Here is a 72,089-nt window from a genome sequence, read left to right as displayed (position 1 = left end):
AACCTCAGTACATCATTCAAAGCATTTTGAGACACATTTGAGCACACTAATGGTCTGAAGTCTTATGTTCTTACAGGACCGTTTGAAGCGTCTTACCGGGATTTTCCAAAGATATACTTCACATATGAAATACATTTTCCAAATGCGCTTGCGGCCAATTATCATAATGCAGGCAAGTGTAAGTGATATTAGTACAGTTTGTCTTGTAAATCTAGCTTTGTGTTACGTTACACTTGCTATGCTCAGCTGGTTTGACTATAAACAAAGACAGAGTTATAGATGCTGGCAATACTGCGCTGCCAAATCATAAGTGATGGCTTTGTTTGCCTCAATTTGTCTGTTATGATTTGGGGAAACCCCTAACCCAGTCAAAAAGTAGTGAGGACTTTTTCTTGTTTTAAGCATAAACCTCACAGAGAAAAAAAAAGAAAAAAAAAAACCTAATTGAAGATATATACTCTTAACAGAAGTCAGAAATGTCAGTATGTTCTTGGAATCTCATAATGGGCTTTAGATTGCAGCTGAGATTTGATTGTATCTCCTTGATAAAGGGAGTGATGAATCTGGAATTTAGACTGGAGAAAATCATGATCAAAGCAATAGAAAGCAGTCATCCTTGCTGTTTAAGACTGTGCTTTTATTGATCTTTCCATGGTGGAGAGTGACGATCATTTGAAAGGAAGCAGACGGTCATAGCTGTCGTGGTTTCTGTTGCTCTAGTACATTAAGTTCTAAAGATTAAAAGAAAATTGGAAAGTCCACATCACTGTTCTCTGTGATCCTCCGCGGTGAAGAGTACAAAACATGGGTGAATTCAACCTACTTTTTTTTTAGCACACCCACCAAATCATGGCTAGTATCAGCATTGGTTTTACTTTCCAAAAATTAGAAAAGGATGATGATGCTTTGTTCCAAAAAACAAAGTCAGCTGTTATATAGGCAAATTTTAAAGCATTCTAAGATTTGGCCAAATTCTTATAGAGAAAGCAATCCCACAATCCCAGATCCAAGGCCAATTCACACTACACGGACAACGGCAACAGAAACTTTGTCAGGTTTTGTCAGATCAATGTGTTACCCAGTAGCGGCTCCTGGCCGTAAATTTAAGTAGGGCAGATTCTGGTTCTTAGCACTAGTTTATGATGAACATTGTGTAAGCTTTATATTCTAATCGCTGAACACATGCAGACACACTTTTGGCAGAAGTCTGACGTCCTGTAGTATTTATTGCCTCCAAATGATGTTTTAGAATGTTACAAGTTGTCGAGGAATTCTGGAGAGGAAAAGAAAGTCATTTCTATTCTTGGAACAAACATAAAACAAACACAATGGAACTATATAAAGACTATTCACATTAGCATGTTTAAACTTTCATTAAATTGATACGAAGAAGAGACATGCTTACTGACCTGATGCAGACACATAGCTGAAGCAGATTGATATCGTCTTGGTCTGGAGCAAGGTTTCTAGTAAGGTAACGTGAAAATAAGCAGGACAGTCTGCCCCAATTGCTCTCAATTAGAGTGCGCTGCAGTTCCATTTCTCACCACAGATTTACATTGGAAAATAGTGGGACACTGTAGAGATGGGGAGGGCTCAGGTACCCGCTTACCCCACTTAGTATCATAATACATGCCTGTCAAATCCGTACGCTATATTTTAATATGTCCTGCTCAATTTACGACTTAAAGTAGTCTTGAAAATCCAAATATATTTGTTACAGTAACCTGAACACATTTGCAATTTATTATTGATTCAGTTTATATAGAGGTCTATGTTTCAGAAGAATATTTTGGTGGGGCATTGCCCCACCTGCCCTTAAAGATGAGCCCACAGCTGGTGTTACCACTTTTGACGTCTGTTGGCATTGGATGGCATGTTTAATCGTGACATCTAATCACTTCTTGTGATTGTCTGCCTATCGGCACAGTGTGAATGGGCCTTTAGAAGAAAAAAATCATCCAAGATGGTGAACAAAGCAAGAGAAATGGTGGATAAATGCCAAAAAGTGTAAAATAGAATTAAATTAGTTCAAATCTAATTAAAAAAAATACTATTTTATCCAATATATTATGTATGCAATAGATTTTACGCTTAAAAGTATTGTCATTAGCTTATGAACATGTAAACGCCAAACTCAATTGTGAGTGAAGTCTTCCATGTGCCTCCTGTGAGGAGCACTAATGAGTTGCTACTTATGTAAAGAGTTCCAAACCAGTTACTTTGAGGTCCCATTTCTTTTAGGACGTTGCCTATGTAGGTAGTAGACAGCAAGCAGCTCAATAGGTTTTGGAACAGAGCCATTACTTGTTTTAGGTTGTATAGTAAAACGATATGGTTTTATTACAATCATGCGGTGACTGATTTTAAAGTCTTCAGTTATTCCTGTTAGTGTGCTTCCTTTTTAGAGGGATTTGTACATTGAGTACTTTTCCAATACCCAACACTGGAGTTATAATTACAATTACGCAATGTGAAAAATCAACCAAGCACAGAACTTCTGACACTACCCAGAACGCGCTTCAGAATGTTTTTAGTAGTTTATCTTCCAGTACAGCCAAATGAAGACCACATGCTTAGGGCAGATGTACTGTATTGGTAAATTATGTAAAAGAAGAGACCTATTGGTCTCACAGCCAAACATCATACAAATCAACTTGAATTATGCCATCTTTTTCCATTGACACTCAGTTCTGGGCTGCATCCGAAATCACATACTTCTCTACTATATAGTAGGCGAAAAAATAGTATGCAACAAGAGTAGTGTGTCCAAATTCACAGTACTGATAAAAGAGGCAAAATGTACCCAGATGATCTATTTCTGGCGAGATTCTGAAGTGTGGTTAAAGGGTTAGTTCACCTAAATATGAAAATAATGTTATTTATTACTCACCCTCATGTTGTTTCACACCCGTAAGACCTTCATTAATCTTCGGAACACAAATTAAGATATTTTAGTTGAAATCCGATGGCTCCATGAGGCCTCCATAGGGAGCAATGACACTTCCTCTCTCAAGATCCATAAAGGTACTAAAAACATATTTAAATCAGTTCATGTGAGTACAGTGGTTCAATATTAATATTATAAAGCGATAAAACGACTTATCTAGTGATGGCCGATTTCAAAACAATGCTTCAGGAAGAATCGGAGCACAAATAAAACCTAGCTGTGATTTCAGTGGAACTTGGTTTTCATTAGGCCTACATCTTTTTTGTGTTTCTATTTTGTGTTTTACTTCCTTGTGTATTTATTAATGTTCAACGTCAATTGTCATTTATTAATGTATTCAGCTAATAACTGTTGTTAGAGCACTGTCATTTCTGATACAATTTCACGTCAATAAAAAAAAAAATACATAATTTACACAACATGCTGTTTATTTTAAATGTCAAAAACCTTATTTGAGGCTACAAGACATTGTCACAGTTGGTTGCAGCAAATGATGAGATGTAGGATCTAAGCGCTAAGGTTCATGAGATCAGGCCAATAACACAAACAAATACGTAAATAAAAATATGAATTATACTAATATTAATAATATAAAGAAAGATACTAATATACTAATATTAAAGGTGCAGTAGAACATCTTTTCAAAAGATTTTTTTAACTGCCTATTTTGGGGCATCATTAAAGCTGCAGTAGGGAGTTTTAAGAAAATGTTGACTTAGCCTGAAAATTTGAACAAGCACAACTCACAGGTCACTCCCCCTTGCTCTCTGCTGCGCTACAGCCCTCCCTCCACAGCTCCTCCCCCATCACAACGGAGCCTGCCGTGAACGCGCAGGCTAGTAAGGCGGATAAATAGTTATAGCACATTCACTGGTACGGACGAAACATCAACAAATATGATTTACACTGACTATGGCCTGCCCATACTTTGACTAACTTGGTCCTCAAAACATTACGTATTTTGCAATACATGTAATGTAACTATATGACGTTGCACTATTTCTATAAGTAATAAATAGCTAGTATAGATAATATAACGGTAACTAATGTTACAGTACGCAAGTAATTATTCTATCGATATGTAATGCTAAATAAGGTTTGCTAGTACATTATTTCAGCAACATGACAAGCCAGTGAATTAGTAGGTTTCAATAGTTGCTTTGCACAGTGCACGACATTTTATCTGTATGTTATGCGGCTAGAGTTTTGACACTGAGTCAATGGGCTCCGACGAGGAATTCACATCCAAGCGACTTCGAGGAGTCAACGGGCGGGGAGAAGAGGAAGCAGGGGACGGGCAGGCCTGTTTTGAAATGATCTTAGTTGTGTAGTTCTTAAAAAATGAAACAAATCAAGCAGGGATACTTACTTGTCAAGCAGAAATGTGGCTAACTCTGCATTGATTTTTAATCCTTTCAGGACACGTAGCTCCCTCCACCTCGGAAAAGCCGCTCCGATATTTACCCTCCTTTTATTTGGGGCTCTATCTAATTCTTTCTTTTTGGCTTTTTTATCATCGTCATCTGTCTTTTTCCGTTTACCCGTCTTTATTTTATGAGCAGGTGCCACTCGAGGAATTGGCAGTTTGGATTGTTTGTCCGGCATAAGCAAAGCTGCGGTAAAAATACATTTTTACAAAAGTTACCTACTGCAGCTTTAACTATGTGCCGATTCAGGCTGTGCGGCCCCTTTAAATCTCTCGCTCCCTGCCCTCCCGAGCTCTCGACTATAAATGCAGCTATACAGTGCATAAAAAAAGTTCACACAGCTAATATAACCCTCAAATGGATCTTTACAAGATGTTCGGCATGCATAATGTATGCATGGATCGGATCATGTGAGTATAGTATTTATTTGGATGTTTACATTTGATTCTGAATGAGTTTGATAGTGCTCCGTGGCTAACGGGCTAATGCTACACTGTTGGAGAGATTTATAAAGAATGAAGTTGTGTTTATGAATTATACAGACTGCAAGTGTTTAAAAATGAAAATAGCGACGGTTCTTGTCTCCGCGAATACAGTAATAAATTATGTTAACTTTAACCACATTTAACAGTACATTAGCAACATGCTAACGAAACATTTAGAAAGACAATTTACAAATATCACTAAAAATATCATGTTATCAACTTATCATGGATCATGTTATTAGGGCCCAAGCGAAAATTCGCGCAGGGCCCTCTTGTTCTTCTAAGGATTATTATTTTTTTTTTTTTTCCGTCTTCCGGGGCTTTTTGGGGGCCTTAACATGCTCAAAAACTCTTGAAAATTGGCACACACATTGGAATCCGCGGCCATTAGGACGCCGGAGAGGCTGGTACCCGGGCGTGGCAGGGGGGCTCGACAGCGCCCCCTTGAAAAAAGTCTGAAAATTTGGTCCATATATTAAACATGCTTGCACGTATTAGTATGAAACTCGGTACACATATAGACCTCATCGGGCCGAACAACTTTCGCGCTCTAAGTTAATCGCCACGCCAACAGGAAGTCAGCTATTAAGGGTTGTTTGAAAAACGCATGCTCTGGAATTTGATATACTCCTCCTAGACGATTAATCCGATCGCCACCAAACTCAGTCAGCATGAAGTCAAGACACTGATGATTAAAAATTGCCAGGGGATTTTTGATATCTCGAACGGTTTGGCCGTGGCGAGGCAACGAATTTATGGCGAGAAAAAGGAAACAGGAAATGTGTTATAACGTCTTAATACATATATTGATCTTTATGAAACTTCACGAGTGTGTTCGTTATAGGAGTCTGATCACATGGATGTGACTATTGTGAGTCAAAGTTATAGCGCCACCAACTGGCAGCAGGAAGTGTATCACTTTTTGAAATGTTTTGAGATCACCCTCTTATTTTTACCTGATTTGCTTCAAACTTCATCAGTGTAATGTCAATACACAGCAGATGTAGACCTATGACAGGATTTTTGATATTTGAAATATTGTTGCCATGGCAACAGGTCAAACTGTAATAATATTCTTGAGTGTTTTTGAGGCTCTTAACATGCTTCAAATTGCATGAAACTCGACACACACATCAATATTGTCAACCAGTAGACATGGACAAAGCCATAGAAATGGGCGTGGTGGAGGGGCTCAGTAGCGCCACCTTTTGACAAAAGTGGGGGGGTTAGTTTTTCCTACAGTCACCAAACTCGGTAAACATATTATTCTCATCAAGCCGGACAATTTTCTAATTTACATTCATTAGCTCCGACCAACAGGAAGTCAGCTATTTTGGTTTGAATGTTAATTTTTTGAAAAAACAGGCTATGAATTTTATACTACTACTCCTACAGGGTTTATCCAATTTACACCAAGCTTTTTTTTAACTTGTTGCGAACACATTGAAGTTGTTTAATTGCAAACGGATTTTGGATATCTCAAACGGTTTGGCCGTGGCGAGGCAACGAATTTATGGCGAGAAAAGGGAAACAGGAAATGTGTTATAACTTCTGCATACATTGATTGATGTTTATGAAACTTCAGGAGTGTGTTGGTTGTAGTAGTCTGATCACATGGATGTAACTATTGTGAGTCAAAGTTATAGCGCCACCAAATGGCAGCAAGAAGTGTATCACTTTTAAAATGCTTTGATATCACCCTCTTATTTTTACCTGATTTGCTTCAAACTTCATCAGTGTAATGTCAATACACAGCAGATGTAGACCTATGACAGGATTTTTGATATTTGAAATATTGTTGCCATGGCAACAGGTCAAACTGTAATAATATTCTTGAGTGTTTTGAGGCTCTTAACATGCTTCAAATTGCATGAAACTCGACACACACATCAATATTGTCAACCAGTAGACATGGACAAAGCCATAGAAATGGGCGTGGTGGAGGGGCTCAGTAGCGCCACCTTTTGACAAAAGTTGGGTTGTTAGTTTTTCCTACAGTCACCAAACTCGGTACACATATTATTCTCATCAAGCCGGACAATTTTCTAATTTACATTCATTAGCTCCGACCAACAGGAAGTCAGCTATTTTGGTTTGAATGTTAATTTTTTGAAAAAACAGGCTATGAATTTTATACTACTACTCCTACAGGGTTTATCCAATTTACACCAAGCTTTTTTTTAACTTGTTGCTAACACATTGAAGTTGTTTAATTGCAAACGGATTTTGGATATCTCAAACGGTTTGGCCGTGGCGAGGCAACGAATTTATGGCAAGAAAAAGGGAAACAAAGTGTTATAACTTCTGCATACATTAATTGATTTTGATGAAACTTTGGCTTAGTCTTCGTTGTACAAGGCTGATCACATGGATTTGACTATTGTGATTCAAAGTCATAGCGCCACCAACTGGAAGCAGAAAATGTGTCACTTTCAGCATACATTGAGATCACCCTCTTATTTTTACCTGATTTGCTTCAAAATTCATCAGAATAATGTTAAAACTTGGCACATGTAATCCTTTGAAAATGGGCAGGGAGGAGGGGCTCTATAGCGGCACCTTGTAGTGCAGTAAATGTGGAGTGAATTTGACATAGTCCTTTGATGTTTAACCGTTTTAAGTGCCTATTGCCCGCTGTGCACAGTTGCCCTGAAGCCACCGGGGTGGCGGTGCCACCGGGCTTGGGCCCGCCATCGCTGCTCGCAGCTATATTTATTATGTTATTATTGCTCCATCTGCCATTTTTTGCTGTTGTCCTTGCTTGCTTACCTAGTCTGATGATTCAGCTCTTCACAGATCCAGATGTTAATACTGGCTGCCCTTGTCTAATGCCTTGAACATGGGCTGGCATATGCAAATATTGGGGTCATACATAATAATGATCCCGACTGTTACGTAACAGTCGGTGTTATGTTGAGATTCGCCTGTTTTCCGGAGGTCTATTAAACAAATCAGATTTATATAAGAAGGAGAAGCAATGGAGTTTGAAACTCATTGTATGTCTTTTCCATGTACTGAACTCCTGTTATTTAACTATGCCAAGATAAATTCAATTTTTGATTCTAGGGCACCTTTAATGAAAATAAGCTATTATTAAAAAGGTTATTTATCGCAATATTGAGGTCCTATATAGCACTTTCAAAACATGGTTCTTTATGGAACCTCATAAAAAGGGTTCCATTTAGCACCAAAAAGGGTCCTGCTATTGTTACGTATTGTATTGTAAGCTGAAGAACCCTAATTTGGTAATATTTAGAACCATTTTTCTTTTTTAGCGGTCACAAAGTAAGTACTTATTCAAACTAAGTAACTACTCAAGAGACTATTGGGCTATTCTTTCAGCTAATCAGTGGAGTGATATATGCCATGTGACCAGTTCTCTAGAGTTGCTAAAAAATGATGTCATAATGCTGATTGGCTGATGGCATCAGAAGAACATGCACAGTCCCAAACCCTTCACTAGAGACTATACATGTGATGTAAAAAGGCTCCTTGACCATTTGATTGGGAGCCAGTTTGCATTCCGTTACTTTCCATCAAAGTATGCAACTTAATTACATAAAAATAACTTATTTTGTAATACAAGTAATGCAATACTAATGTGATAATATAACATTACTTTGAATAGTCCTCAGCACTGATGGTGGCCATTTTCCATAATCCTTCTCCCACTTTGAAATTAATTTGTCTAGTTCATCTACTCATGATGTGTGGTGGTTGTTTTTATCAAAGCCTGTGATGACAGATGTGACCGCATAATGGGGTTTAGGGGTTTACCAACATCAGCCTCAAGGGTCTGCCAATGCTTCCACAATTGACTCCAATGCTGTGACAAAATGTGTTGCAGAAATCTTAGAAAGTATGATATCTTAATGCTAACTGTAGCCGTGTCATGCACAACTTTATACAATGGCATTGTTGAATTCTTGATTCTGATTTGTTTCAAATGTGACTAATTCTCTACTTTTTTTTCTCTGCTTTTAGTGTCTTAGTATATTTCTTAACCATACTGACATTTGAGCAGTCAGGATTTTGATTGCAGTTTGATTGTCTTCCTCTGGAAATTTGTCACATGATATGCCAAAACACAATAGCCAGCTTAGCTCATCAGAAGAGAAATTAAGCTTCTTTGGATTTGGGTGTCAATGCACTGCATTCATACTGACAGAGGAAGAGAGATGGGAAATAACCTTTGACCCTTGCATTACATCTGGCCCCCATTAGCCCTCCATGAACCTCAGCTGCCTTTTAGTGACCTTCTATTTCAAGCACGTCCATCACTCCTCAAACCGTCATCATGGCACATGGACACTTTGCCGAACGCAAGAGCGAACTATAGGAGAAATGCTATCTGCTTTGCCTGAAGCCAGAGATCAGGTTACAGCATAAACATCTAGCATGATAAGAGACTCACAGCCTGATAAGGAGCTGAAGTATGTACTTGTTCCTCTAAATAAGGATGAAAATGTAATTTAAACATTTCCCCTGATAAGTGTGCAGTTTTATAGCAAATCCTGGACAGGATTGCACAAGCTGTGCAGAAGTTACAGCAAGTGAATGGGCTAATAAATCTAAATGTGCTGCACTACTTACTAAATGTGTAATCTATAACATAAATGGAATATGGGGAAAATATTGATATTAATAATTGTTCAAAAATGTAATTAGCATTTTTATGATGCATTTTCATATCTTAAAAATGAAAATTATGGGTCTTTGATAAGGGTACAGGTGCGGTCATGTTTACTGTTGGTCGGTGACTAAAAACGTCTCGGTTACGTATGTAACCCTCGTTCCCTGAAGGAGGGAACGGAGACGTACGTCAGTAGTGACCGACGAATTGGGATATCACTTAGAGAGCCCTATCATCTTCGTGTAAACTAAAACAAGCCAATGGAATTGGCGTGCGATATTTGCATAATGCGCACCGCCCCCGACAGGTGTATATAAATAGGAAGCAGATGCAATCGCACTCTGTTTTTCGCTGAGGAGACAACTGGTGTCCGCACTACAGCGAGGGTACAGAAACTGTGGCGACGGGACGTACGTCTCCGTTCCCTCCTTCAGGGAACGAGGGTTACATACGTAACCGAGACGTTCCCTTTCAGTCGGTCACGTTCGACGTACGTCAGTAGTGACCGACGAATTGGGATCCCAACTAAAGCGCCACAGTTACGAAACCCCTTCCAGTGCCCAGCACAAGCTCAGCCGCCCATAGCACCGGCTGGTGGTGAAGGGAGCGAGCTTACACAGAGAGAGTCTACTGCTGTCTAACCACTACCCACTAAGTAAACTTGACACACTGGGGAAGCGAACCCGTAAGGGACGCTGCGGAGACCACTACCTACCCAATGGGGGAGGAGTTTATGTGGGAAATACACATATGGACTGGCCCGGGGGGGCAGTACGCATATGGAGTCCCTGGGATGGCTCCACCTGGTTAGGGGGAGACTCATCTGACAGGTGACAGCAGAGCTGGCTCTGCTAAGGGAAAGACACGGACTCGGCCCGTAGGGAGTTTTAAACCGTGGAAAATACACATATGGGACCGCTCACGTAGAGGGGTCACGACATATGGGCCCCAGCCAACAGACAGCGTCAGCGACGGATGTAGGCCTGGCATCAGACACTCCGCAATGTCCGAGCCGAAGGGGGAGGCGGAGGAACTCGACAGGGTTCGCCAAGCGGGGAACGCGACTGGAGTGAAAGTATGCACGTATCCGGCCAGTGGCGGGAATGGCATTGCAAGCCGACACTTAGAGTGGGTACAACACGTCTACCGACTAGTGGATGCGAGTACACGCGAGGATACCGGCTCTACACGTAGGCTATAAAACCTAGCGAACGTGTTAGGTGTCGCCCAGCCCGCAGCTCTACAGATATCTGTCAGCGAGGCGCCATGAGCCAGCGCCCAGGAAGAGGCCACCCCTCTGGTGGAGTGGGCTCTCAACCCGAGCGGGCAAGGCACGCCCTGGGATTCGTACGCCAAGGCGATGGCATCCACTATCCAGTGGGCCATCCTCTGCTTGGAGACAGCCTTTCCCTTCTGCTGGCCTCCGTAACAGATGAAGAGCTGATCTGAGGTCCTGAAGCTTCGCATTCTATCCACGTAAACGCGCAGAGCGCGGACGGGACAGAGCAAAGCTAGGGCTGGGTCTGCCTCCTCCGAGGGCAGCGCTTGCAGGTTCACTACCTGATCTCTGAAGGGAGTGGTAGGAACCTTGGGCACGTATCCAGGCCGGGGTCTCAGAATGACGTGAGAAGCACCGGGCCTGAATTCTAGGCACGTTTCGTCGACCGAAAATGCATGCAGATCCCCTACCCTCTTCAGGGAAGCCAATGCAACCAGAAGAACCGTCTTAAGAGACATTAGTTTCAGGTCGACTGATTGCAAAGGTTCGAAGGGATGACCCCGGAGAGCTGTGAGAACCAGGGTCAAATCCCAAGAGGGTACGGAGGAAGGGCGAGGAGGATTCAGTCTCCTGGCCCCCCTCAGGAATCTGACGATCAGATCGTGTTTCCCCAGGGACTTACCCTCAACTGCATGGTGATGTGCGGCAATAGCGGCAACATACACCTTGAGGGTGGAGGGAGACAGCCTTCGCTCCAACCCATCTTGCAGAAAGGAAAGCACGGATCCGACCGAACATGATCGGGGGTCCTCTCGGCGAGAGGCACACCATTCGACGAACAGGTTCCACTTCAACGCGTAGAGATTCCTAGTGGAAGGAGCTCTAGCGGAAGTGATGGTGTCTACGACCGCTTGCGGGAGATCACTCAGAACCTCCGCATCCCGTCCAGGGACCACACGTGGAGGTTCCACAGATCGGGACGCGGGTGCCACAGGGTGCCCCGTCTCTGAGTCAGGGGTCCTTCCTCAGAGGAATCGGCCAGGGAGGTGCTGTCGCGAGGAGAATGAGGTCTGAGAATCAGGTCCGAGTGGGCCAGTACGGAGCCACTAACAGAACCTGCTCCCCGTCCTCCCTGACCTTGCACATGAGTTGTGCGAGAAGGCTCACTGGGGGAAACGCATGTTTGCGCAGACCCGGGGGCCAGCTGTGTGCCAGGGCATCCGTGCCGAGCGTGCCGCCGGTCAGGGAATAAAACCACTGGCGGAGGGCAGTTTCCGGGGAGGCAAACAGGACTACCTGGGCCTCGCCGAAACGCTGCCAAATCAGCTGGACCGCCTGGGGGTGGAGCCGCCACTCGCCCGCAAGTAGATGCTGCCGTGACAGCTCGTCGGCTGCACGGTTGAGCACACCTGAGACACGAGTGGCCCGAAGGGACCTCAGATCCTTCTGACTCCACAACAAGAGATGGCGACTTGCAACATGCGACGGAAGCGTAGACCACCTTGACGGTAGGTGTACGCAACGGCCGCAGTGCTTAGTGAGCGGACTAGAACGTGCTTGCCTGACAACAGCTCCTTGAAGCGGGCCAGCGCAAGACGAACCGCTAGCAACTCGAGGCAATTGGTATGCCAATGCAGCTGAGGCCCCGTCCAAAGACCTGTCACTGCATGCCCGTTGTACGTGGCCCCCCATCCCGTGGCAGAGACATCTGTGGAGACCACAGCGTGCCTGGACACTCGTTCGAGGGGTACTCCGGCCCACAGGAACGAAGGGTCCAACCACCGGACAAGGGTACGACGGCAGCTCGGTGTCACAGGGACACGGAGCGTGCCGCACTGCCATGCCCATCTCGGGACCCGGCCGCGGAGCCAGTGTTGAAGCGGTCTCATATGAAGCAATCCGAGCGGCGTTACCGCGGCTGCAGATGCCATATGCCCCAGGAGCCTCTGAAAATCTTTCAGTGGAGCCGCTGCCCTGCACTTGAGCGAGCTCAGGCAGTTCAACACCGACTGGACGCGCACCTCGGTGAGACGCGCAGTCCGTGCGACTGAGTCTAGCTCGAGACCGAAACAAGAGATCCTCTACCCGGGGGCGAGTTTGCTCTTGTCCCAGTTGACCTGAAGACCCAACCGGCTGGGAGCTACAACCATGTCGGGTAGGACTTTGTACTGACATGCCCGACCCTCGAACGCAGACCGACCTAGGAAGGGTCTGTGTCGAGGCAGAATCGAGACATGAAAGTACGCGTCCTTCAGGTCTATTGCTGCAAACCAATCCTGGGGACGGTCAAGGATTGGCCGTAGCCCACCGCCCTTTTTCGGTACAATGAAGTAGGGGCTGTAGAACCCTGACTTCATATCGGCTGGAGGGACCGGCTTGATTGTATCCTTCGCCAGGAGGACAGCAACCTCCACCCGGAGAACAGGTGCACTGTCCAACGACACCTGAGTGAAGTGGACAGCCCTGAAGACCGGGGGACGCCGGGCGAACTGAATCGCATAGCCGAGTCTGATAGTACGAATGAGCCCACTGGACAGGCTGGGGAGCGCTATCCACGCTTCCAGACACTGAGCCAGCGGGACCAAAGGCACCACAGACGCACCGGGGGTGGGGCAGCAAGGCAGAGAGGGACCCGACTCGGACGGCTTGAGGGCGGCCCGGAGTGGGGTCGGACTCTGCGAGGCAGCAGTGTGCATGGGAGACGGCGCACGGGACGCGGTCTGCACCATCACACTGCCACCTGCTGGCGAATGGGGAGGGAGCTGTCAGCGGCGAGGCGGAGTCTGGCACACTGGCAGACACCCCCTGTTGTGACCTGGAGTTTGAGGAAACTGCTCTTTTTGTGGCAAAGTGGGTACCGCTGGACTCCGGAGAGCCAGCGGCGGTAGATGGACAGCCGCCACAAAATCCCCCCAGGCCCTCCTCCGGGGGTGGGAGAGCAGATGGAATACTCTCCCAAAGGGCAGGAACCTTCCGCTCCAGGTCGCCCGTCTCAGGGCCGAGTTTTCCCTGACCGCTTGCCACCTGGCTGGCAGAGACGGGCTGGGCACCATGTCCGCGCCCGGCACCCTGCTGTTTGGCTGGTGTAGGCTGCTGCTTTGCCAACTTAGCAGGGGCGGAGGAAGACGCAGGCGGGCGCCCTCGGCGACGAGCGGGCTGAGGCTGAGCCACGGGCGGCTGGGTGGAGGCAGCAGCGGACCGCCATGGCGTGACATGTCTGATAGCCTCAGCCTGCTTCTGTGCAGCGGAGGACTGTTGGGCACAGCTCTCCACCGCGTCGCCGAAAAGGCCGACCGGAGACACGGGGGAATCCAGGAACCGATGTTTGTCGGTCTCCCTCATGTCTGCCAAGGTCAGCCAGAGGTGGCGTTGCTGGGCTACCAGAGTAGACATCGCCTGGCCAACAGAACGCGCTGTCACCTTCGTTGCCCGGAGGGCAAGGTCAGTGGCAGCGCGCAGCTCCCCAAGCAGCTGTTGGTCAGGACCTTCCTGGGGCATCTGCGACAGCGCTTTTGCCTGATAGACCTGCAAAAGGGCCATCGCGTGCAGGGCAGAGGCAGCCTGCCCACAGGCACTGTAAGCTTTCTCAGTCAGACCGGCTGAGAATTCACAGGCCTGGGACGGGAGACGCGGCTCACCGCGCCAGCCAGCGGCCGTTAGACACAACTGCATCGCAACAGACCGCTCGACTGGCGGGATCTTCGCGTACCCCCTGGCTAGCCCGCCGTCCAGGGAGGTGAAGGCGGACGAGGGACCAGGCCCTGTACGAGCCCCATGCGGAGCTTGCCAAGACCTGGTCGTCCAACCGAGATGGGCCGGGACAGGGTGGAGGGTTCCACTCAAGCCCGACGCACAAGGCGGCCCGGGAGAGCACAGCCGTGAGCTCGGGATCCGACTCGGACAACGCTACCGTCCCGGGCGGCAGCGCGTCCGAATCTTCCCCCGAGGACTCAGGCTCACCTTCCGATGCAGCAATCGACATCCGATCCGCCGCCAGCACACCAAAGGTAACGGCTGGACAGTCCGTAGAGGGCCCAGCGGAAACCAACGGTGGCACGATGGGTTGCGGTGCTGATGAGGCGGCAGGGGCCCGAGGAGCGTTTCCGCTCGGCGGGGAAGCCCTGACCGTAATCCTCCGGTCACCCTTCCTATACAGCGCCGTACCGTCATTCCGGTTCCCGGGGCCGGAAAAAACGGTCGTACGCAGCATAGGAGAGGGGACCCCCGCTTCCTGAGACTTCAGGAAGGAGAGTCTCGACCTCAGCATCGCGATAGTCATGTTCCCGCAATGGGAACATGAACCATCCACAAAAGCTGCTTCAGCGTGCAGAATGCCCAAACACGAGATGCAACGATTGTGCCCATCAGCAGGGACCAGGGAACAACCGCACCCATTAACGCACAGACGAAATGACATACTGTCAGGGTTCGTCTGTAAAGCTCTTTTAGAAGGGGAAGTCAACTCATTCGTGCTGAAGCACCCAGGGAGAGACGCGATGTGTCAGGTACACCACTCCCTGACACACCGAGGAACCGGCCCAAATCGCTACACACGCACACACTCTTTGTGTTGCTGTGAAAACAGCAGTTTTCGAGCTTATAGCTCAGCTCCTCGGAGACTCGCGACCTCGCTGAACGTGCCCTTTCACCAGCACTGAAAGCTCGCTGTAAATCCTCTTCTGAGGCATTGTTTTAGAATAAAACAAACGAAGAAAGGAGTCTTCTAAAACAGGACACCAGTGAATGGCTCCGAAGCGAAAGACAGAGTGCGATTGCATCTGCTTCCTATTTATATACACCTGTCGGGGGCGGTGCGCATTATGCAAATATCGCACGCCAATTCCATTGGCTTGTTTTAGTTTACACGAAGATGATAGGGCTCTCTAAGCGATATCCCAATTCGTCGGTCACTACTGACGTACGTCGAACGTGACCGACTGAAAGGGAACTGAAAATTTTTTTGCGTTTTGGCTGTTCATTTACACAATGGCATTTTTGGGGCTTGAAAATGCAAACTTTTGAAAACAGGTTTCAAAGTTTTTGAAAGTGATAACATTATCATCTCTGTGTAAACTACAAAAACACAAATTTGTAAAAACGAAGACGTCATGTGCATGCATATTACGTGTTCCCTCTATAGATGTGTGTAGTGTTTCTTTACAAAGTGACATCGCCAACTACTGGCCTGGCAGCATACTATAGCGTTTTTAGTCATTTTCATGGATCCGTGTGAACAGGATTATTTTGACAACGTTGTCGCCTGTACGCAAGAAAATACAAAGGAAAAACTTTTCTGTTTTTAGTACATTGTTGTCATATAAACGTACCCTAAGTCATTCAAATAGGAATCTGCGCATTCTGGTACTTCAAGAGAAGGTGAAAATTATCTCTATGCAGATTTCACAAGATAGTCATTTGAACCCACCATGCTGACCAACAGAAGTCTAAAAGGGTCATTTTCTAAAAAAAATAAAATTATATACTTTTTAACCACAAATGCTCATCTTGCACTGCTCTGCAATGCACCACACATTATGTAATCATGTTGAAAATGTCCCGTGTGACGTAGGCGGAAGTACTGAGAGTGTTTACAAAGCGAACGTGAAAAGACTAGGTCAAACGGCCTTTACAAAATAAAGGTAAAACAATGATGTTGGACAATTTTAAAGTTGGAGGAGAAAATTAGATTTTTGCCCTACCACGGTACTTCCGCCATGTCACACGTGACCTTTACAACGTGATTATGTAAAGCGTGGCGCATTGCAGAGCTAGTGCAAGATGAGCATTTGTGGTTAAAAAGTATATACATTTTTATTTTTTTTAGAAAATGACTGATTTTTTCACTAGATAAGACCCTTATTCCTCGTATGGGATTGTGTAGAGTCCTTTGAAGCGGCATTGATACTGCAGTTTGGACCTTCAACCCAATGGTAGCCACTGAAGTCCACTATATGGAGAAAAATCCTGGAATGTTTTCCTCAAAAACCATAATTGCTTTTTGACTGAAGAAAGAAAGTCATGAATATCTTGGATGACATGGAGGTAAGTAAATTATCAGAAAATTTTACTTCTGAAGTGAACTAATCCCTTTAAGATTCAAGGGTATGTAAACTTTTTGAAAGGGGTCATTTTTATAAATTCAGTTGTTGCGTCGATAGTTTAAGAAACATTCAGAAGTATTTGGACTTGACATCCCTTACATCCAGTGGGTTTTTTAACAGTGGTGGTGTCAATAAGGGTGGGAATACAGTCTGACCTGTCTTGGCTGTTCCTGTTCGTTTCTGGATAAGTATAGCACTGTAAGTAAGGACGAAGAATGGATCACATGGGAGAGGTGCACTTTTTTGTTAACAGTGAAAAGAGTCCCATTAAGGAACCACACTTAACTGTCCCTTAGAGACATTTAGATAAACACAGCACACCAATGGTCCAGGTGTCCTGTTACCACAAGGGACAGCGGCAAAGAAAGTCATGAGAGCATTGGGAAAAGCATTGTAGTTTGTATTTTTTGTTGTCTCTTTCTCTTCTCTTTCTCTTCTTTTTGTTCCGGATTATTATTTTTTTTAGATCGGACGCCACGTCATTTCTCATGCAAACACAAAAAAATCCATTCTGTAAGGATCAAAACAAAAGTCTGTGGGTCCCAACTAACAATGACCCTCAGAGAGGAGTTTTTATCCCAGGGTCTAACAGTTGCCTGGGGATATGCTAAGGAAATGTAGAAGGAAGTGTAGCGCCTGCTCATCATATACATAAGCACATAGAGCAAGATTCCTCAACATAAAAGACGAGGAGGAACTGGCGCGAAAGTAAAGGTGAAAGGTCAGTTACGAGCACTGTCATCACCTAAACCCTCCAACGACCTGAAAACCTTCAAGAGGAATGGCAAGAACTCTTTACAGAGCAGAATTAAGCTTTTTTCCACAAAATCTGAACAGTGTGTGGCTTGGATGAGCCACAGTCGTGGCATTAGACAAGCCATTTGATGTTACATCCACGACATGTATTCTTGTTTTTTTTTTTTCAGACCAGATGAAGACAATTGGCTTTGAAAGGAACTTTCTCAGTGACCTTGAGGATATTAGGAAAGATGAAACATTAAAACACCAGAGATTTCAAGTGCGCTGCCTCCAGAGCCACCCACCGAGTTCTGGAAAGCATATTAAAAGTGGCAGTCAATAATCTGCATTGCTCAGCAGGATGGAAATGTACGTGAAGCCTCCACAAGTTACAAATGCAGGCATTCTTAACCAAGAGCCTTTTATTTTCATGCCCGATATGAAACAAAGAGAATACGATCAGTTTTATTTTTATTGTTGATATTATTTTTGTTTTATTTGCCCCCAGCTTTGTCCTTAACCCTTATTAAATGATACATTGCCATGATTAAAGGCCCTATTTGTTGCAAGAAAAAAAGTTCTCATGCTTGGCCACAAAAGAGACAATAAATACAAGTCAATGCTATTTTGTTATAGTCACAGACTCTCTGGCTTTTAATGAGGTTCTGAAGAGCATGTGTGAAAAATGTTTTGCATGCTGTTTTCATTAAACACAATTTTAGTAGTTACTTCAAAACATACATTGTTTTGATTTGTCAAAACATATTTAATTAATCTTGATTTTATTATTATTTATTAAGACTTAGCCATGCATTAATTTCAATGTGCGTTACACACATTTTTGGAACATCTTTTTATATCACTTATTTGAGGGTAATACGTTTTGACGAAGATAAACTTCACTCTACTTACTAATTTCCAAGACAAAGTGCATACGGTATTTTCTTAGCACACGTTTTAAACAAACTCTCCCTTACCTAAGCGCACATGCACACACTCACACAGTGCCACCTCTCCTCCAGACACTATCCCTGAAATGTCCTTTGTGTGCAGTTTATTTTTAAAGCTGTTGTTCCAATTTCCATGGATACTTAACGTAGTGAGGCACCATTAGTTATATAGAAACAAGTGTTTTGCCATATCCCCATAGAAAAAGTCTCTCAGGGGATCACTACTGTTAATTTCTCATGACAGTGCAGAGTTTGGTTTTTTGATAGAAAAGTATCAATTTACATGCCAAAGAATACATCATTCCTCCCACGGTGGGACCCAATTCTATGTCTTGGCTGATGGCAATAAACAAATCATTATATTTCCAGAGCTGCTACAGCACTAGGAAGGTGACAACAACGTATTGGAGACTCTGGTCTCCTGCAGACGGAGGTGGTCGGATCTGTAACATCAGTCTCCAGAGGGGTGGAGTAGACAATTAAACAGGGTTAGGACAGGTTAAAGGGCAGAATGAAAAAGAGATTTTCTCAACACCACAAGTCAGAGACGATTTAAGAACAAAGCCAGTTGTGCAGTTAATAAACTGTGAAAATGTGGAGAAACGCTACAGGTCTGTTGCAGAATTTTCTGAGATGAAAATGAGATTCTGCCTTCTTTTGACCAAATCCAGTTGTCACGGCCTACAGGGTTTTTCCAGCAGGTGGCGTTGTTCCATGTTCTAGCGTGAGCATCAGGAGCAGGTGTGGTGCGTTACCGGTGATTGTGCTTGTGTCAAGAGACCGCGAGTACAAAAGGAATGGCGGAGTTGGACTGTGGCCGTTCATCTTTTCCTCTTCACTTCCAGATTGTTTTTCTTTTCTTTATTTTTTCTTGAGTTGTTGTATTATTACTTTGACTTCTTTTCTATTAAATGTTTATTTGTTAAATTGAGTTCCATGTGTGGCCTCCCCTTTTATTATGTTGCTTCACCTTGAGTCAGGTGGGCGTAACATCAGTCAATCCCATAATACACAGCAACAATCTCTGTGGGGGCAAAAATGATGGGTGCCAAGCTGAGGCAAATGTTCATTACAATATTTAATAAGTCTGTTAAATATGTAATAGTTTTATATAAATATTAGTACGTACTACATATTTACGTTACAATATTTAATAATATCTCTTTTACTTAAGACCAGAGACTCTAATGCATTGTTGTCACCTTCCTAGCACCATAGCATCTCTGGAAATATAATGATGCAATAATATAATCTCTCATTAGCAATCGCTCCAGCAGCCTTGTTCCTCAGCCCAGCTCTGCTTCATTCTACAGTAATTTTTATAATCTCATCCATGAACATGATTTCTACCTGAGTCCTATCGGATTCTTTTCCACCGACTGTGAGGTGAAGACAACATCTCCCATGATTCCACGCTCATTATCAAGCTACACCTTTGTCTTGAATAGGCGACCTCTAGTGGCGAAAAATTACATATTGTGCCTTTAAGTAGCAATACATTTACTTAAGTAGAATTTTTTAATAATCTTTCCACCACTGCTTGTGGGTCACTGATTGAGTTTCTGGACTACGCCCTGCTGTTGAGTGGTTCCTCCTTCACTGTCAAGGAGGTAGTGGAGGATGCTGCCCCTAAATAATTTTTTGGGGGGAGGGTGGTGTGCAGCAAGCTCTGGTAGCCAGGGAGATTGGCCTACCACGATTGCCAGCATGTCCAGTTCTGATGGTCACTAGCCCTGTACTTTCAGTACCTTCCAGTCAAGTTATCTCCATACCAGTGCCTGTTCACAACATGACCACCACGCCAGAGCCTGTTCACAACATGGCTACCACATCAGAGCCTGTTCACAACATCACAACATTCTCCAGCCATCATGGCCACCACACCCGAGTGTCCAGCTGTCATGGACACCACATCAGTGTTTCCAGCCAACATAAGCATTGCATCTGAAGCTACCAGGGCAATCCCTAGGCATTAGAGACTGGCTTCCAGTTTGGAGGACACACCACTGATGTTGGTGCGAGCAGCTGGCATCTCTGTGGTGGTATCTAGTCTGAAGGTCACAGAGGTTCTTCCACCATCAATTGTACTACATGTTACGGCAATGGCCATTTTGTGTGTTTGGGCTGAACACTGTTCTCCAACCCATGAGTCTTGTCCAGAATCTGCTTCAGCCCAGGAGTCTGCTCCAGAGCCCGCGTTAGCCCATGAGTCTGCTTCAGAGCCCACTCCTGCCCCAGAGCTCAGCTATGTGTCAGTTCTGCCCTTAGGGTTTCCAGTCCCACCGACTCCATCATGGTGGTCCTCAGCTATGCCTTGGTGGTCACCAGCCCTGTCTGCTGATCTTCAGTCCTGACTACGCTGCTGTGGAGGTCATCTGCTCCACTGTGGGGATCCTCAGTCCCGTTTGCCCAGCTGTGGTGGTCTTTGGCTCCACCGTGGGGATCCTCAGTCCCGTTTGCCCAGCTGTGGTAGTCTTTGGCTCCACCCTGGGGATCCTCAGTCCCATTTGCCCAGCTTTGGTGGTCTTTGGCTCCACCCTGGGGATCTTCAGTATCGTCTGCTCTGCTGTGGTGGTCATCTGTTCCACCATGGTAGTCTCTAACTCCACAGAAATGGACTTCAGCCCTGTCAGCTCCTCCCTGGTCACCTGCACTGCCTGCTCTGCCCTCCAGTCCTTCCTCCACTTCATGGACCTGACCCTTTATCCCGCCTCTGGGTCTGCCTTTGCTCCACCTCCCTCCTGGACTTCTGTGACCCTTTGAGAAGCATCTTGAATAGCGGGGCTATTTCACAATCACCAGCTGGAGTGCCCTTGATACCAAAGGGCACTCCACCCCAGACTATTGCCACTCAATCAACAACTACATTTCCCAAACCCATTGCCTGATCTCATCCCTGATTGCTTACATCTGTGTCTCATTAGCCTGTTTATCTCACCTTATATAAGACTGGTTGTCTCTGTCATTCTCTGTCAAGTCTTGTATGTCACTACTGCATTTCTGAGTGCTCCATTGATTATCTGTTCCATGGCTTTGACCCCAGCCTGTTTTCTGGATTTCCCTGTTTTCTTGTTTTCTGGATCACCCTGTAAGCCTGAGTTTCCTGCCTGGTGTTATATTCGACTGTTTACTCTGTGTTTATGACCTTTGCCTGTTTTTTGAATTATGACTTTGGATTACCCTTTAATAAACTACTGCATATGGATCCTCAACCTTTTGCGTCTCCGAGCAGTTCATGACAATTGTTTTACTTAAATACATTTACATTTAACATAAATACAGTATATACATAATACATATTTTCATTACAATATTTAATAACTCTTTTACTTAAGTTTTACTTAAATATCTGTGCATAGTACATATTTTTAGTCCCATTATGCATAGCAACAAGTTCTGTGGTGGGAAAAAAACATGGCTGACAAACTGAGGCAAATGTTCATTAATAATAAAACTGTCTATGCAGGGAGCAGAAAGAATGTTAGATCCATTAAAATAGGGTCATCGAGATCATGACGTACTGGCGTGGCACGGGCAAAGTTCTCACAATACACACTCAATATTTTGAATTTCCCTTTGTGTGGGCTGAGTGATTGGTAACAGAAGCGCAAGTGACCTACACTAAGCTGAATCGGGGTTAACAAAAGAGCGGAGCTCTTTCAGAACTTTTATGTTATGATGAATAGAGCTGACAAGCCAAAACTGAGCACTATTCAATTTATGATCTGCTCGGCCACACACTCCACTCGTGAAGAAAGAGTATACAGCTGTGTTTTCAGTCAGTTCAAATTCTTATTCTTCTGATGTAGGAAAACAACCTGTTTCAAGACTTTGTCCCAAAATGTTCCTCGCATAGTGATTGAACCCCATAAAGTATATATAACCCAAAAAAGCATCTCAGATGAAGCTACGTGGGAAAAAAAGATGGCTGAAAAAACTGAGAAAAAAAATTTCCTCTCACAGTGATTCAACCCAGTAATGCATATATAACCCCCCACTCCACCCCAAAAAAAGCATCTCAGATAAAATCAAACTAAGTATAATGGGTGTTTTCATCTGATGAGCTCATCCCTGTGATATAAATCTGTATGCTATCACAGGTAAAGCTCATAAGAGCATCAGCCTGGACGTTCAAAAGATCTTTCCCAACATTTCATGAATGATGGGATTGTGGAGGGAGGGGGTTGTGGTGGTGCGGGAGAGGAAAGACCCAGGTAAAGTTATCCGGTGGGAGCCGCCCAATTTGTGTGATCTGCCCATTCATATGGTGGGGTGTGGGGAGGTGGGGTGCTTCTCTTTTTAACCGCCAGAGGAAGGATGTCTCCTGCCTTGATGAAACTCTGGCGTCCCTTTTGTTGTTTGTAAAAACAAAACAAAAAAGGGCAGCGAGTGAAAAAGAAATGAGGGGGAAAAAAACAGACCGAGAGGAAAGGAGGGAGAAAGAGAAAGGTTTGAGCCAGTCAGCGATAACAATGCAGTCTGCTCGCTTGAAGAGACATGATGTCACCAGGGCACCGGAATCCCTAGTGTGGAGCAAACAGGGTGGGGTACGTTCCTCCCTCCCTCCAATTTGCCCCTGCCCCTTTCTCTCGCTCTCCCTTTCTGTCTTTTTCCCTTCATCCTTCTCTTTCCTGTCTGTCTCTGTGTGTGTGTATGGACGTGGGAGCTGTTGAGCACATAATAGGACTCCTCACAGCTCCACTTCCGAAGAGTGGTCATATGAAACGTCCATTTCCAGGTCATTCATTCACAGCGGTCCCCGATGAGCACGACCGAGCCCGCTGAAGACTGTCAAAGGATCGCTCCCACGAGGGGGCCGTGTGCCACGTGAGAGGAAAATATGGCTTAGCATGCTAATCATGATTTGTAGATTAGCATTTGCTTAAAAAAACATTAAAATACACTATAGCACTTAAAGATATTTCGGTAGAGCATCTCAAATAGTCATAGACAACCTTTCGTAAGCTAACAACACAAAGTAAAACATAATATTATTACAAATTTAAATAACTATTTTCTATTTTAATACATTTTAAGACATAATTTATCAAATTGGTCTTGTTTTAGGGATTTTTAGATATTTTAACAGGAAACAACAAGTAAAAAAGAAGTAACTTTGCAGTGGTGCTAAAATGTTTCTTGCATGTTGACATGCATTAGCTGGGTTTCTATATATTCTGAACTCTATATAGTTTGAGTCTATGCATTTTTTCCACCTGTTTTATCAGAGCAGAAACTGTTTGATCACTAGTAAACAACAGAGTTCAGCAATGCAGTCGTAATAGAAGCAAACTCACAAATAAAGTTCGCAACACAACAGTTGATAACTACCATAATTAAGACCTCACACAAGACTTTTTTCCATTACTTGGGAATGCTTTGTGAATAATCCGACAGGCATTATCCATCCAATTAGCCGTATGTTCTTAAAGGTGGTCAGCGCCGGGGTGGTCAGAAATTGATTTGTGAGAGGAACTTGGAAAACAGCAGTGCACTAAACACCTCTGCATGTAATGTAATGTATGATCAGGCACAACCCAGTAATATACTGTAGATGTTACTTTTCCATGTAATCGCCGCTGTCGAACAAGTCTGCTGACAGCAAAAGAAGTGCCTGCCACCCTCACAGCCACCCATTCACTGTCTTTCAGCAATACACGCCTGTGCCAGATGAAGTCATGGCCCCTGGCACTCGCCTATAAACCAGCTCCATATAGATGCCACTGCAGGATTCCAGTATTGCCTTCAGCGCAACCGTCAGCAAAATGGCTAATGCATAAAACAGTGATTGCGACTCAATTAGGGCTACATGTGCTGAAGTGGCCTCTGGCAAATGCGCTTCAACCCGGCCCATAAATAAAACCCAAGTATGAGCTTGCATGTCTCTTAACCAGAGCGCAGCATGTGGTTCTGCCTTTAGTTTGATTACAAGCAGAAGCAGCTGGCTCCAGCTTTGTCCATGACATTCTACCTCCAGTCGGTCTCTGGCTCCACTGTCTCCTGGAAGCGTCGGGAGAACGTTGGGACAACCAATGGATTTGCTGATTCACCAAGGGCCCTGCAATTGTTTGGCCTCCTTCTGTATTTGGACAGGGGGAAATTGTACCCTTTGCCACCCACAAGCACTCAATAAGGCCCTATCCAGTTAAACTGCCAAAGTGAGACATCTGGACAAAGAGCTCTTTCTGGAGATGCGGAATAACACTGGATGTGGATGGGATGAGGCGATTGGAGCCATCCTCCTGGGAATAGGAGTGGCAGTGTCGTCGCTCTAAGCTGTTGAAAGGTGCACAATACAACAGGATATCATATTGTCCTGTTTGACAAATGGATTTGCAGTGGTGACTGGGGTAACAGCAGCGTGGAGGAAGTTCAACATAAAGCACTACAGGTTCTTAATTACTTCCCCAAAATAGTAATCAGATCACTTTAATGGGAAAATTAGACTTTTAGACCTACAAAAACCTACAAAATAGTATACAAATGTGACATGCAATATTATTTCAATACTGACTGAATACAACAACACAACAAAAACAAAATTACATAAAACAAACTGACTAAATGTATTTGTGTACCTGATATTAAAGGATTAGTTCACTTCAGAATTAAAATTTCCTGATAAATTTTATTCACCCCCATGTCATCCGAGATGTTTATGTCTTTCTTCAGTCAAAAAGAAATGATGGTTTTTGAGGAAAACATTGCAGGATTTCTCTCCATAATGTGGACTTCACCATGGGTTCAACAGGTTGAAGGTCCAAATTGCAGTTTCAATGCAGCTCCAAAGGGCTTTACACGATCCCAGCCGTAATTTAGATTTGTGCCTAATTCTCACTATTAACTATGACTTTTGCCTCAATAAACTCCTAATTATTGCTCATTAATAATTAGTAAAGTAGTTGTTAAGTTTAGGTATTGGGTAGGATTAAGGGATTTAGAATATGGTCATGCAAAATAAGGCATTAATATGTACTTTATACATACTAATAAACAGCCAAAATCTAGTAATATGCATGCTATTAAGCAATTAGTTAATAGTGAGAATTGGACCCTAAATTAAAGTGTTACCAATTAGTTTTATCAAATTTTTAGCTATATCACACTGAAGTCACACTAACAGTGCAGACAACGGCAAGCAGCACAACACAAACAAATAAAACAAAAATGAAAATGGCTTTTTAGACTACAGGTGCTGGTCATATAATTAGAATATCATCAAAAAGTTGATTTATTTAACTAATTCCATTCAAAGAGTGAAACTTGTATATTATATTCATTCATTACACACAGACTGTTATATTTCAAATGTTTATTTATTTTAATTTTGATGATTATAACTGACAACTAAGGAAAATCCCAAATTCAGTATTTCAGAAAATTAGAATATTACTTAAGACCAATACAAAGAAAGGATTTTTAGAAATCTTGGCCAACTGAAAGTATGAACATGGGTCTGGCATATCACATCTTCCTCTTCACAATACCCCATAGATTTTCTAAGGGGTTAAGGTCAGGGGAGTTTGCTGGCCAATTAAGAACAGGGATACCATGGTCCTTAAACCAGGTACTGGTATCTTTGGCACTGTGTGCAGGTGCCAAGTCCTGTTGGAAAATGAAATCTGCATCTCCATAAAGTTTGTCAGCAGCAGGAAGCATGAAGTGCTCTAACACTTCCTGGTATCCTTGGTGTTGACCTTGGACCTCAGAAAACACAGTGGACCAACACCAGCAGATGACACCCCAAACCATCACTGACTGTGGAAACACTGGACCTCAAGCAACATGGATTGTGTGCCTCTCCTCTCTTCCTCCAGACTCTTGGACCCTGATTTCCAAAGGAAATGCAAAATTTACTTTCATCAGAGAACATAACTTTGGACCACTTAGCAGCAGTCAAGTCCTTTTTGTCTTTAGACGCTGTCTGTTGTTCAAGAGTGGCTTGACACAAGAAATGCGACAGCTGAAACCCATGTCTTGCATACGTCTGTGCGTAGTGGTTCTTGAAGCACTGACTCCAGCTGCAGCCCACTCTTTGTGAATCTCCCCCACATTTTTGAATGGGTTTTGTTTCACAATACTCTCCAGGGTGCAGTTATCCCTATTGCTTGTACACTTTTTTCTACCACATCTTTTCCTTCCCTTCGCCTCTCTATTAATGTGCTTGGACACAGAGCTCTGTGAACAGCCAGCCTCTTTTGCAATGACCTTTTGTGTCTTGCCCTCCTTGTGCAAGGTGTCAATGGTCGTCTTTTGGACAACTGTCAAGTCAGCAGTCTTCCCCATGATTGTGTAACCTACAGAACTAGACTGAGAGACCATTTAAAGGCCTTTGCAGGTGTTTTAAGTTAATTAGCTGATTAGAGTGTGACACCAGGTATCTTCAATATTGAACCTTTTCACAATATTCTAATTTTCTGAGATACTGAATTTGGGATTTTCCTTAGTTGTCAGTTATAGTCATCAAAATTAAAAGAAATAAATATTTGAAATATATCAGTCTGTGTGTAATGAATGAATATAATATACAAGTTTCATTTTTGATGGAATTAGTGAAATAATTCAACTTTTTGATGATATTCTAAATATATGACCAGCACCTGTATACTGCTCAACAATGGTAACAAACATCTGCAGTAGTAAAATGTAAACCCTAACTACGAATACCCTGCTAAACCTGTTTCACACACTTTTACAGTCCTACCGAATCATCAGATCAATCCGATTTGAACCCAGCCGCAAAGCATGCTGGATGACCAGCAGTACCACAATAAATAACTGATTATGTGTTTCACTTTGTACTGTAGATGTAAACTTGCAGAGTTTTTATGACAATAGATGTTCTTTGTAGTGGCTATCTTTTGTCTTTGTAGTGGCTATCTTTCAAGACTAGATGGAGAAATTAGCCCTTTAACAAAACCCCTTATGTGAAATATGACTGGATATAGCTGTATAAAGAACTGAGCAATGGCTGGCAGACGTTTTTATTGGACTATTGCTGACAGATCTCTCACAGCATGATTTGTGAGATCCTAGAGTACATAAACACCCCTTAACTGTTGCTCCTCCTGTTGATCAAGGGTTTTTAACACTGGAAACCACAAGGAGGAAAGTACAAGATGGATACCCACTCAATTACTTTGCAAACAAACTCTGCCCATGTTTGTTTGTAGACAGACACACTTGACCCTACATGTGCTGCAGTTAAAAACAAACAGGAAACAGATTCTCATCCCAATAACTGTCATGAATCGTGTAGCTCATGAGACACATGGGCTGTATTTGAAATCACTCCCATACCCCCATAGGGGCAGTTGTGGCCTAATGGTTAGAGAGTCTGACTTGTATCTAGGTTTGAGTCTCAGTACCTGCTCTTCCACTCTCATTATCCACAACTGAGGTCACTGAGCAAGGCACCTAACCCCCAATCGCTCCCCAGGCGCAGCACAATACAAATGTCCGACCACTGCTCTGGGTGTATGTTCACGATGTCTGTGTGCACTTGTATGTGTAATGCAGAGCACAAATTCAGAGTATGGGACACCATACTTGGCTACACGTCACTTCACTTTCACTATTCCCTACTCCCTACATTACTCCCCTATTATAGTTCACTGAATGAGTGAATGAAAACAAGTGAGTGAATTCGGAAACCAAGTATGCCAGAAGTTCTGCGGACGCCATGATCTTCTGGCAAGAAATATGAATTCATTTGGCGTGACGCTCACACTGAATTGGTATATTGGCTAGCCGTTGAGTGTACATTGGTTGTTATGGGATTGAATGAGTGCACTCCACTATACAGTCAGACACTACTACAAATGGCTATATAGGAGGTGATTTCGGACACAGCCATGGTGTGTTGTGTCAATAAACTTGATCACCATGAAATCAAAATAGAAAGTTATTGTTTTTTTATGGAATACTGCAGTATTTATTATAAATGTTTGGCATTTTTTAATTCATGTGCCCTCACTATAGCAAATGACAACAATCCAATGATCCAATCAATCCCCAATGGACAAAATCAAGTCCCGCACTACATTTATTTCAGTAGTCGTTTCACTTTGACTCAGATAGGCTATACCAGTGTTGCCAAGTCTGCGGTTTTCCAGTGGAATTGTGCTACATTAACACTGTTGCTGCAGATTGTTTTTCATGTCTGAGGGTTGAAGCGACCCCAAATAACATGATATTTAACCCCTGGAATGAAAATTTCACCAGGGGGACCTCCCCAAAACCACAGATTTTACCCCCAGGAGCGCGCTTTTTACCGGGGGACACTCCCTGAAACTTGACTGGGCTAGTATTGATTAACAATTGGGTGGGTTTTGTTGTGAACACCTGGCAACCCTGGGCAATACTGTATCACAATAGGGAAGAAAAGACCATCACAACTTCCATTTCATGCTGACTTTAAACATTATAAGCATAAAACGAAAAGTAAAGTGCAATCTATGAACAACAAATGGTGTTTCTCTTTAAAAGACTCTGTATGTTTGAACTCATTTCATTTTTTCAATATAATGTCATGCAGTGTCATAAAACTTAATAAAATCTAATACTGCATTATAAATATCTTGGGGGGGGGAATTTATGAAAAGAGTCTGTCAAACATATAAATCCATTAAATCTTCCACTCATGAGCCATGTTCATGAAGCAAAATCCGATATTCATCCCTGTATGAGCTCTTAATACCATTACGTTCACACACAGTTCGGATATTTACGACAGTGACAACCGTATTCAACAACTGAACTGTAAATTTTCAGTACTCCTGCTGTGTGAATGGAACCATACTGGACAACTACTGTAGTTTCACACCACTCAGCGCTGCGTGTTTTAATGTGTGGTTTCAGAAACGTTAACTCACAGAAACGGAGATGAGATGTGTGCCATGCCATCTAAAAGTATTTCTTTCCACTCAGTCATCGTCTTCCACCGGATCTGCCTGCTCCTGCGTCCCGCCATGCGTTCTGCGCATGTCATGCTCCGCTTCCACACAGGTTACGATGCTGTCAGTTAATTGATCTGATGGTTTAACTGGCGCCTCGATTGGACTCGTTTACAGGTAAGATGTTGCAAGTGTTACGGACATCACTATCTTTGATATTTACTTTAGTCACTATAGTTACAGGTGTAATTCAAGGCTAGCGCGAGAACAAAAAAGTTCTGATTGTGTGGTAGGCATTTCCCAAGTCCCATCCTACATTTTTTCTGTCGAATATATCCTGTTGAAAATATATCATATTGCAAAACAGGCCACTAATGTCAGTTTCATATTAGGTCATAACTACACATATTGCAAACAAATGCTGTAGTAGGCCTACATGGCCTCTTAAAGTGATTTGTGTTAATGGATATCCCTGCTCCTTTGATTTTTGTATTATGATGTGGTTTTGTGGAACTGTTTTGTGCAGTTTTGCATTCACTTTGCTTCACGCTATTTGGCTGTTCAAGCTGTCAAAAGAAGTTCTCTTCCTTTGTGAATTGTCAATCCCATATCGGACCAGACAAAACACACGCTTATAGCCAAAAGTGGTCTTTACTTGACAAGTGAAGTGTTTTCTGAACTATGGCAGGGTGGAAAATGTTTTAAGTGAATTTGAACTATGAGAGCTGATGGAACAAGAATTTGAAGGAATATTCTTGGTTATTTTCAACTTAATGTTTATGGACAGCATCCATGGCATGCTGTCAATTCAAACAGACAAAAATTATGACATGTCTCCCAGTGTATATAAATGGACTAACCTAGCTTAAATAAATTGGAGTTTTGTTTCAATATATTATTTTTGAGGCCATCAGAAATAAAAACTGGGTTCAACAAGCAATTTAATGAGGTATGTAAATAAAAAACACTGGCTTTCGCTTATCTCAGTTTTTTCTTGAGTAAAATATGATCATGATTAAATTATTGAAAACTGATTATAATCTCTGTTTTGTACTCTATTTTCTATTTTTCTAGATTGTAATCTCTATTTTGGCCTCTTAAAATACATGTATTTTATATACAGGTTTTAGATAAAACACAATTATCTGATCTCTATTCCCAGATGCATAAAATAATGTCATCTGTGATTGAAAATGATTTATACTGTGCACTTCATCAAAGCAAGGTACAAATAAATCATAATGTTTACCGCTCATGAAGGGCACCAAAGTCAAATGTTCGTCAAAAAAAGCGAGAGAAACTGATGGAGCCACATTCAATAAATAAAGAAATATTGAATAAATAAATAATGGGTAATGCAAGTCTGAGGTTGGAGTGCGTTCTGACCTGCTGACCAAACCTGGAGCAGACCGTTAAAAGCAAATAAAACAAATAAAGCGATTTCTGTGACACACATATCATTATCCTGCAGTTTACAATCTGTCAGATTCAATCAGTTGTGTTTGGACACCTTAGAGACACATATGTGGTGACTTTTTTTTTTAACGCTGATGCTTCACAAACATAAATTGAGATAATATCTTATCGGCTCACATTTAATTTTTCTTGCTGTAGTCTGTCTAATGATGACAGATCTTCCCAGTTGTAACATTTTGTCTCCTAATTAATAAAATACACAAGTGAGTCATAATAGGTAGGCCTACACAACTTTCTATAAGACTTATTGGCTTTTTCCAAAAATATTGCTAAACTGAGATGAGTAAAAATACGTAATAAATACTGAAATAAAAGCAATGTATTAAACTGCACATTAACATTTATAGACTCTATAATATAACAAATATTATACATAAAATGTCATAGCGGTAATATGAATGTTTAGACAATATTTTTTGGCCTGTTTCGGACAGATTATGAAGGGTTTACTGTAAAATAGCCATCATGTGAAGTGCCAGAAGCTTTTTTGTTTCACAAAGAATGATGAAAATTCTGTTTTGCATCACAGAAATAAATTATATTAAAGAATATTAAAATAGAAAAACATTATTTTAAATTGTAATAGCCTAATATTTCACAATATTGATGTTTTTTTCAGTATTTTTGATCAAATAAATTCTGCCTTGATGAGCATGAGACTTCTTTCAAAAACATTAAAAATAGTAATGTGTCCAATCTTTTGACCGGTACTGTATGTAATTTAAAATATAATAGGCCTATACAAAAAAAATTCTTCACATAATGTGTAATAATTTGTGCATGCATGAGATCACAAAAATCATGTTTTCAGTTTAGAGTGGACATTATATTAACGTTTATATAATAATTGATATGATCCTGTTATCAGTATGCTCACAGATGTTTTTTCTCTTATTTCACAGATTTGAGAATCATAGTGACCAGATATTGGCTCAAATTAGACTGCATGAATATAATGGTGAGATCACTAATAGGAAGCAGGAAAGTTTTTTTTCTCCAGTGCACAGAAACACCAAACACCTTGGAATGCCAGGTGATGTTCACTTATATCTTGAACAGGATTTATTTCCAGAACAGGATTTATTTCCAGGTAAAACTGTGTACTCAAAATGTGCCTTTAACTCTCATTTATATTGTTTGCTCTTTATGCAAGTCTTTGTCTCCTCAGGTGTGAATCACAGCATTATTCAGGATTATTCACAACTCCACACATACTTTTCTAAACAAAAAGTGTCTTACAAAATTTAAATCAATATATTGTTTTATGTGAATGAGTTGGCAGGATGATTTTCACATCAGTTTGAAGCAAATTTCTAGGCTTTTACATTCAGTACCCAGAAGTCTTGTGGCCACATATTTAGTATTTGTTTTGTGGCTTTTTCAGTGACTTAATTTTTTTTCAATAACCACGCATAAACATTATTCTCTCAAAATGTACTATACATACATGTTGCTCACATATTATGGTAGCCTAGTTTGTGCTGAATGTAGTGTAATAACACTTTTGCCATTAATATATTTATAAGCAACTGAATAAAAGCACAAAAATCCTCAGACCCCAGAGGGTTAAGAGGATTAAACTGGAATAGATAATGCAAGCTTGAGCTTAAAGTATGCATTCAGTGACCCTCTGACCAAAATTGAAGCATCCAGTTCAAAGTAAATATTTTCTGTGATGCACATGACATTCTGCAGCTGTTTACATGATCTGTCAGAATGGATCTGTTGTGTTTGGACATATGAAAGCCACATATGCAATATTTCCTTTTCATTGTGATCTTTTGCAAACATAAATTGAGATAACATCGCTGACATTTAATCATATTGAGATAATATCGCTTACATTTAATCTTGTTTGCTGAGATTCTTTCAAAAGCATGCAGCCAGAACTTTTGATATTCGTGCTGTTTGCAAGAAATGTGTCCAAATTCCCAACTGGCACTTGTTTGAATACAAAACCAAAGATTTGGTTAATCTAATGATGACAGATTGTCTCATAAATTCTCCCAATTGTAACATTTTTGTCTTCCAATTAAAAATACAAAGCTGGATTGTGACAGGTACAGGGCTTCTTTGAATTCCTGTCTGGCAGTCTGAGGGGTTCTGCTCAGTGTGGAGTAATGAGGAGTGATTGTTTCACCAGGAAGAGCTCCAGAAATAAGGGACTGGCATTTTGCAGCCAGTGTGTTTGGATAAACTCTGAAACAATTATGACCCGTTTCTTGGCCTCTGTGGGAGGTTTGGCCTGATTGAAATGATTTAAAAAGCATAAGAAAAATGGCTTATGTCATAGTGGAATAGAAAAAGAAACGAAGAATGGAAACTTTGAGTCTTTTATTTAAACTCAGGTGGAGAGAATAGTTTTAACAAGGTCATAGTGATCTATCTATCTATCTATCTATCTATCTATCTATCTATCTATCTATCTATCTATCTATCTATCTATCTATCTATCTATCTATCTATCTATCTATCTATCTATCTATCATCACTAGGACATGTAAACCTGTATTACCTATGAGTCAAAAATGTGTTTTCATATATTGTCATTTTATTACATATTTCAGCATTTAAAGATTTAAGGTTGAATATATGTTTTACAATAATTATTTTTCATATATTTTAAATATATATTCTGGTCGTAATATGTTTTGCATATGGGTATGCATTTTTTTAATCTAAAATGGTCAATGTGAATATACAAAATACATCTCAAATTTAGTCATGAATATAACTTCATATTCATATGTGGTTTCATCCACAGATGTTAGTTAACTTAGTGTAGAAAATGAAAATTACATTAGAGTTTAGTTGAAGTTGAAAACAAAAAATTAAAATATATCACACATTGAGCTGCAGCTTTCATGCGGTACATTCGAACCCAGCTTGCAAAATTTCCCAAAGGGCCAAAAGGAATTTCTTTAATATATCTGAGGGGAAAAAGTCACAGCTGACACAAAAAGAAAGTGAATTTTCCCAGTACTAGGTGGGGTCTCATCTGCCACCCTGATGTCTGTGTGGCCTTGACTTTCATTATTCCACATCTGATGTCCAGGAAAGTGTGCCACATGCTACCTCAGGCACACCACCAGGGCCCTCCATCCATCAACATGACACTGAAGCCTGTTGGCACATGCACAGTCACACGGAGGGCCAACGCTAACAACTGTGTTGGATTACGATGACACATTTGTCTCTGAGGAGAGAGCCGCTTTGGGCCACAGACATCACTTTGAACCAATTAGCAGATTACGGCTGCTGCTCTGTGCTAGTGGGTGGCCGACTGTTCCTAACTTCTCATTCTCTTTAGCTTTGGTGTTCAAAAAAGAGCTTTGGTCAGCATTATATTTCAACTCGGATTTGAGGTTCAATGACCATCAAGGGACTCTCTACCTTTTTATGAATACGAACTAATAGATAGCTGCAGCAAAGAACAATGCTTACCTAGGTCCCAAAAGCCCACCCAATACTTAAGACACAAGTCATTATTTAGAATTCAAAACACATGTGAAACATAATACGAACGCCTGGACAGCATAACTTGGTTGACCATGAGCTGAAAGGCTAGTATTTCATAATTATTACAGGTTGTGCCTCTAGACTGTCCAAAAAAAAAAAAAATCAAGAAAATGATTTATTATGGGCTGCAACATCAGACGCTTTAATGGTACGTAAAAATAAACCGCTCAGAATGATTTTCACTAGCCCTAGATCACTGACCAATTGTTTTTTATGACAACATTTGATCTGTTTAAAATAAAAAAATACAAGCATAAAAATATGTCTTTTTATGTGCTGCACTCTCAAGGTGTTTTAAGGAATGCGTGTGGAAAGTCTCTGCAATTTCAACACTTCCAATGAAAGCAATCAAATCGTTCAGCTGATGAAAGAAGTAAAGCGCAATGTTTGTAGAGCTGCCACATGCAACTCTATTAGAGGCCTGGAGACTAGTATTTCTTCCAGTTTTCCTTTATATAATATTCATATCCTTTCTGTCCACAAAAATCACAATTTCACACAAGAAATTCCTTGTCCCAGGCTCTTTGAATTTTAGCAAGGACCCTTGTTGTATACTAGGCTCAAATATATGACTGAAAAAAAAATGCCATTTAACCTTTATGTATGTGAAATGAACCTTCAATAGCATGATTCATGCCATGATGTTTACTTTATGACGCTTGTGATTTACAGTTCTGTTGAAGTGTTAAATAACAAACTAAACAAACTTGAATTTTCAGTTCATTTTTTCTTTGCTCCCGAAGGACATTGTCATATTAAACTTGGAGATGAACATCAAGTCATATAAGTTGAGCATTATATGGGACGTTCCAGCTTTGCAAGTGGTTTGTCATGTTAACGGCCTCAGACATTTTTTTTTTTTCGTCTACTCATAACCTGTCTGCCAGAAACACAAGGCCCAGTCTTTATGTTTTATTGACATGTTAGACTAATGGCTGTTAAGGCAATCGTGAAACGGCCATTGAGAAGAAAGGGAAAAAGCATGTAAGTTGCTTATTTTCAACATAAAGAGCCTTAAGTGTGTTAGCTAATAAATGTCATCCCAGATAGAGTCACGGAAATACAGAACATATAAAACCACTGAGACTTAATCACAGAACGCTGACAGTTTCATAAATGGCTTTTGAGAAGGTAAAATACAGTTATTAGAAGAAATAACTGTAAGCAATCTGACATTTACCTCATGATACCTTAAAGTCTTTACTAACACAATAACTCACATTTATACATCAATCCATCACAGTGTCTAGCAAAGTCATTTCACTTGGCGGACATCTCTGAAGTGTCTCTTAGGGTGCGTTCACACTTCGTTTGGTCCAGACCAAAAAAAAAAACATTTAGTCCTGGTTAGCGTTCAGAGTAAGAAAAAACGATATGCGTGAGGATTCTGTCCCTTTTAGCTTCTCATCTTCCTGTTTTTGGTTCAGTTTACATGTCTTACATGTCTTTGGTCAAATTCGTTAAAGTATGAGAAAAATATTGTTAAATTTCGAGAAAAAAGTCGAGATAAAATCTTGAGAATAAATTCGTTAAATTACGAGAAAAAAACATTAAATTTCGAGAAAAAAAGTCGAGATAAAATGTTGAGAATAAACTCATTAAATTACGAGAAAAAAATTCATTAAATTTCGAGAAAAAAGTCTAGATAAAATGTTGAGAATAAACTCATTAAGTTATGACTATATTCTCAACATTTTATCTCGACTTTTTTCTCGAAATTTAACAACTTTAATCTCGAGATGGTTTTATTTTTTTTATTATTGCTTGGCCCTAATCCTCTTCCATATATAGATAAAGGAAGAATGTTCCATAACTTAGGACCGGCCACTGCAAATGCAACCTCTCAACTTCAATCTTGATCTTGGATAAGACAGAATAATACTGTCTGAGGAGGATCGCAAGCATCTAACGGACTTATTCACATTTAAAAGTTCTGACAAATAGGAAGGCGCCAGACCATTTAAAGACATAAAAACAAACAGCAAAATCTTAAATTCAACTCTATAACGCACTGGCAGCCAGTTAAGAGACAGTAAAATCGGAGTAATGTGTTCTCGTTTACGAACCCCAGTTGAAAACCTGACTGCGGCATTTTGGACCATCTGAAGCCGTGACATGGAGGATTGAGGTAATCCAATATACAATGAGTTACAGTAGTCAAATCGAGATAAACCAAAAGCATGTGTGACTCCTTCAAATCTTTAAAAAAACAGGAAAGTTTTCACTTTTAACAAAAGTTTGAGATGAAAAAAAAATCATGACTTAACTACTGAATTTATATGCTGGTCAAACTTAAGGGAAGAATCAAAAAGAACTCCTAAATTTTTCACAGTTGGTTTGATATAAGAATTTAAATGACCACAGTTAATATTTGGTTTTCCTTTTCCCACTGAGGGCCCAAAGACAATTACTTCAGTCTTACCCTCATTTAAATGCAAAAAGTTCAGAGTCATCCAAGATTGCACATCAGCTAAGCATGCAAGCGAGGTTTCTAGGCCTTGCTTGTCATTATGTTTTAAAGGTAAATAGATTTGGGTTTCATCTGCATAAAAATGAAAAGACACTCCATGCTTCCTAAAAATTTAATCTATAGTGGAAGCATGTAAAGTGAAAACAAAATGGGAGCCAGAATAGATCCTTGGGGAACACCACAGGTTAGGGGTGCTACAGATGAAACCGCATGACCAATACCTACTGAAAAGGTTCTATTACTAAGATAAGATCTGAACCAGCTAAAGGCAGTTCCTTGGATGTCCAAACACTTTTCAAGGCGGGATAAAAGAATATCTTTATCAACTGTATCAAAAGCTGCACTCAAATCTAAGAGCACTAAAATGACTGAGTTCCCAGAGTCAACGAATAATAAAATTTAATACTCTTAGAAGTGTAGACTCAGTACTTTGATTTTTCATAAATCCAGACTGGAATTTTTCAAAAATACTATTTGTTGCCAAAAAGCTCTGTAACTGCATAAACACAGCTCTCTCTAAGATTTTTGCAATAAAAGGTAAATTTGAAATTGGCCTAAAATGCGATAAAACAGTTGTGTCCAGATTTGGCTTTTTCAATAGAGGTTTCACCATAGCGTGTTTACAAAAAGCTGGAACTGACCCAGAAAGAAGGCTCTTATTTATAATTGCTAGAATCCAGTCCCCAACACTTTCAGATACCAGTGTAAAAAATTGGGTAGGAACCCCTCGAGGCATATGTCTTATGTCTTTGCTGGTTAATATTTAATTTTATAAATTCAATTGTGTCTTCTCAGTTTCTCACCTCAGGCTGTATTTGTAGCTGTTTGTTTCAGAGCTGAAAATATGAGAGCAGTCGAATGCTTGTAATACAAAATACATTCTTTAATCTGTTTAAATCACTGTAAATACACAATGAGACATAACGGCACTGTTACAACAGGAACAAAGTAAAGGACTAACCCAGGAAATCAGACATTAAACAATACACAACATAAGCTCTGTGAAGAAATATGTTTTGAAAATAATTTAATACAAATAGTTCTGCGTTGGGATATTCATATCTGCGGTGTAAAACAGCTTGAGGAAATGATCTCACACCATGCTATGACAATAACAGTAAGTTGAAAGTAAAAAGTGTTTAATGTCTAGTTACGCTACTTTATTTCCCCATCTGTTCCTTTTTACCAATATATACATGATATACAACTGTTTCTTAAATACATTTTGACAATTTTGCATTTTATTTACAATATAAGAGCTTATTAGATTTTAATTATTATTATTTTTTAATTCTAGCTAAAAGTTGGTGTGGAATTTTACAGAACAAAAGTACGGACTATGATTCATGATGTCATAATTCTAAAAGCATCTGCACATTCACCGAACAGCACTCAAACTGTAAACATCTTCCCTTGATAATCAGAACCAATGATAAAAAATTCTATCTACTGAGTAAATCTGAACTAGTGATCATATTTCTCAGGCTAATGCATTGCTAGTGTGTGGCTACCTTGAAAACATACTATTGTTCTTCTGTTTGGGTGTTATGTACACATAGGACCATTTTTTATACAAGCAAACTCAAAGTGCACTTTCAGAAGGGCAGATGTCTGAAATTTATAAAAAAAAAAAAAAAAAAAAACTAAAAATATGAAAATTGCTCTCCAAAGAATTATTAGCAAATGAGAATCAAAGTCTGCGATATTGTAACCAAAAAACAAAACAAAAAACTAGTTAATATTTTAGTGGTTATGTTGTGGAAAAACTATCATATGTGCATGAAATATTTAGTGAACCAAATCAGAGCATTGAAAATGATACTAAACTGACAGCACAGGCATACCGAAATAATGCCAGTGCTTGCATCAGTCGCATCAGTGATAAATATGGCTTGTAGATCAATAAACCTCCAGCAAATAATCTTGAAAAGAGGCATGGAGTGCTTCCTCAACGGCTACGGCTGAGCGTCCACCATATCGGCTCGTTCCCACCCTGTTCTGGCACACATTCATCTGTATCTCACTCTTTCTCCCTTAATCACAGCTGAGTAAGTCCTGGAGAAAGGAGTCCTCGCCCACTCCTCTCCCAGAGGGACGCAGGGGCCCCAAGGTGCGGCTTGTTTTGCAGGAGCCTCCCGTCTCAGATCCTCTGGCACACGTGCAGCCTGGACCTGGAGAAGGTGGTGGCGTCTTTCCACACCTTGCAGGCAAGTCCTTTGGCGCAGTCACAGCGCTGGAAGATCTCCAGGCTGTGGGAGCCTTTCTTGCGCTGCTTGGTGCAAACTTCACCCTGCCGCAGCACAGGCTTGCAGATTTTCGTCCAGAAGTGGCGAGCGCAGCAGTAGCCCTCCGAGCAGTCGGACGAGCGCAGGCAAGGGTCGCCCTCGTGACCTGCAGGTGAAGGGAGAAGTTAATGCCATTTCTGTGGCTCAAAAAGAAGAGCAGAATGCTAAGTGTGATAAGATCATGCACTGCGTCCGAAATCAAATAAAAAAAAAACTGAAAAAGATTCTGAAGTGTGCATTCAATGAACACTTTACACTCTAAAAAATGCTGGGTTGTTGTTTTTTTTTACCAAGATGCTGGGCAGTTTTATTTAACTCAACTATTGTTTAAAAATTACTATATGGCTGGCTTAAAATTAATAGATTGTATTAATAGGTTGGAAATTACAAGAGGCAACAATAATAATCAATATTTATTAATAAGCATTTTAATAAAAGTTCATTTCCAACATACTTCATTGGGTTCATATTAAGCAAGCAATACACTCATTTTTAAACAATAGTTGAGTTAAATAAAACTACCCAGCAGGTTGGGCAAACATTTAACCCAACCACCGGGTTAAAACAACTCAATCACTGGGTTTGACCATTTTCAACCCAACTTGGGTTGTTTTTAACCAAAGTCCCTTTAAAACAAGTAATTTCACTCGGCGGCCATCTTTGGAACGCCTCTCGGGCATCCTGGGCATCATACCTTAAATTTCATATTTGAAATCACCAATGAAAACTAACAACAACCGGCTCATAAATTTAGTTTCTAAACGCTCGAATCATGACAAAAAATCTGTATTTTTCAGGCTGGATCAAGCTAATGCGCATGCGCAGACCTAAATACGCGTCTATTTGGAGGCGCGTGTCTGACTGTTTCTATAGAAACCAGTGATTCTAATGGCCGCTGAAGTGATGCGATGACTTTACCAGTCGGGGATTGGCTCTTATTTAGAAGGCGGGACTTATTCCGCCATATTGTGCGTTACACTTTCTCCCATTCAAAACAATACGAGTGACAGGTCTTGTGTTATTCTACAATCTTTGTTTTAACCCAGCATTTTTTAGAGTGTACTATCCCATGACGCCACGGGAGGATTTATGAATGGCAGTGAAGCGACTCAACTGACACTGGTTGGTCATGTGACAGTAACAACATAGTGGATTTTAGAATTTCGCCAGTGTAGACACTGTTTATTGTATTACTGCCCTCCTCAGGTCAAAGTTTGAACTAAATTGTCATAGACAATATGCTAGTGCAAGTATATAACAATTAGTTCAAACTTTGACCTGTGGAGGGCAGTAATACACTTAGCAGCGTCTACACTGCCGGAATTCTAATAGAGAAGAAGAAGAAGAGGGCTAGTTCAAGATGAGCATTTATGGTTAAAACGTATATAATTTTTAATTTTTAATTTTTTTTTTAGAAAATGAGGGATGGTTTCTCTAGATAATACTCTTATTTCTCGTCTGGGATCTGAAGCTGCAATGAAACTGTAATTTTGACCTTCAACCGTTTGGAGGCCTGGAATGTTTTCATCAAAAACCTTGAAAGACATGAACATCTTGAATGACATGGGGGTGAGTAAATTATCAGGAAATTTTAATTTGAAAGCGAACTAATCCTTTAAGTACATCCGAATTTCATTCATACAACCCATATTCTAGAACACACGTTTTTAATGGTCACGAATCAAATTCAAATGTAGTACCTACTCAGGCAATATGCAATTTTGGACACACTAATGGGTTTGATCCCTAGGGAATGCATGCAATATAAATGGCTTTGGATAAAAGTGTCTGCCAAATGCATAACACTGCATTCATACGGGGTGTAGGCGTCAACGCTTAATGAAGGGCGTGTGACTGTCATAGTACAACAGCCAATCACATTACCTTCCTATGTTGCATGAACGCAATTGGCTAGCGATCTGATTGGTTGACGCTTGCAATGGCACTTGAAAAGTTGAGAAATCTTTAACTTCTGCCGTGAAAAACGTGAGTGAAGCCAAAGCTACCTTTAGCCAAAAAAGCATAACGGCTAATGCTAACGCTGTGGCGGTACACAGGGAAGGAGACCAGAGGCCATTACACGATAGGATGAGAGCTGCCGCACGTGATTATGTTAGCCGTTACGCTTTCTCCAATGGTAAGAGATACAGACCCTCTCATCTCCCTATAATATACAATCTCTGAGTGAAGCAATGCAAACGAAACCCACAATTCAGTTCAGCAACACATGATGTCACACATTCAAAGCAAATGAGAAGCGTTAACGCCAGTGCTCCGTGTGAATGCAGAGTAAATGTAATGCAATAAAATACAACCATGACTAAGATGGAATCTATAGAACTTTAGTTACTTTGTTATCCAATATTTCCTGGTTAAATTTATATTCAATAAACAATTGCTCTGGAAAAAAAGATTGTTTTGCCGATAATTATTTTTTGCTATTATTTTATATTTTTTAAATGACTGTTTTTGCAGAAAAAATATTTATTTTGCATTTCATCATGATTTTCTCATTTACATTAAATTTTATTTACATGTTTTCTTTTTCAAGAAAAAAATAAGAAAATCTCATTATTGATTCACCCTCATGGTGTTCGTATGCTCTTTTTTACCAATGGAACACAAAATTAGAATTTATGAAGAATTATGCAGCTGAGTTGCTTGAAAATTACTTTTAATTTTTAGGTGAATTATTACTTTAATACAGAGCTTCCCAAGCCTCTGGGGGGTTTTGAGTTAATTAAAACTAATAATGAATTAAATCATGAAAATAAAACACTACATAAAAAAAGATTAGTGATGTGCAGCGATTAATCGCGATTAATCATTTGCAAAATAAAAGTCTGTGTTTACGTAATATATTTGTGTGTTCTGCGTATAATAATTATGTATATATAAATACAGACACATACATGTATAAATTTAAGAAATATTTTATATATATATATATATATATATATATATATATATATATATATATATATATATATGTTATACACAGAACACACAAATACAGCTTTGGAAAAAATTAAGAGACCACTTAACATTGATTTCTGAACTTGGAGTGGTCTCTTAATTTTTTCCATAGCTGTAAACACAGACTTTTTTATTTTACATCCCTAAAAAAAGATTACATTTTTTTTACCTGTATGTCATGTGATCATTAACTGATATCAGAGAACCATGAAAATTACTGAAATATTAACTAAAAAAACTCTACTTCAAGTAAAGTCAAAGGTCAAAGAGGTTCAACTGACAAAAAAAAGAAAAGAAAGCATATCACATTTCTATCAAACAAGGAAATAATGACAAATATATATATATATATATATATATATATATATATATATATATATATATATATATATATATATATATATATATGTGTCATTATTTCCTATACTATATATATATTAACACTAGCACTACCGGAATTCTATAACTACTAGAACTGCCAATAGCGGTCATTTTGACTGTTCATACCAGACAGCAGTGAATGTCATTTTTGTCATGTTATATTTACTTCAAAGCTTCTATGGTCATGTTTCATGAAAAATGTGGGGTAATTTAAGCATACATAATATAATATGTTCGTGATATTATTGTGTAAGAGCTACTAGACCTCCCACAAAAGTGCATGCCGCAATTTGCTTTCCGCATTTTGCATCCGGCAAGCTGGAGATCAAAGTTTTTCACCGCAGTTAAAATGTTGTTTTTGAAAGTCAAAATGTCAACAAATATAAAATGAAGCAGAATATTTCGTTAGATAAAAACATATTGTGAATTTTGGAAATGATTACATCTGTCTTTATTCAATACATTTTGACTTTTGGAGTTTACAATGCTTTAGCATTATCGGAAATGTTTGGACCACACGAATCGGAAACAATATTTTGCAGCCTCTAATGAACCTGATTTATCTCTGAATCACTCTCAGAATCAGTGTCAGACGAACTGTCAAGAGACCAAGAGACATCGCTCTCTGCTCCTCCATCAGACTCTGCATCATCAATGTTCTCAAGCAAGGATAAAACCTCAGTGACAGTCATTTTCTTTGTTGTTGCCATTTTGACGGTAAAGCTTTTATGTGGAAGTTTTAGCTTAGCAAAAGCATACAAAACTGCCAGAGAAAGGTTGCTAGGCAACAGCTATGCACATCTTTAACGGCGGGAAAAAGCGCTGAGGAGATACAACGCCTGTAATATGTGCAGTCAAATTGACCGCTATGGCCATTCAAGGTAGAAATACTCAGAACTCTCTTGTGTTTTGTAATTTTAATAAAATAACAATGTTAAAATAAAATTTACATTAATTTAAGAAAAGTCATGGAACTGTAGTTATATGGGTTTTATTTCAACAAAGTTATTACATTGCAAATCTTTAAAACGGTCAAAATGACTGCCTTGGTAGTTCTAGTGTTAAATAATAATTTTCTCCAAAAAGTGTTTTTATGAGTTCCTCCCAGAGCTACTGTATATGGAATATAGGAGAAAAACATTTAGCCAGGAACTTTTCACTTTCAAAGCAATAGCCTGTCGGAGGTTATTTGACCTTCCCTAACCAAACCCTAAAAATGCTAGTTTATTACATTAGAGTCGACATGAAATGGAAGTTCACTGTCGTCCATTCCTCTACTCATATATATATATATATATATATATATATATATATATATATATATATATATATATATATATATATATATATATATTTTTTTTTTTTTTTTTTTTTAATCTCGCAATGTTTAATTAAAATGTCCACGTAAACCCCAGCCCTTTCTTACAGTCTCTCAAGCTTACATTCAGATCTGCCTCCATCCAATCAACAACCATTTAATAATTTTTTTTTTCTTTTCGATAAACCGTTTCACTCAGATATATATGTCACGACACAGAAGAAAAGATCTGTCACTATTTCCAAGACTATAAGTGTTATCCTTCCCTCATTCAATGGCAACCCAGTCCAAGGCAACTCTTACGCACACTACACCTTTCTATCGCTCATGCAAATACTCTCCACAACGTTCAAGTGAAATGAGAAAATAAAGTGAAAACAAATACGTCACTGTTCCTGATATAGATCTACTTACAAACAAATGCAAAGCAATTTTCCAATGGTTGTTCAGAAACAGAGCAGGTTAAAGTCGGCATAAAAATAGAAGTTGCGATCACCTTTTCTTCCCTATTGTTACCTACATATCAGTGGCAAACGGCTTCTCAAGCAAGAAAAAAAAATGTAGTCTAAGTCTGGTGTGGTTTAATTAATGTTCAAGCGTGACTGTGCTGCCATGTTACTGAGGCAAGAATACAGAGGTGTGGAAACAGCATTGTGACTCTTCAGGCCTCCCGCTGTGGTTAAATCTTCAAGATATACGAGGTGCGTGTAGTTGTGGGCCGCCGTCCCCCTAGACACATGCTTGTAACCACAGCCAGTGAATCAACTCATTTCAGACATTGTTCATAAGTGAGTACCAATATGAAACACTCTCGGTCTCAGATGGCCACAGACCGCCCACAGTCCCATCACTGACTGATGCACACAAAACTAGACAGAAAAGCACATGCTCTGATCACATTGCTTGAAATTATTTGTAACAGGCTACACAGTGAGCGCTTTTGAGGAAAAATTAACCGCTGGAAAGTTTGTCAAGTTAGAGGCAGCAATAAGATATTCAGCGTTTCATTTTTTTAATTTTAAAGCATTTATTGATCTTACTTAATGTTAATTTCAACATTTACTAACGAACCCTGATAACATTTCCAAGTTTCTCAGATATGGAAGTTGTAATAGTTGGGTAAACTTCTATATACATACATATATTTTTAAACTTCATATATATTTTTTGAGTTTCCATTTGATCCAATAGCAAAAGAAAAGAAAAATCCATGATAGCATTTCATGGATGCTTTTCCAAATAAGGAAAAAAATATCCAGAGATTGATTGTCAAATTTGCCATCACTCTCTCAGACGTTGTATTAGAAACACTCACACAGAAGCATTAACTAGTTTTCTGTAATTTAATGCCAAAGTAATACAACACAAAGTATTATGGAAGCTTGTTTCCGCCAAGGAATAAACAATTTAAAAGATAAGTGCGACTTCTTATCTCAAAATTCAGACTTTTTTTTCCTCAGAATTGCACGATATAAAGTCTCAATTGCGAGTTATATAGTCAGAATTGCGAGATATAAACTCATAATTACTTTGTAACTCTCGATTTTGAGTTTATATCTCACAATTCCAAGAAAAGAACTGCAAGATATAAAGAATTGTGAGATATAAAGTCGTAATTTCGAGTTATAAAGTCCAATTCTGAAGAAAAAATGTTGACTTTTTTTGTCAGAATTTATATCACAATTGCAACTTTATATCACACAATTCTGACAATTCTGAGAAAAAAAGTCAGAATTGTGAGATAAAAAGTTACCTTAAAAGTTAAAAATTACCTTTTTTAATTTTTATTCAGTGGCAGAAACAAGCTTAGTGTTTTAAATTGAAAAAAAAATTGCTATATTTTTACGAAGTTACTGGAAACATCTCACTATAGTCTGTAAAAATGGTCCACTCATTGCAAAAATTAAAAGTTGTATCTGTTAACATTATTTAATGAATTAAACTGATGTGAACTAACAATGAACAGGTGTATTTTTATTTATTTTTCATAGATTTTCGAGTTCATAATTGGTGGATGGTTCTTATCTAGAATAAGCAGCCTGTGAGAGTCTATGCTCTCTCTAACCATGCAGATCTGAAAACACCTCTTTCTCCATTTGTGATATTGTCGATTCCTCACCTTTGAGAGAGATCTTGGCCTGAGGTTTGCCATTCTTCCTCCAGCCTTTGTCATTGATAGAAAGCGTGTTGTGCTCCTCCATAGGTGATTTGTGTGATGACAGGCTGCTCTCTGAGATGGGGATGCAGATATCTAAGGAATGACAGAAGAAATCCATTGTAAATTTCCCCAAGTTAGTATAAAGACACTGGGAAACCGTGACGATTTGGCATCAACACAGGAACGTACAGTTGCTGCAGCGGTTTCCAGGGCAGCACATGCCGTCTCTATGGCAGCGCTTCTTTCTCCGGCGGCAGGTGAGGCAGCGGGACGGGGCGTGTTGAGGGCTGTGGCAGTAAGTTCCCACCATGCACTCTTTGTCACTGCTGCACGGATAGCCCTGAGGATGAGAAAGACAGATCAGATCCAGCCCTTCTCCACCTACGGTTGAGGTATATCAGAGTAAGCCATTATACATTCCTCAGTAAGAATTACGAGTGATGGTTGTGTATATAATCTGTCTTACTAACAGGTCACAAACATTAAAACTGTCTCGTAAATAAGAGGATAAGTGATGCCATCAAATTGTCAGAAAATAAAACATTTATTAGATTTGATTATTCCAACTCTGGATCCCCAGTATCAACCATCACTCAACCCTGTTGCCAGCCATATTTTATTTAAATAATTCTGTTTTAATAATATTATTTTAATAATTCTGGATGAAACTCCATGCAAATTAACAAATTAAAAAAAACAAATCCCCATCTGAATATGCCTACTTCCACGCTATATAGTAGGTGAAACATTAAAATAGGCAAATGCTATGATTTTATTATTATTGCAGTGATTATTATGTTTCTATACAAGATCTTGACCAAAAATTCCATGCTATGTAGTAGGCAAAAATTCTATATAGTAGGCGAAAACAGTATGTGAGATGAGTAGCATCTCCAAACCTCCAAACAGTAGATGAAAAGTACTCTGATGACCGGATACCTCCATTGAGATTCTGTAATGTGCATCTGATGGACACTTTTCTATCCCATGAGGCTACGGAAGAGGACTTGTGAATGGCAGTGAAGCGACGCAACTGTCGCCGTAGGTCACATGACAGTAACAACATGGCGGATATAGAACGTCCGAATTTCTTTCATACTACACACATTCACTTCTTTTAATGGTCACGAAGTAAGTTTCAAACCACATGTAGTACCTACTATACAATATGCGATTTCAGACGCAGCGAAATTTCATAAATATTTCAACATTAATAACATTTAATAATCATTTTCAGACTTCTGACGATAAATTTGTCGTTGCAACGACTGAGCATTATTTATGCCACTTATTAGATGGCCTTTCACAAAGTTAATTTGAACACAAAGTATAGATTTGAATTGAAATTGTTTTAAATATTATAAAAACAATCCACTACAATGTACAAACACTGTGACAAAATTACAGTAATATTAATACTGAAGTCCTCTGAGTTCATTTTCACTACAATCCATATATGATATGCAAGATGTTGAAAATGTGTTTGTATAAAACACATTTTTTTTTTTTTATTCAATGAGAGACATGAAAGTAGAACCGGTTTCCCCAAAGAGCGGATTGATATAGTTAGCGAATGTTAGGAAACATCAGACCACTGGATCCCACAACTGACCAATCAGAATCAAGTATTCCAGAGAAGAGCATAATAAAAATACATTTTGTAGATTTCACGAAGAAACTTTGTGCCTACAGCGATGATTCCTCAACATCAGCAGGTGGAATGAGTTTCCACAAATCTGTGGGCATTTAAAATTTTGTATACTGACAAGTTGTCTAATATGTGTTTTATATTAGCATTCCTTTGAGTTATAATCAAGTTAGGCCAGGCTAAACTGGTTTAAAGTGGTCTAGCTGGTGCGCCAAACCCCTCCAAAAACAGAAAACCAGACCCGGCTCTTTAATAAATGTTAAATGACCTTAAAATAAGATAAAACAGATGAGACTGAGACCTTGAACATAAAGTTACACAAATCACAAACTCCAGAAAAGAAACCAGCCAGTGAAAATTTGCTGAGGGAAATGCTTTACATCACCCGTAACAATCTTCGGTTTAGCGTCAAATGCAGAACATGTGGTCTGACAAGGGGGGAACAATATCTAATAACAAAAGAAATGATTCTGTTTTGTAGATTGACAGACCTCAGGGCAATCTTCCTTTCTTATGCAAGCAACAGAATTGGTAACATTGAAAACACATGATGAAACCCGGCCAAACCACCAACGACGCATTCACGAGAGGAATAAGGAACGAATGAAGCCCATAAAATGTTTAAATACTAAAAAGTCACCGACCTCAAAATTCAGAATTCATTCGCTGCATCATTAGAAAGTACATTACATTAGCGAATGAATGAACCATGTAAAAACCCCCCCTTTTCAGTTCAGTTGTATGATGTGCTCAGATTCTCAGTTTTCTGGCTGAATCATGTCAACTTGATACAAAGTGGATGAGACAAATTTTGATTCCAAAGCTGCAAGAGTCGCCCGCATCTCATACCCTTCTCTCCATAGCTTCACATAAACCAACATAATCGTGTCTACACGTAATCTGGCAACGTCATCACATCAGGATTTTAATGACCCGGCCAACGCTTGGATACGACTCGTTGATCCTCATCCCTCATTGATTCCACAGTCTGTTTTTATTCCTCCCATACATTCATGTGTGAGATAAGTGTCAAGATGATAAGCTCAGAGACAGACAGTGATGAGGGATGCCCACTGGCCCCTGTGTCACCGCTCGCATGCTAGCAAAAAAGGCGGACTTTGAAGACTAAACGTGCCATGCCTTTGAAAATCATCTTCCTATCTGGATTCTCACTCATGCATTTAAGGATTTATATCAGGTAATACCCAAACTATGTCACGTCTTATCTTGTTAGTAGCAACCGATAAGAAAGCAGTACTCTAGCAGGCAGATTTGTAAACTGGCTGAAAAATATTGCAGTCTATTTCTTTAAATAATAATAAAAAAAACTATATATATACTGTATATATATATATATATATATATATATATATATATATATATATATATATATATATATATATATATATATATATATACTGTATATATCTCAGATAGATAGATAAATACTGTAATATTAGCAGTGTATACTTAAAAAATAAATACGAAAATGAAACATAAAATAGCATACTGAAACTTTAAAAAAATAAAATAATAAATGACTTCAAAATGAAATAATATAATATAATATATATATATATATATATATATATATATATATATATATATATATATATATATATATATATATATATATATACATACACACACACACATTTTATTTTGTTACATATATAAATAAAATGTTTTTATTTTTTTTATTATTTTAATTTTAAATTGTTTTATATTTTATTTATTTTATTTATTATTATTATCTTAAACTGATATATATATATAATAAAATTTAAAATAATCATATATATATATATAAAAGTTAAAAATAGAAATAAAATATTAAACAATATAAAATTAAAAACAAATAAAATAAAAAATATAAATGCAAGATGTTTCATTTTAATTTTACTGCAACACATAAAAAAAATGTATTAGCTAGCTTTGTGCCTAAAATAGATATTGTACACAACAGCTTACAAAAGAGCCATCTTAAGTCTAATTTCAGTCTACAACTATAGGATTGCAAGATTTCCTTTGAACCCGCATCTAAGTTCATATACACAACAGACTATGAGATGGTGAATAGGGTTTCCACACATAAAACCCATGTCTCACACATATATTCCTCTAGGGCCCCGGGGCCCAGCTTAACTTGACCTTGCAAAAGCAAAGCTGACATCTGACACCATGAATGGTGTTAGTGAATTGAGAGGGTTTTCAAGAGTAAAATAAACTATGTCACTGAACAAACAAACCTTATCCACCCTCAAAGGGCATGGCCCTATGTGTATCAGATTGCACAGGAAAGCTGCGCACTCTCCCACTGTTTGAAGCGCAGGTTGAAGGCTAATCTCACCAGCACTCAAAACATATCTGTAGCAAACCCTTAAGGGCACTATTGACATAAATATGGAGGCTATGGGAATATTAGTTAATTAGTAAAAAAGGTTCCTACATAGAATTTTATACATTATAATTATGTAAGGAATAATTAGACAATAAAGCACACCCAAGGTGGTAATGCGGCCACGACGGGAAACGGAGCGAAGCATTATAATTCAACGGACCAGAGATGATTATTGTGCTTATACTACAGTTACCACACCTCAAGACACTGTTCAGATGTTGTATTTCAAGACATTTGTCAGGGTTTTGTCCTTAAAATGCTATTGTGTGTAGGACTAATTCCTTACGCATCTCATCCCAAGCCTCCGTTGGAAATTCCAAAACGTCATTTTAGTGCTAGTAACGGTGGCTTGAGCCATTGACAGGAGACTAATGCAGTTATTACAGAGAGATTAAGAGTGTATGAATCAGTCTGTGCATCTCTCAACAGTGTTCAGCAGCAGCTTCTCTATTAATAGCAAAACTGTAAGTTTATCTGCTTCAAGAACAGCGGCGTTATTACCTCACTAGTGAGAAATGTCATGCAGCTTTTAAGTTGCTGAACTATTTTACTGATAAAATCATCAGAGCAGCGCTGACAACATGTTTCTGTACGAGTGTGTGTCCGTGCTGTAGTTGTTTGCGTTTGAATGGGAGAAATAGTGGGAGAAAGAGTAGTGCTTTCTGTAGATAATAAAAAGTAATTTTGTAGCAAAATTATACATGGAAATAATTTGTCATTTTTATCTTATTGTTTGCTATATTTATTTGCTTGGTCAGTGTCCTTGTGGGTTTCAGTTCTTTTGCTGTCGTAGGCTGTAATGCTGCATTCACACGGGGCACTGGCATCAAAATTTGACGGAGGGCGTGTCTGAAGTTTGGGTCATAGTGACAACAGGCAATCAAACACATTACTTTCCGGTATCCTGAAAGCAATTGGCTACACTGTAAAAAAAATATTTTCATGATTTGATATCACAATACTTTTTCTTTTGTCAAATCAACTTAGATAATTAATGTGGTTCAATCAACATAAAAATTTGAGTTAATATAATGAAACCGATTGGTTTAATCAACAGAAACTCAAAATATTAAGTTCAATGAACTCCAAATTTTAAGGCAACCAGGTAATTTACTTTTTTAAGTTTAACCAACAATTCTTTTTTACAGTGTAGCATCTGCGCTAGGGTATTTGCATAAGGTGATCTGATTGGCTGTGTTGGCACTTGAAGAGTTGAGATATTTTCAAATTTTCCTGCTAGCAATGGCACTGACGCAACGCAACAGAACCCACAATTCAGTTCGGCAATGCATGACGTCACCCATTAAAAGTAAATGAGAAGCGTTAACGACAACGCCCCATGTGAATGCACCGTACTGACCTTTGAAATAACTGAAATCATTTGGCGAAGTGATATGGACATGTAATGCGGTCACAACTTGCCTGGAACTACTTTAGCTGTGCATTTCCCTCAAAATAATTGCACACTTTAGAACGTTCATCAACCAATCCGATCCAAGCATTCAACGTGCAAGTGCAACAAAATGAATAAAAGCTGTGTAATTTATCTATATGTTTTATTAATTTATTTAACTCTAATAACCCTTCATGTTTACCATTTCTTGTTCATGTGGCTATTTTTTAATGAGCATTGCTAATTGGCTGTTAACCGTTACATCCATGGAATTCTGGGAATGCCACAGAGATATGACATCTTGCCTTGGCAAATGAAATCATGGTCAGAACCCCATGGTCATTATATCTTCTAGGCTGTCTCGTTCCTCAAATGAAGTAAAATCCAGATGATTAGCATGGTTAGCGCTAAAAAGCCGCCACACCTTTGCCTGTTTTATTTCACTCTCTCAGCTCGTTAGCATCACTAAACAGTCACTTAACCTCAGAGGGAGCAGGAGAGGGCAACCCACCTCGCCTCTTTACAAGCCATACCCAAACAATCCCCCGCCCTGGTCCTTCTCGTTAACAGAACCTTAGCATCAAATTAAATAAGAGGAAAAGTTAAAAGTCCCAAAGCTGCGGCACTGATGTGAAACAGCTCTCGTGTTCATGTGGAATACTAGCCTCCTTCCCTCTAGTCGAGAGGTTAATGTGGTGAACGAGTTCTGCCAATCCCAATATCCCTCTTTTTGGGTTGCCCACAACTGGAAACCACCATTAACCCCCCTTGAACATTTACACTATAATAGTCTAAAGGGGGCGACTTTGGTTTGTTTCAAATATACTGGCGATTTGTGGACAACATCAAGCCAACATCTGACATGAGTTTCATTAGACACATTTTAATTAAGTTATTACAACTAATAAAATTCTGACATCATGGCTACAGGCCAGCTTTACTCGTAGCACGAAACGGCTAACCAAATTCTGCTTGTATCCGTTAGGACGGATGTATGAAACTGGGTGGCCGTTTCTCTTGCCTGCCTAATTTGCAGCCCTTGGGAGTACGCCAGTGTGGGAGATTTATTGGGAGCTTGTGTTATAATCTTCACCATATCCTTGAGCGTTAGAGAGCTAGAGAACTTGAGAGGAAACATTTCAGCAGCTGTGTAATGACATATAAAAATGTAAAGCATTCTTCAGACAGCTCGCCCAGATGGGAGAGAAAAATGTAGGAAAAGTGACTACAAGGACATCATGGTAAATTAAATCCAGGCACACTTCTGAGTGCCATCATTAAATCTTTTAAAGATATTCAGTCACTATAGTAGTCACTTGCAGAACTTATATGGCTCATTCCCTAGTTTGCTTCATGTCATTTGCATTTTCGTTCTTCCCTTAAGTTCTGAAACACTATGTGTACTTCCTTCTTCAACACTAAATGTGTCTGGGTATCAAAACTGCTCATATCCCACACACTACTTTGGCAAATGCACACACATCAGTCTGACTCTAGATGGCGCTATAATAAGCTCATTTATATTTTTGAGAACTAAATTAGAATTTTTTTCCCTTTGACGTTGAGCTGGATCACATTCACATTTTTTACGCCATTTAGAATTCTTTGGAAAAATTCTGTCATAACGAACTCTAACTCTTCTATCATCTAGACACAAACAGCTGACAAAATTGTTTTCATTTGTCAGTGCATTTTCCAAATAAAGTTTACTAAAATATTTAGGTGTGACGGAGCCCAATGTCCAAAGTTAATTAAATGTTGACAACAGCTTGTTGTGAGGATGCATGCCTAGTTTTGTTAAATTTCACCCAAAGAGAGAATACAAAAACACCACCAATTGATTGAGGAACTTGAAATTAGCATGCATCTTCTTTGGTGCAACATATCATAACATGCATCACATGCTAATATATCAAAGTACCAATAGGAAAAATCAACAAAAATGGCCACCAACAACCATGTAAATGGCTGATCGTCATGTAACTGTACAAAAACAGGATGTCTATTTAAATTTCCAATATAAGAGGTCATTAGAACTAAAGATTAGATTTGGTATCACTTTAGAATACTGTTCTGTCATCAATGAATAACTACACAGGAACAGGTAGTTCACTATTAGCTAATCAATAACTACTATTTTTTTCATACCTCACAGAGAACTACTAAGAACTATACAGGTTCATAATTAATGTGAATAATGCAGAATGTATAATTAATTCTAAAATAAAGATCATGGCAACCCACTAATGACTCAAGTATTACCAAATCCTTCAGAAGGAATTACTAATTATTTGGATCAGTATCCTAAAGTGAAAAGCATGATAACTCGTATTGACTGAAATCGTTGTAGGATTTTGAGGTTTTTGTAAGGTTTTGGATGGTAATGAGTGTTACTAAAGTGTTACCAAATCCGTCAGAAGGAATTACTATCCAAAACCTTACAAAAACATACAAAACCTTAAAAGTTTACAATGACTTAAGTCATACTAGGGAGTTATCATGCTTTTCAATTTCATGCTTTTTCAATTTCAAACACTGATCCAAATAATTAGTAATTCCTTCTGAAGGATTTGGTAATACTTCAGACTCAGTACTAGTGGGTTACTATGAACTTCACTTTAGAATTAATTATACATCATGCATTATTCACATCAATTATGATCCTGAATATATTAGTTCTTAGTAGTTCTCTGGGAGGTATGAAAAATAGTAGTTATTGATTAGCTAATAGTAAACTACCACATTCAACTGAGAGCTATTACTTACTAATTTATTAATCAGAGTTTCTTGTTGGTTACAGTAGCAAAGTCCCTTTAAGACAAGTTATTTCACTCAGCCGCCATCTTTGAAATGCCTCTTGGGCATGCAAGTGCTGCTCCTATCTCTTTGAATGGGGAAATATCAAATTCTCCAAAGCTGTTTGCCAAGCTTTCGATTAAATTTCATATTTGAAATCACCAATTAAATCTGACAACAACTGTCTCATAAATTTTGTTTCTAAACGCTTAAATCATGACAAAAAAAAAGACTATAGAATAACACAAGACGTGTCACTCGTATTGTTTTGAATGGGAGAAAGTGTAATGCGCAATATGGCGGAATAAGTCCCGCCTTCTAAATAAGAGCCAATCGCCGACTGGTAAAGTCTTTGCGTCACTTCAGCGGCCGTTAGAATCACCGGTTTCTATAGAAACAGCCAGACGCGTGCCTCCAAAGAGACGCGTATTTAGGTCTGCACATGCGCATTAGCTTGATCCAGCCTGAAAAATACCGTTTTTTTTACATGATTCGAGCATTTAGAAACTACATTTATGAGCCAGTTGTTGTTAGATTTCATTGTGGATTTCAAATCTGAAATTTAATCGTAAGGTTGGAGTTTTGGAGAATTTGATGTTTCCCCATTCAAAGAGATTGCATGATGCCCAGGATGCATTTGGATGCCCAGGATGCATTTCAAAGATGGCCGCCGAGTGAAATGACTTGTCTTAAAGGGACTTTGCTCAAGCTAATGCGCATGCGCAGTCCTAAGTGCGCATCTCTATTGGAAGTGTGTGTCTGACTGTTTCCATAGAAACCGGAGCTTCCAACGGCCGTAGCAGTGATGCAATGACTTTACCAATCACCGATTGGCTTTTATTTAGAAGGCGGGACTTACTCCGCCATATTGCACAATGCACATTCTCCCACTCAAAACAATACAAGTGACTTGAGTTATTCTATAGTCTTTGTTAATAGTTGCTAGAATGTTAATAGTGCGATACTCATTTGTTCCTGTGTAGTTATTCATTAATGACGGAACAGTATTCTAAAGTGTTACTGAAAATTCTCAAAGCTTCAACTGCAATCAAGAAAGTTGCAACTGCATCCACATGACCAGTTCTTTAAAATCTGGTATTAATTTTAATACACTGTCACTGTAAACTGTTATACATGCAAATGATGTGTAGGCCTATCTGTGGTGATAAGGTGAGACAAGGTAGTTTCCCGTATAACAGATATAACACATCATTTACACACAACTATACGTTTCTTTGTTCCATCTATAGCTAATTAACACTCTAAAAATACAATACATGCAGAAAAAAATGGCTTAAACCAGTCTAAATTAGTTTTGTAAACACCCAAAGTCTTTGCTGGTGAAGCTGGTTTGGTTGGTTTTAAGGGAGTTTTGGGAGCTTGTCAGTTGTTCTTAAACCACCTAGGACTAGCAGGATTAAGCGTTTTTTCTTCAGCAGGGTATAACATTTTTAAAGCTATTTTTCATTAATTTAATCAAATCTCCTGAGCAATTCCTTTAGATAAGTCGCCCCAGGTATACTGTAGAATGTTGGGATCTGTGCTTCAACATCTGCAACTGGAAACTTCCAAACAAGACAACATACGCTCTGTTTGCAATCTACAAAGTTGTTAGCAATCTACATTTGGATAAGCAGCTAAATGTAGCATGACATTTAACTAATATTGGACTGTAGTGGTTTCCACATGTAGGGCAGTGGTCTGATCATCCAGACCACCTGCGTTTATGGAGATGGTATAGTTGAGAGCAATTGTTTAGATGAGGGTCTGGCAGGGAACTTGCATACTGGAGATCTTCCCACTCCAAAGTGGATATGAGAGGGAGAAAAATCCCATCACCACCTCTTTTCCTTCCAATAAATTGCGTCTGCTCTCAATTAAAACAACATCTGCATATTTATGGCTGATCTGAGAGATATAACCAAGACCAAAACCCAACAGCAAAGAGGATTTTCATCTGCAGTACTATTGTGTAACTTACCCATACTGAGCATTTATACTTAAAACAATAAGTCTTAAATAAATCATGAGTTAAATCCTTTTTGATATTTGTATTTGTATACTGTGCAAGTAATACTGTTCACTGAAAAAAATGCAGTGAAATTTACAGTAAAAAAAAAAGGCAGCTGTGATTGCCAGAAATTTACTGTAAAAAATATACGGTAGTAACGTTTTAGGTTTTACAGATTTAGCTTAAATTTACAGTAGAAAAGTATTTCATTAACTGATATAATGTTAATATACCAACCTTTATCTACTAATATCTGTTTTGCGCCTTTGTAATACACTGACAACCAACAAACACAGTTGGTGATGAGACAGTCACATGAATCAAAGCTCATCAAAAGCAGCTTTTCCACAAGCTGAGAAAGTAAATACTATAAATACTATTCACACAAACACAAAACACAATCATGGTAACACATGACACTAAAGTAATGAAATAAACATTAGTTTAACATTAGATGTAACATAAAACCCTAATGTTCATAACTGATTAGAAAAAAAGAGAGAGAAACATAGTTATTTCAATGGAAAAATATCAAATGTGAAGTATGTGTCACACAGGGAATTCTTGGAATGTCAATTTACGATTTTTCACTGTAAATTATACAATGACTTCTTTTTCACTTCCAAAAACTGTAAATTTAACAGTATTTTACTATTTAATATAAGGTTATATATTACTGTTATTCACCGAACTCACTGTTAACCAATTAACAGGATTGTACAGTTCCATTTTAAACTGTTTTACTGTTAAAATCATGTCTTTTTTTACAAAGTACCTTAATCATTTCCTAAAATAACACAAATGTTTGAGCCTTGAAAAAATGACTAGCTGCATAATATATCACATGGCATTCTCTTTGGCGCTTAATGGATAGTAAAAGTCTAAATTTGGCGTGAGATCTTAATCTACAGCTTAATTTACAATTTGTCAAACCATTCAATTAAGTATTTAATGGAGAAACATGCAAAATAATAGTTCAGAAAAGAAATTCTCCAGTGCAATGTACAAATATAAAACAAAATGCATCAACCACAAAAGCAGTTAAGATCAGTAAGGCGTTCTGTGACTGTCACATGTATCACGTAAATAGTCTATAGATATTTATATAATAAGAAAATGACAAAAACTTGTTTAAAACATATTTGATGTAACAAGACAATCTGGCTGCGACTTCAGGAGGTTGCGCGGGAAAAAAAAAAAGATTTGTCCCTCAGACAAACTTCAGACAGAAACTGATAGAAATTCATTTCAAAAGATCAGCGAACGATTCGCACACAAGTGGCATGTGAGAATGATTTCCTTAGGCATTAAGTAGCCTAAGTAATAATGCCTGAAGGGTTTTATCTTTTTCTAATGAAATGATGGAGGTGTCGGGTTTACCTGAGCGGGGACGTTGCTTTTCTTCGGGATGCCGCTATGAGAAGCGCTGGAGCGGTTAGTGGCGGCGATCTGGGACTCCAGTGATTTGATGGAGTTCACCTGGGCTTCGCTCTCGGTCCCTTGAGTTTCTCCCATCCGCACTACCGCGATGATCAGCGTCAACATCCAACAGCACCGACTCCGCGTAACGGTCAGCATCCTTTCAGTCTTTTTTCTTACTCTGAATGAGAATGAGTTGGTTTCTTGAAGATGTTTCCTACAGCACTAGGTGCTTTGACCACCACACTTTGGCTTAAAAAAGCATCAAATAATCCATCAAATAATCTGTCGAATATCAGGGGGAAAAAACGTTATGCAAAGATACTATATTATAAAAACACAAAGATGTGGATAAACTTAAAGCATCAGGATGCTGTACCAAAAAAAAATCAAAGTAAGTTGCAGCAGAGAGGAGGATTCCTGTTCGTGTGAGTGTTTGTGAAGCAGCCTGGCGTTTCATGATGTGGGATACCTTCTTTTTATAGGATGTGTTTCCTCCGCCCCCATTCTGTATTGACAAAAGATGAAACTGATCTGTGGTGCGCCCCTGTTCACACACACTGACTGAGACATCAGGAAACCATCGGAGCATATTTGTGTTGTTGAGTTCAGTTATGTTGAACCTATGAAGAGATGTGGTTTGACTAAGGCTATTTCATGGGATTTTGATTTAGCCAGTCTGCCTTTTATAAATGATGTATTACTGATGTAATTGATGTATTTGATTTTTATATTAGTGCTAGTGTATATCAAGTAATAAATGTATTTTGAGTCAAGATGAGCACATCTATCTATTTATGTATCTATGTATCTATCTATCTACCATCTGGCAATCCTTTGCTCAAAGTTTGATGGGATTACCAGCAGTGTTGGGGGTACCGCATTACAAGTAACTTTTTATAAGAGTTATGTAATCAGATTACTTTTTCAAGTAACTAGTAAAGTAACGCATTACTTTTTCAGTTTACAACAAAATATCTGTTACTTTTTCAAATAAATAACGCAAGTTACTTTTTCACATTTACTACTTTAGATTAGATTTAGAAATAAGAGTGTTGAATTTCCTTTTCCTGTATCCTATTTTTCTTTAATCCAGATTAGCAGCACAGCTGAAAGGTTTGTTTGAGCTGCGCCCTCTACTGTACAGGTGTAAATATGCATTTCCTTCAGCCTGAGGCTTATTCATTTAACTTTTGGTGTGAAAGGGCCAAAAAACATTTGCCAAAAATACAACTTTTTTGTTGTTATTAAAAAACAAACAAACAAGCCCAGCCCAGCCCAGGTGAGAAAAATTAACGCAAAAGTAATGTAACGCATTACTTTTCATAAAAAGTAACTAATGAAATTTTTAAAGGAGTAATGCAATATTGTAATGCATTACTTTTAAAAGTAGCTTTCCCCAAGTCTGATTACCAGTATAATGTGTCAAAAAGATTTTCTTAAATATGAAAATCATCATATATGAGAACAGTCCACTGATTATGCCGTGACTGAGATATGTAATTAACTGAGTAAATAAACTGCAGAGAGCACTAGAGTACTTTGCAGTGAATGTCAAGCATATAATTCTAAAATTCCATATTTAAAACAGAATATAGTAAAGAAAAAAGAATAGAAAGAAAACAATTCAAACTTTTTTTGACATTTCTACAGTTTTAATACAAAACAAAATACAGTTTAGCAAACAATAATATCGATAAACCGCAAACATTATTTTGTAATGAGTTCTTGCTTGAATTCGTCGCCAGTGACCAGATGGAATCTGTGAGTTTCTCAGCTGTTTAAAGCCAGGATGTCTGAGAACACTTGTCTGCAAAGGAGGAGAAACATATTTCTTTTTGGATGAAAACAAGATTCAGGATGTTGATTTCAAACAGCTGACATACAAATTGCACTTTACATATGTAGGCTTGAACTTTTAACCATAAATCAGCTGAACTCGGAGGTATAAATTATATGAGACGGATGCAGTAATAAATCAAATATGAAGGAGGAGCATGGAAGTAAGTGAACTGTAATATAGTAATGTTGTAATGCAGTCATGCTTTATGAAGATGAAATCATAGGGATGGGGGTTTTGGCAGCCAACATATATATTGCCAAAAACAAAACCTTACTGGTACAAATGGAAAATATGGGACATGAAAGTGAGGAACAGGTTCAAGGGAGAATAAGCAGTGGAAAAGTAAATAAACGTTCCAATGAGGTTAACGGAGAACTCTGGGTGGCGTTCTAAAATTCTGTCATCGCCGCAGTGTTAATAAGCCAACAGAGCTTTGATCGCTACGATGTAATGTTCAGTGCACACGAACAACATTACAGTCCAAATGCTTTATCGACTCAAACCATCTCGAGTTGGTCAAACACAGACAAATTCACAGCAGAGATCAGCTGTTGTTGTTTTCATTCAATTTTATTCAAATTTGGTTGCCCAGCCATTTCAAATGTCAGGCACCATACAAGGGTGCCAACTACAGCTTGGTTAAATCCCATATCGACTGGACTGATTCCAGTAGAAATAATGCCGCGAGAGGTATATTAGAGAAACATTACTCATCTTTTCTGTCAATGAAGCATGTCTTATCTCATCACTCTGATCATGTGTCAGAATGTCCTCTGTGTCAAAACTGCGGTCACATCTGCTTATTATATTCCTCTTTTTGCTTAACATAAACACACTGTAGGTCAACATTTGCATAGCACTAAGAAACTTAACAGACTTGAACAAAGACTCCATTGAAATTTTAAATTTGTTGATGTTCTTTGCAGTGTGAAAAATAGGCACAAATATGGCTATGTGCGGAATAACATACTCCCATACTACACTTTCTGCTGTATGTATACCATGCAGAGTGTGTAAACAGCACACAATGAGGTCATTTGACATCAAACAGTTGCATACTATGCTTTGGTATGTTTAGTATTTAACAGTGTCCCTGATAGCACACATACAGTACATCACAGAGACGTCTATTGTGCGTTTTCATCTGGATGGTGTTTTTTTTTTTGCTCATCTGCAATACATCTCCAATACATTTCCTGTCAGATGTTATATAGAAACTTAAATGTCTTTAAGATGTTTATGATTTCGAATGTATGTAAAACTGCTTTTTAAAAGATGTTTATCAGATGTTTGTATACAACAGATGTTTTTTGCTCCTTAATATTGGAGACGTATGTGTGCTATCTGGGATGCTGTGCAGTATATCTGAAAAGTGGAGGGGCGGGGGGACATTATAATCCTCATGAATATTAATTAACCATTTGCATGTTCATTCAGTTGAATACCGACGCAACTGGTTGGCAAAGGCTTTCAGTGGCCACACATTTTCACACTACAGCCAATGAAAAATATCTCAACCTTAAAGGGTTAGTTCACCCAAAAATTTAAATTCTGTCATTAATTCCACACCCGTAAGACCTTCGTTCATCTTCAGAACACAAATTACAATATTTTACTATTTTACTACTAAAGACATATTTAAAACAGTTCATGTGACTAAAGTGGTTCAACCTTAATGTTATGACGAGAATACTTTTTGTAAGCCAAAAAAAAGCAAATAATGACTTTATTCAACAATATCTAGTGATGGGCGATTTCAAAACACTGCTTCATGAAGCTTCGAAGCTTAAAGGTGCCCTAGAATCATTATTTGAATTTTCCTCGGCATAGTTGAATAACAAGAGTTCAGTACATGGAAAAGACATACATTGAGTTTCAAACCCCATTGTTTCCTCCTTCTTATGTAAATCTCATTTGTTTAAAAGACTTCCGGAAAACACTCGGATCTCAACATAACACCGACTGTTACGTAACAGTCAGGATCATTAATATGTACACCCCCAATATTTGCATAATGCCAGCCCATTCGACGCATTAGGCAAGGAAAGGCAGTATTAACGTCTGGATCTGTGCACAGACAAGGTAAGCAAGCAAGAACAACAGCGAAAAATGACAGATGGAGCAATAATAACTGACATGATCCATGATATCATGATATTTTAGTGATATTTGTAAATTGTCTTTCTAAATGTTTCGTTAGCATGTTGCTAATATACTGTTAAATGAGGTTAAAGTTACCATCGTTTCTTATTGTATTCATGGAGACGAGAGCCGTCGCTATTTTCATTTTTAAACATGTGCAGTCTGTATAATTCATAAACACAACTTCGTTCTTTATAAATCTCTCCAACAGTGTGTAATGTTAGCTTTAGCCCATTAGCCACAGAGCATAGCCTCAAACTAACACAGAATCAAACGTAACCATCTAAATAAATACTTTACTCACATAATTTGAAGCATGCATACAGCATGCATGACGAACATCTTGTAAAGATCCATTTGAGGGTTATATTAGCTGTGTGAACTAGTTGAGAGCTCATGTGGCAGAGGAAGCGCATCTCTTAAAGGAGCCGTGATGAAAAAAATCAGTGCATAGTTAATGATGCTCCAAAATAGGCAGTTAAAAAAATGTATTAAAAAAAATCTATGGGGTATTTTGAGCTGAAACTTCACAGACACATTCAGGGGACACCTAGGACTTATATTACATCTTGTAATAAAACAATCTAGGGCACCTTTAACAAATCTTTTGTTTTCAGTGGTTCGGAGCGTGTATCAAACTCCCAAAGTCATGTGAACCATTGAAATTTTGAAATGTTTCAAAACACTTATGACATAATGAAGCCTTGTTTACTGAAATCACGTGACTTTGCCAGTTTGAGACACGCTCCGAACGTGAACGTGATTCGAAACAAAAGATTTGTAAAGCTTCAAACCTTCATGAAGCAGTGTTCTGAAATTGTCCATCACTAGATATTGTTGAATAAAGTCGTTATTTTGTTTTTTTGGCACGCAAAAAGTATTCTCGTCGCTCCAAAACGTTAAGGTTGAACCTCTGTAGTCACGTGAACTGTTTTAAATACGTCTTTAGTAACTTTCTGGGCGTTTAAAAGAGTTAATCATCTTGTTGGCAATAGAGGCCTCACTGAGCCATCAGATTTTATCAATAATATCTTAATTTGTGTTCTGAAGATGAACGAAGGTCTTACGGGTGTGGAACGACATGAGGGTGAGTAATTAATGACAGAATTTTCTATTTTGGAGGAACTAATCCTTTCAAACAATGATGCTAAAAAGAATATAATAAAAATAGATATAAATAATGATCCTTCTGATGCTGGCAGTCTCCCTGGAAAAACTTGACGTCTTATTTAGGGCTTGTGAATGACCCCTTCTGGGGTTTGAACCTGCAGCATTTGGTTTACCCACACACATCTTTAACCACTAAGCCACACCACCCAAAATAATAATAATAATAATAAAAAAAAAAAGATTTCTAACATATTCTGTGTGGTCCTTCTCTGTGAGCATATTCATGTACACTTTGAGCACAACTTCACAAGAAGTAAAAATGAAACCTGAAATTCAGACCCACCTCAGTGCTGTCAAACAGTATGTCTATACATTAATAAAACTCTGGCACATAAAATGTGCGGCTTTTTAAATGGAATCAAAATTGGAACAACAAAACAATTTGCTATTGCATTTACTCACTTCAACAGAAAAATGCTTCTAGGATTTTGAACCCTTTGAAAGCCTTTGTCCCAAACCATGTTGTTTCCCGAATTTATTTTTCGGCAAATGATGAAAAACAGGTGTGTGGTTTCTTGTTTTATTTCTGTAAATCAATTACCCATAAAATTCTGATAGAAGTCATGGCTTTCTAGATAAGTGAATACGCAAAAGAAGTGTTTTATCTTTTGCCAAGTGTAAAACAACAAGGAAAACTGAGGCCATTTGCATTCCATAAACAAATGCTTTAATAACTAAATAAGCAGCAATGTATAAAGTCAAAGTTTGTCTTATTTTCATAATAATTTAGAGATAATTAGGTAACATTTTATTTTACAGTGTCATTGTTACATATGTTACATGTAGTTACTATAGTAATAACTATAACTCATAAAACCCTAAACCAAACCGAACCCTAATCCTAACCCTATAGTAAGTACATGTAGTTACTTAATATTACTTAGTAAATGTTTAATTACAGTGTAACAAAGACACCTTAAAATAAAGTGTAACCGATCATTATTTTGGGCCGAGATTAACAGTTGAGAAGTAAAAAATGGTAACAAAAAAAAAAAACTTAAAATAAAAAAGAATAAATTATAATTTATAATACTATCTAGCTATTGGTTATAGAGCTTTACATATTAGATGAACTAAAAAAAGAATATAAATATCTAAAGAGAAACACACTAAGAAAATGAATTACTATTTACGGTTATTTAATTTCATTTAGCTCATTTTTTACTACCGGTAATTGATTTAATTGTTAATATCTCTTATTTGCAGTATTGTTATTTTCTTGTTGTTGTTACATTATTTAGCATTTTTAGAAAGTTCTGAATAAAATTCAAATAAAAGACAAACCTCTCAAACATTATTCAGATTTGGTTTAGCTGGTTCAGAGAGCTAGTTCCTCAAGATCCCTAAATTCCAGGAAGTTTTGCTGCTGGAATTTCTCACTGGAATGGAGGGTGCTGCCTCATCAGATAACCACTCCTACAGTGTCCCCTTTTTTCCGGAAGATTGATTGGGTCATTTCCTATAAGTCACAGAACGGTCGAAGAATGAATGCAGCTTCTTGACTTCTTAATGACTCAGATTTTTTTAATTGATAACAGTGACCGCCCTTTAGTGAAGCGTTAACCACATGAAGGGAAGCTGCTGTTAAATTACAGCCTTAAAGGCATAGTCTCTGACTCAAACCCAAGCAGCCTGATCTGGGTTAATAAGACTACGCTTCAGGCTTTGAAGATTCAATGAGACGCAAGTCACCTTTAAGTGCCAAATATTCTATGAGTTATCCTAAAAGACCTTGAATCCATAAAGCAGGGATTTTCCTAGAGTTACACACAGTTTGATTTCAGCACTGCATATTTTAAAAGTGTTCTCAAGTTACATTTATATCTTATCCATGTGGTCTTAGACTTTGAAAACAGCCCCTAAAGAAGAAGCTACTATTTTTTCTATGTATACTAGCTTACCATTCAAAGGTTTGGAATCGGTAAGATTTTTTATGTTTTTGAAATAAGTCTCTTATGCTCAGATGATAATATTTCTTCTTATAAATGTTGAAAACAGTTGGGCTGTTTAGTATTTTTTGGAAGCTGAAATAAATTTCTTATTCAGGAGTGTTTGATGAATAGAAAATTCAAAAGAACAGCATTTATTTGAAATAGAAATCTTTTGTAACATTATAAATGCCACTTTTGATCAATTTTATGCATCCTTGCTGAATAAAACCATTAAAGGTAGGGTAGGCAATTTCGGAGCAGCTAGTATTAGCAAGCTAGCTTTGAAATAAAAAGGGTGCGTCTCAATCAGCTCCTGAGCTCATGAATCAGTATATCGTGTACTTGAATTTGGGCAATGGTAAGGACAGTAAGAAACCTGGCTCACTACACATTGGGACAGTGATGATGACTTTATTTCCGGCGGCATGACAACGTCCTCATTGTATACCATCACTACGGGTATTTATGAACAAAAGCAGAACTGATGTCTTTCTGACATTATATTTTAATGTTATTTACAGTACATTTTGATAAATACTTTGCTTGTTACATATACATGCAACATTTCAGCCATAAATATATGATAAATGCTTGCTAGATTACGTTCATTACCTGTCTAGCAATGTATTTTTATGCTGGAATATAATAAAATAATGGTTTGTATTTAAATAAAAAAAAAAAAAACATGTGACTTTGTGTCATTATATGTAGTGATTTGGCTCATGTGATTTACGTTTTGCGCTTCAGAACTTCTGTTAATGGAACGTAGTGAGCATCGATGCTCACGGTGCATTGTGAGACTTTTTAGGGATCGAACGTCTCAGTGCCCTGGAAGGATTTTACGATTAAGACAGCCCTTAAAATGGCTGACTCCGTGATCAGTGCCCTGACGACTAAATAAGGGAGCTGATTGAGACGCATCCTAAGCTCCCACCCTCCCTTCAGCGTGCTCTCCAAAACACATGAACGCGCACAGCCAGTGCAGAGTCTACGAAGCGCCACGAGATACAGCGTTAAATTACCTCACGTCTCAAAGCACATAACGTTACAATAATAAATACAGCTGCAAGCACCGATGGCAGGCCAAAGCCCAGTGGCACCGCCAACCCGGTGGCTTCAGGGCAGCTGTGCACAATGGGCAATAGGCATTTAAATCAGGTAAACATAAAAGGATTATGTCAAAGTTATTTGAATACACCACATTTACTGCAGGGGTGGGGGAGTACCACAGAGAGAGGGAGAGAGAGAGTGAAAAAATCCACATTCAAACCAAAATATCGGACTTCCTGTTGGGCAGAGCTCATGACTGTAAATTAGAAAGTTGTCCGGCTTAATGAGATCAATGTGTGTACCGAGTTCAGTGACTGTAGGTTAAACTAACCCCCCCACTTTTTTCAAAAGGTAGCGCTATAGAGGCCTTCCTTCCTGCCCGTTTCTGAGGCTTTGCCCATGTCTACTGGATGACAACTCTGACATATGAGTCGAGTTTCATGCAATTGGAAGCATGCTAAGTGTCTCAAGCCCATTCAAAACAAATATTGAAGTTTGATCTGTTGCGATGGCGACAGTGTTTGAAAAATATTAAATCTTTTTACAGGTCTACATTCGTTATGTCTTGACATTATTTTGATGAAGTTTGAAGCAAATTGGGTAAAAATTAGAGGGTGATCTTAAAGCATTTTGAAAGTAACACACTTCCTGCTGCCAGTTGATGCCGCTATAACTTTGACTCACAATAGTCACATCCATGTGATCGGCTTCCTACAATGAGCACACAGCTGAAGTTTCATAAACATCAATCAATGTATGCTGACATTATAACGCATTTCCTGTTTCCCTTTTCTCACCATAAATTTGTTGCCTTGCCACGGCCAAACCGTTCGAGAAATCAAAAATCCATCGCAATTTTACATCCTCAATGTCTTGACTTCATTCTGACCGAGTTTGGTGGTGATCGGATTCATCACCTAAGAGGAGTATATCAAATTCCAGAGCATGCATTTTTCAAACAACCCATAATAACTGACTTCCTGTTGAACTGGTATATAACTTAAAGCATGAAAGTTGTTAGCCCCGGTGAGGTTTATATGAGTACAGAGTTTCATACTAGTACATGCAGTTGTGTTTGATATATGAACCAAATTTTCAGACACCATTTAAGGGGGCGCTGTCAAGCCCCCCTGCCACGCCCAGGTCCCATCTTAATGGCCGCAGATTCCAATGTGTGTGCCAATTTTCAAGAGTTTTTGAGCATGTTAAGGCCCCCAAAAAGCCCCGGATGACGGAAAAAAAAAATTCTCCTTAGAAAAATAAAAAAGGGCCCTGCGCCTGAGTGGCTTGGGCCCTAATAAACGTAAACAACTGAACGAGCTCTGACTTGTACCACCTGACTGCTGCAGATTCATTTCGGCGTTGATAGTGTTGACATAAAAACGAATATTTCCGAGTCTGAGGACGTGAACCGTGTCACGGGTTACGGTAGTTATGGCGTGAATGCAATATAAGTTGTTGTTTTGGTTTAGGAGGTACTGCATATGGTGGTTGGCTGCTGTTTGTTTGCAGTATCCAAAGTTTAGCCTCATGAAATGCGCTGATGACACGTGATGTCTGCGCGAGCAGGTGCACTTAGGTATGCAAATACATATGTTGACAGGCAGTTAGGAGGTGGTATCATTGCATTGGACGAACATTTTTTTGGTCCTGAGACTTCCACAGAAGATACATGTACACTTTTAAATATTTAGACCATTTAGTCCACTTCAACTTGATTGCTATCAAGACGTGAAGAGAGTTCCATCCAGTATAAGAAAAAGTGTTTATGAAAAACTTTGCCTACCCTACATTTAATATAAAGTTAATGTCAAAATGTTAGTAGTACCCCATTCTGTATCATCTATATGGCTGTAGATCTAAATAAACATTCTACAGGAAGTTGCAGCTTGGAGCCAGTTAGATTTACGTTGTACCATGATGACTAAATACTGTAGGCCCCAAACCGCTCTCATGCTAAAATGTGATTTTACAAATATTCCACTAAATCAACCCAGTCAACCATAAAACAGCATAATGCTATCGTGTCGGTATGTTAATAGCACGCTGAAATGCAACAGAACACAACATACTTGAGTGCAATTATTGTTGTATAATTATAGCAGTGTACACTCCTGATTGGGTTTGACAGAAATAGGGTTTTGATTATAGACAGACAGATCTTTAAATGTAGATCAGACACAAAGTCACTGTTTGTTCTGCTAGTAAAGCTCTGCATATGTTTTTTGTGAGTTTGCCTTTTGTTGAGTACATGGTCAATGGCCATCAACACTCAGTTTTAGTGCAGATGCACTTGACATGATCAGTGGAATTCTGTGGAATGCATTTAAACATGAAAAAGGGTTAGTTCACCTGAAATAAAAATTGTGTCATCATTTATTCACCATCATGTCATTCCAAACCTATATGACTTTCTTTCATCTGCAAAAAAAAACTGAAAGCATAATTAAATTAGTCAAATATTCAATAAATGAACAAGCAAGGGTCATGGGATTTGTAGAACTTTTGAAAATCAGGCATTCCAAGTTCTGCAGGCACGTTTAAAAATAAAATAAATAATAAAAAAAAAACATTACAAACCAGCAGCCCACTTTTATTTTTAAGGGACAGAATTGCCTTATTCTGTAAAATCATTGCGCCTGTGACTTTTGTTACAGACTTCCTCTGAATTCATCAGTGTTCCTTCACATTAATCTGGCCACAGATCAGTATCTAAGGTGCTCCTTTGTACTTTGCTTCCAAGCATTTGCAGTGACATCATTTTATGTGATCACTCACTGTCAAAGCTTGCAAGCTGCAGAGGATTGAATAACTGCCACACAATGGCTCATTGTCCCTAAACATGAGATGTAGAAATTGCAGAAGCAGCAGGCAGGGAGAGGGCACCCTGTGTGCTGACTACCAGCGTCCATTTGTGCCAATACTTATTTCGTGCCCAGCTGGCATGACAAGATGGCATGAAGTACCACATAATTAAGCCATTTTAAACATAACGTGTGAGATTTCTTGGGAATTTGAGATGTGTTTTAAAATATAGCAAGCCATCTAGAGAAAATTATAGCATGGTCCTGAAGTCAAGACTGTTTCAAAAGGTATAGGCATACCTTAAAAGATAACTCATTTTGGCATGATTCTGAGAAAGCATTGCTGGTATCCATCACTAAGGTCTGTTGCGAATAAAGAAATCCCAACATGCACTGCAATCATCATCCAAGATGGCAAATGGAGTTAACTGTAAGCCAGAAATGTTAACTGTAAATATATTAATAAATATACTGTTCAAACGTTTGTGGTAAGTTTTTTTTTTTAAAGAACTTGAATGCAGTAAATACAGTAAAATGAGATATTATTATAATACATTCAACAGTCAGGTTCCAGAAGTAAAAACTAGATCTCTACCGATACCGATAGCCAATTATTCAGAGTGATATCTGTCGATACCTATAACGATACTGATAGTTTGGGGGTTCTGCCTTTTATACCTTCTTTTAAATGAATTATAATTTCAGTTATATTTTTAATTATTATATGTTGCAAGAAATGCAAATAAAAACTTTAATCTCTCCATTTCACTAACTTGTTTCAGAGTAACTGGTATCAGTTATAAACAAACACATTACTCAAATTAATATTAACACACATGAACTAAATTCTTATGATTAAATATTTCTGAGGATTAAACTTTCTGAATGTTATTAATTCATATAATTACTATTTATATTGAACATCAAACTGGTTTCATAGCATTTTCTTGACACAAAACACAAATTCAGTGCATTTTCCAGCCCTCTTTTCATTGACAGGATATATGGCCCCTGACTATCGGCTGTTTTTAAACTATCAATACCGATTATTGGCTGATATATCGGTGTATCTCTAGTAAAAACTCAACATTTATTTTCTCATTTTTTAACGATAACTTACAAACCTTGAAAGACAGAACCACCGTGAGCTACAAGGTTGTTAATCAATGGTATTTGCTTTTGTTGAAGCCGTCAGCCTGCATTATTTCAACTAATTTTTACAATAATCATGTTTAACAGCGGAATTCATGGTGAAAACTACATTACCCATGATGCTGTACAGAAAATGTAGCTCCGCCCACTCCCATGAAGCACTGCGGATTGATGTAAAATGTATATATACACATATTTTGCAATATGCTTAAAATATATTATTTTTATATGTCTAATCAGCATTTTTTAAATGAGTAGTTTTATATTCTTCCATGTTTAATTTGATTATGCTGTTGGCAATGCTTCATGGGATTGTAGTTCTTTCCCTTACTAAAGTCGTTAAATACACAAAAGTCTTTGAATTTTTTGTCCAATTTTCAAATACTTTTTTGCTTGAATTTCTGGAATAAACACCACTGAAAAATGCACGGGCACTTTTGCACTCTATTTAAAATAACTGTTTTCTATGTTAATATTTTTTAAAATACAATTTATTCCTGTGAATAAATTGCTCCAGTCATCAGTGTCAGTAATTATTATTTTTGTCATTGTTGAAAACAGTTGAACCACTATTTTTGTGGAAACTAATGTTGGTTAGAGTGTTGGCCTTAAAATACATCTGCCTATCTAGGCATTGGGCTGTGAGATGGTTGTGAAACAGAGCTATGATGTTGGCTGTGATTTTGCCTTGGGTGACATTTTCTACTGAATAATAACTACTGCAGAGAAGCGCTAGTTTTGGTCAGATGACAACTTTCAGAGGTGCTGACACACAGTTGAGGCGACAATTGATTCCAGAGGAGCTTCTGGGTGTAAAAGGAAGAATTGTGGGTAACATTTAAAAGAAAAAAATTCCATACTCTGCCGAACCACAAGCATCTAAAATGCATGATTGCTCAACTGCCATAACGGCTACTTCTGTTCTGAACCGCTTTTCACCATTGGCCACTGACGAATGTTTGCAGCAAATAGTTTGGGTTTAAACAAGCATGGGGATGTTCCAAAGGGAATTAGAAATGTCTTATCAAAATCCATCATTCTTGTTCTTGGACACTAACTACCCAGTTCTGGGCAGCAAGAGTGATGAGCAAGCGTACCATCGCTAAAATACTCAAACCACCATTTAATAAACACTGGAACATAAATACACAGTGTCTAATGAAGTTTGGCTTCTCAACAGGGAAGACCGCAGTCTCTACTCTGACCCCCAGGCTGGGTCTGAGAGTAAATTAGCACATTCGCATTAGCAACACACTAAATAGGAACACATATTCATACATTCAGATTCAAATGCCCTTGACAGAACAGTAAAACTATAAACTGAGACGTTTTAAACAGCGTGTGATGGTGCATTGTATATTGTAACCATATGTTGGACTAAATGTTGCAATAGCTTTTAACACTCTGGGAGAAGCAGGGGAGATAAGAGGAACTGATGTTTTTTAAATTTCCTTTCTTTTAAACTTTCTGATTATCTGGTTGTGATTAGGCTGGAGAACACAACCCTAAAAAAAAATTTCAAAAGAATAAGGGGATATTTTCTAGGAATTGCAAGTAGTTTCAACATGAAGTTTCAAACCTGTTTCACTTACATTTTTATGTGGAACACAAAAAGGATGTTGAAAGATAAGTAGCCTATGTAGTACCTGGAGGATGTTGCTCTTCAAAAAAAGGGGGCAAAACAACACCTCATAGCCAGTGATTCTCAACCAGGGGGCTCAAACAAGTCTAAAAATGATTTAAAAGAAGTTATATTAAGAATCTTAATTAACATCCTAGACACACTAAATTTTTTTTTTACTACAATAGAAGTACATAGGCTATCAATGGAAGCTTGTTTCCACCATGGAATAAAAAAAATAATAAAAGGTAATTGCAACTTTTTATCTCACAATTCTGAGAATAAAAGTAGGAATTCCAAGATATAAACTAGCAATTTAGACCTTTTTTTCTCAGAATGGCGAGTTTATATCATAACTCGCAATTCATAACTCTCAATTCTGACCTTTTATTTAGCAGAATTATAATTAATAATTATGATATAAGTTGCATTTACCTTATTTTATTTTTTTTATTCTTTGGCGGAAACCAGCTTCCATACATACAATGAAAATGTTTTTGTTGGTTTAACTTAACATTTTAAGGCAACCAGGTAACTTACTTTTTTGAGTTCATTGAAATTAAAAATTTGAGTTAATACAATGAAGGAGAATGGTTTGATAAATAGAAACTCAAAATAGTATGTTATCTGAACCACATTAATTATCCAAGTTGATTTGACAAAAAGTTGTGATAACAAATCATGAAAATATATTTTTTTTTTTTACAGTGTATGAGCTTAGATAGGA

The 72,089-nt window shown here is 38.8% G+C and overlaps 1 protein-coding gene across 1 annotated transcript; it reads right to left on the bottom strand.

Moving 5' to 3' along the window:
• Positions 1 to 37,918: 37,918 nt before the first annotated feature.
• dkk2 (dickkopf WNT signaling pathway inhibitor 2) lies at positions 37,919 to 58,006 on the bottom strand. Its single transcript, XM_067404868.1, has 4 exons — positions 57,611 to 58,006; positions 46,171 to 46,321; positions 45,943 to 46,074; positions 37,919 to 39,254 (listed from the first exon to the last, which is right to left on the bottom strand). The coding sequence occupies exons 1-4, from the start codon at positions 57,806 to 57,808 to the stop codon at positions 39,004 to 39,006; spliced, it is 732 nt and encodes a 243-aa protein (XP_067260969.1). The 5' UTR covers positions 57,809 to 58,006; the 3' UTR covers positions 37,919 to 39,003.
• Positions 58,007 to 72,089: the final 14,083 nt, after the last annotated feature.

Source organism: Chanodichthys erythropterus, chromosome 12 (assembly GCF_024489055.1).
Source record: "Chanodichthys erythropterus isolate Z2021 chromosome 12, ASM2448905v1, whole genome shotgun sequence".
NCBI classification, from domain to species: domain Eukaryota; kingdom Metazoa; phylum Chordata; class Actinopteri; order Cypriniformes; family Xenocyprididae; genus Chanodichthys; species Chanodichthys erythropterus.
Note: the sequence above shows the minus strand (reverse complement) of the source record. Positions and strands in the feature narration are given on the sequence as shown.

Coding starts and splice junctions, on each gene's coding strand:
- dkk2 (XM_067404868.1), bottom strand. CDS start 57,808: ATGCTGACCGTTACGCGGAGTCGGTGCTGTTGGATGTTGACGCTGATC. Junction 46,322..57,610: donor AAAGCAACGTCCCCGCTCAG/GTAAACCCGACA, acceptor TCTCATCCTCAG/GGCTATCCGTGCAGCAGTGA. Junction 46,075..46,170: donor TGGAAACCGCTGCAGCAACT/GTACGTTCCTGT, acceptor GTCATTCCTTAG/ATATCTGCATCCCCATCTCA.